The 50834-nt window shown below is 36.4% G+C and overlaps 1 protein-coding gene across 1 annotated transcript; it reads left to right on the top strand.

Moving 5' to 3' along the window:
• Positions 1–21233: 21233 nt before the first annotated feature.
• Positions 21234–50063, top strand: Nubp1 (NUBP iron-sulfur cluster assembly factor 1). The gene is made up of 9 exons (XM_081751279.1): positions 21234–21414; positions 28061–28165; positions 31552–31685; positions 36381–36449; positions 40962–40994; positions 44596–44686; positions 46253–46518; positions 49152–49338; positions 49888–50063. Exons 1-9 carry the CDS (start codon positions 21393–21395, stop codon positions 49935–49937), a joined length of 957 nt encoding a protein of 318 aa, XP_081607405.1. The 5' UTR covers positions 21234–21392; the 3' UTR covers positions 49938–50063.
• Positions 50064–50834: the final 771 nt, after the last annotated feature.

The following is a 50834-nucleotide window of genomic DNA, read 5'->3' as shown; positions in this document are numbered from 1 at the left end:
GCGGATCCATCTGGTGTAGAATCCTCTTGCAAAACCATGTGGTGGTGTTTGTGAACACTGGCGTGTAGAATTGTTTATACAACACCACTTGGGACATTACAGTATAAACTTCCATATTGCATATGGCTATTAAGTTTTTAGAATTGGTGTGAACGTTGACAAACTTAAATATTCACCAACTTAGTTAACATCGCAGGATTATGCCTTTGAGGCTAAGGAAGATGGATGATTAAAAACAAGTGAATGATGGCAGAATAATTGGTGGAATGAGAATACGGGAGGAAACAAGAATATTCCAAGAGAACCCACAGATACGATGTTGTTTTGCACAAATTTATTTAGTCGGTGATAGAACCAGGGACCCCACACACAAGAAGTTTGTGCTCTACCACTGAGCCACTGTACCCCAGGACAAGAAAGAGAACTATAGAATTAATAATGTATTAAATTGATAGGTGGTTTACTTAAACACAAACAAACTATTTGCTGAGCAAAACAATATATTCACATAAAAAACTACATACGTGTTACAGTTTCGCCAACTAACACTTTGGCTTCATCAGTCACTATCTGAGATAATATCTGATGATGCCAAAGTGTTAGTTGGCGAAACTGTAACACGTATGTAGTTTTTTATGTGAATATATTGTTTTGCTCAGCAAATAGTTTGTTTGTGTTTAAGTATATACAAAGCAAAGCTTCTACTTATGGAAAATATTACAGTGCTTTACTTGGAAAAATTCAAACTTCCAGCTGCACTTTGTTTCTATTTTTACTGATAGATGGTAAACGCCAGAGCGTTCCTTTGCCTGTACTGTCTAAGAGCTTATAAAGTGTTGGGTTTCCAAAATCGATTGCTTTATAAATTGAGATGTAAATGATGCAACGGACCCTTACATTTGTCTCACGGATCCTCAGGGGTCCGCAGAAGACCAATTCGAAACTGACTTAGAAAATCTTACCAGTTCTTCCAGTTACTAAGTATTGTTTGTTGTTAGTGAGTGCGCCGTCTACAGAGAAGCTTTGCAACTGAAATTATGTAAGTAGTTTTATAATTCTTTAAAGACATTTATAAACAATAGTTACTTCATCCAGCTCGTGGAATCTATGTATTTCCTAAATCACATAAACCCAGGCAATTTGCAAGGAGATAAATTCTTTTGATTTACTGCCTTATAAAGACACAGTCTTGGTTGGTGACTTTTTTTTTTTTTTTTTTTTTTTTACAGGAAAGCGATTACCATCTGTCAAAATTTAAGTCTTTGCCGAGGCCAGTACTACTCTGTAAAGCTAAGAACTTCTTTTTTGGTTAGTACCTGGGTTCCTGATTATAATTTTGCCGCTTACATTATAGTAAGTGTGCAGAGATTTAAGCAAATCACTTTTATGAAGTAGAACTTCGGCTCTTACTAAACTTGTGTGTGGGTGCCAGACTAACGTAACTAAAAACCATACGCCGCACAGAGGTCGAAAACTGGGAAAAAGCGGTCAAAAATCGATTTTGTCAACTTTGTCACTTATGAAATCGGTATTGATATTTGATTATAAGTATCTCTCCTGTTTCCAAACTCAGAGTTTCAGGACATAGGAATATTTTTCGCTGTTCATAAAATGCATGTAAACATGAACAAATAAAAGAGCCGAAAAATCAGTAAAAAATGAACCAAACAATATGATATGTTTTAACCATTTACATCGTTTCTGAGATCGATGAAAGCGGTTGGATAGTACATTGGACTCAAATACTGTGTGTTTAGCGAAGAGTTTCATTTGTTATCCATTGTCATATCATTTATATGATAACTTTGTTAGTGCTGCTGAAAAGTTACATGTACACTGATGTTAGTAGCTCTGCAATCTAAGCTTATCCTTGCTTATCTGCAAAATAAGATTTATTGAGTTGACCATGAGTAGTACAAAAGTTGAGTATTGGAAGTAGCTGCAGCCAAGTGCAGCTGAAGGACTCAGCTCCATCCAACTGGGAATGCGGGATGAGTAATGTTGTTGTTGTTGCAATCGAGATCCGCTATCTGAGCCTTACAAAGGGAAGAGGCATGTTGTCTTGTACGTAATTTGGATTGCCCTTCGTGCCTGAATCAAAGTTGTAGTGAAAGCCTTATACATATTGCAGTGATAAACTATCAGTCATGTGGAGCTGCTGTATATTATACGTCAGTGCAGAAGTGTATAAGAAGATTCTATGCTGAATCTTTTAATCTTACCGAAACAACATAATCCTGAACTAAATTACATTCCAGTAAGTATTAGTGTTTCTTCGAAGATGGTGCGAGTGCAAAACCGCGAATTTTAATTTTGTATCCTAAAGCCAAACACACATTTGTTTTACACCGTTTCTTATTAGCTGTACAATTAGAGGGAGAGCACATTGAACCTCTAACCGCTTCTTGGATGCATATCAACACCTGCCATAACTTCGTACTGGCTAGCGATGTCCAATTCACATAAGGCGTCAACATGTTGTTTTCAATTTATAAACTGTATGTATGATTCATGATGGTGGATTTCAAGACTGCGGCTTTCATTGTTCTGTGTCCTCCCCATTTTCTCCTCACCTCTATTACTTCCCTACGTTGTTCTTTTGATTATATTTTGAAGAATTTGACATTTATGTGAGGGATTTCCACACTTTTGGACCTCCCTGTATAGCTATATAACTACATGTATTGCAGCAGAGGTTCTTCGAATCACTTTCACAGAAGTTACAATCGATTTAGAAAGGACAATTAGATATAGAATGATAGAGAGACGTCCGTCAACTTCCATTGTATCGGAATAAACTATTTTTATAAGTTTCCGACCACTGCACAATAGTCCAGAAACCCAACAAACCTGGCCAAAGATGATTTTTTTTTTTCAAACATACAGTTGAAATGTGTGCTATATAATTTTGAGAAGCCAAATATCTGGGGAGTACAAAATACCTGCCATGGACATCTTGCATCCTCCCAGTAGACATCCAGAACCATCTAAATTGTACCAATGTATGCTAGTGATTTGTGGCATTTTGCACTGAGAAAAGGGCGGCATTGTTTTGGAATTTGTGTATTTCTACGCACTGAATACAGACATTATATTTTTATTTCTAATATTTATATAGACATTCATCTTGTGAAAAACAAAGGTGTTTGTTGGATATATGCGTGTACCTTGTGATAGATGGTAGGTAATTGTACCACTGTGACCGTTAGAAATTAATAATAAACTGAAAACTATGATTTGATGTACAAAATTTGTTACGCCTCGTTACACGCTCATTTCTTGTTCCTAACCTAGAGTAATATTCCCTTGAGATGGGAAAAAAGAAAGAATTTGCTCGTTTTTGAGCCTTTCGTAGAAAAATAAGGTTATATACCAATGGATGTGGTACAAAGCGAAAAATAGTGAAAGCCGCATTAGTAGAATGTTTGAAAAAAAATAAAATTTCAACAAAACTTACCATGACGAACATTGTTATTCTGTGATTTCAGATCCAAAATGGAGTTTCGATACAAAAAAAGAGACCTATTCCTGTTGCTACAGACCATGAGTGGAGGACTGCAAGAGCAACGGTGCCAACTTGTAAACCATGTTCTGAAAGAAGTGAAGCCAAAGACGAATAAAGAAAGACATCAGCACGGCATTACTGTATTTGTTACTTATGCATTTCGACGATTTTACAAGGTGTATCGCATGACGGACCGTTTGTTGCAGAAATATGCACCATGGCTGGATGAAAACGTTGTTATTCTTGTGGAGGAGGAGGAGCACGCGTCACCACCTAAGGGTAGACCAAGTGTTTGTGTCGAGGATGGTAGTGAACGATTACGTAGGAGGAAGACAGAGGACCTATGAAAGTCCCACACTAGTTGTATCCTGGCGGAAGTTACCACTTTGAAATTAAGAGATGAAGGAAAAGTGGAATAAGCGAAGGTACTGAAAGAAGGTCTGAGATCTCCGAGTAAGACAAAGAAACCAAGAGGAAGGCATGGACATCTAGACAACATGAGGTTTCGGAATATACACGCCTGATGCACCACTTGTACTATTCCTGGAGGGTGACATGACTAAACATCAACGTCAGTTTATTCGGTCTGGCGCAAAGAATTTACATCATATCTACCCAGTCTAAAACAAACTGTTAGAGTCAAGAAAAAGCAAAGTTATCCACACGGATGACAAGTGTCTGAATCAGTTGTAGAGTTCCCGCTTCAGGAACTCTTGGATCACACGACTCAACACTTAGCTATCGTCCAGGAAGAGGTCCATTCAGAACTTCATCACAAAATATGTATTTTTAACAATGGCAGCAGCGGGCATTCTCAATACAAACAAGTTTCAACCGATAAAACTTTATCCGAATCTAATATGTTAATTACACCCATCTTTCACTTCAGTTGCTCGCGATCATGCAAGATCAATCAAGAGTTATAATCTGGCAGAATCCACGTGCATCATCTACCCGATTTTGTCGACCAGTACGGATACAGCTGAAGAAGGAAACGAAACAGGTCGCTATAGGCGAAGTTGAATATACGTATACAACAACAACAAATGCGGCTCAAACCAACAACAATTACAATAGCCGGTCAGGTTACAGAAGTCTACCATCAACTTGAACTAACTATGGAAGATGGGAAGATTTGTAACGCACTCACTAACACATCGAGTCAAAAGTGTTATATATGTGGTGCTACTCCAAAAGACATGAATTACTTAAACGGGAAGACACAGGAAAATCCTGATACCTTCAAATTTGGACTCTCCACGCTCCACGCTTGGATTCGATTCACGGAATGACTTTTGCATGTATCATATCGTCTTGATATATAGTCATGACAGGTCAAGGGAGAAGAGAATAAATCTATGGTGGAACAACGGAAGAAACAACTTCAACGCGAATTAAAGGAAGCACTCGGCCTCATCGTGGATCAGTCACAGCCCGGAGATTCGGGGGCAACAAATGAAGGAAACGTGGCGAGAAGATTATTTGACCATCCTGATCAGGTTGCAAACATAACAAACCTGTGTGTAGATTTCATCAAGAGATATGCGTGCATCTTCCAAGCCATGTCAAGCGGTTAGACCATCAACACATAGAAGTTTCAAGCATACGCATTAGAGATAGCTCAGCTCTACATACGGCAATATCCCTGGTACTTCATGCCTGCGTCTGTGCACAAGGTGCTTGTTTATGGTACGGCCATCATCTCCTACGCCCATCTGCCTATTAGACAGATATCAGAAGAAGAGCAGGAAGCTCCCAACAAGTACCTGAAGCAATTTAGGGAGCATCACGCCAGGAAGAGCTCAAGGGAGCTTACCATGCGAGATGTGATGCAAGCCTTCTCGTTACCTCTGATCCTATCATTTCGACCTTGCGGCATAAAATGATATCCAAACAAAAGTGAAATACTACGCTTGCTAGATGCTCCACGGCCATGAATGGTTCATGTCACAAATGTCAGTGAAGAGGACTCAAACTGAGGTTATACTGTATTTTTCTTACATACATATTATACGTCACTTCCATCCATACGGTCATAATATTCTTTCATACACTTCCTACCATCTTCTTTTCGGTATTTCTAACGATTTCAAACCACACATGCAGTCCATGTGGCTTGCTTGATTTTTGGCCAGGTTTTCAGGATTTCTGGACCACTGTGCACTGTGCGCCGCCCCGCCATATACTATTTTGATGGAATCCAGTAGGATTTTCCTCAACAGCCTAATATGTCTTACAGTCTCAATTTGCGCAGCAGTAGAATTTCGTGACAGTTAGGCCAGTTATACACTATAAGAAAAATCCTAGGAAATATTTTAGGATTTATCTTACGAAAGATGTTACGACATATCTCGTAGGAAATCCTTCCTTTTGTGCTATATACGTGAAGATTTTTCCTGTCCGACCGGATGACGTTGGGCGATGTTGATCCATAGTGCATTAAGGTAAAAAAAATGGCTCGTTCAGTTGAACAAGCAATTGGTAGTGTGGGAATAGTGTTAACATGCTCATGATTCCCTCTTAAATATCGTGCTTAGATCACTTCGTATCGTACTAATATAGCGGTTGGCAGGGAGAAAACAAATTTGCTTCCACTTTGTCTCATCTAATGTCATTTAAATCGAAATTTTGCGAATATTCTTTCCGAAATAGAACGTGCTCTAAACAAGAGAAATCTCATTGGATCGTTCAGAACATAGGTAGAGGTCTGCGCGGATGCGGATATCCGCATCAAAATGGGTATTTGCAGATATATATCTCTCTTCTGTGCGGATCGCGGATAAAGTTGCGGATAATGTTTCCTACATTTTTTCTACCTAAAAATGCTGTGAATTTTCTGATAGTGGTGGAAAGAGCACTAGAAACATTCGTTTTGAATTAAAAGTTTTAAAACAAGTTGAAAAAAATACTAAAATCAAAATACAAGTGTGTTTGAAGCTTGTGACTCAGTGACAGCAAAAGGACAAAAAATGACACGAGGGAGTTGTTCTTTATTGCTGTTTTCAATATTTTTAGCAGCCCTTTTGTAGGTGAATGACATCTCTGACCTAAACAGAAAGAAACGACAGGCCCCATCGCTTCTCCTCAAGTACCGCTATTTGCTGTATATATATATATACATACATATATATATATATATATATATATATATATATATATATATATATATATATATATATATATATATATATATATATATATAAATTGCCGCCAAAGCTCCTCTGATAAAGCTGAAAATTTTCAGACCATTCGCCTTGAAGAGGAAGAAATATCTTCAAATAAAGTTTTTCTAGCCTGAGAGGTCAGGAACCAAAACCCTAATTTAAAACACCGCATCCCCTTCCATAAACTGAAAACTGGTCATCTGAATTATCTTTGCCTTTTGTGACAAACTGGAGAAGCTCGTAAGTCACCGAAATAGTAATCAAATCACATCATACGCTCATCTTTCTCCCTCCCTCTCTCTTAAAAAAATCATCTTCACTGTTTCCTTTGAAGTACAGGAGATACTGAATGCTCATTTGCGACCCCACAGATTTCTCTCTTCGGAGAGGTGCCACGGATCTCAATGAACATTCCGAGCGATTAGAGTTTTATAACAGCAATTGTTTCTCTCTCTCTCTCTTTCTTCTTGTGTGTATGTGTATATGTATGTATGTTCTGGGCCTCTGGTAAAGAAAGAAAGAACAACCGATGGGTTGTTTCTCCTACCCAAAATATGTCCAACAATGAGTGGGGGTTGCAAAGAAAAGCAGTAAATTATAAACTTCTTCTATTGCCTCTTCCCGAAATTAACGGGTATAGACTTGCTATTTGTATTCGAAGTTATTTTCACTTCTAGTTTTAGTAAAAGCGTGGTCGTGAAAGCTTGAGTTGATTTTGAGTTTAACGTCCCGTTCAGCAGCGAGGCTATATGAGACGTGGACCTACTGATTAACGTGGAATCCGAACCACATGGGCTCCCGTCGGGAATTAAACCCGGGTCTCCCACGCCGAAGGCGCGTACGCTAACCGCTTAGCGACGATTGAGCTTGGTCGTGAAAGCATGCATTGTATTGCGTTGTTAGTTTCGTGACTTATTTTTTAAATTTAGTGCAATTACTGGTGCTAGTGTCAGTTTGGAATATGTGGATGTGTTTGCGGTCCTGTGATTAATTTTTATTTCTTAATAAAGATTATTTCTATTTCGCCTTTGTGTTTAGAACAAACGCTCCTTTTTTTTAGGAGTATGATGAAGTTTAAAAACTTTGTGACGTACTCTAAAATTAGTTGATTGAGGGAATATTACCTACGTGGCATTATTTTGGTCCGATATCTGCATTTGAAGATCTTGGGTAAGTACATAAATCGTTCATTAATTTCTAATTTGTATCTGCACGGTTTAAATTGCATTTTATTTATCGTAGTTGGTATTTGATCACGAGGAAACTGATATAATATATTGTTTCGTTTGATTCAGAAAACTACGGGTATTATAGAATATGTAAGTTGTATATATTTGCTACCTCATTATCTGCGGATGCGGGTGCGGATGCGGATAGAGATGCTGCGGATGCGGTACGGATGCGGATGCGATATTTTGTATCCGCGCAGACCTCTAAACATAAGGAATAACATGCGATGTGATGCCATACGCGCTGATATTTTGATTCTAGGAAAAATCGTAAAAGATCTCTTAGGATCTATCCAATAGTGTATAGCAGATCTTACAGTTAGAGATTTCCTTCCTTCCTTTACTGAAAATTATGGTGATGAATTGTGAACTTTGTTATACTACATGTGCATTAAGAAGATTGTGCGTTTTGTGTGTGTATGTGTGTGTGTGTGTGTTGAAACTTTCATGTCATTCCTATTGGCGGAAGCGAGAAAGGGAAGAGGACATGTTGTTGTTTGATCTAGTAAAACTACTTTTGTGTTCACAAGTCTATAGTGAATGTATACTGAAGGTTGAAAAACCTTTTCTACATTTATATTTTAAAAATAGAGCTTCTAAATATTTTTAAAAGATTCCTCTGAGAAACGAAGGAGCCTGAGAGGTTTTCATACGTTAAGAGGTTCTATTTTTCTGATTTATCATTTCCACTTAAGAGAGATGTAAATTACTTAACTTAAACAAAGTGGCAGAAGTCGAGGGTAGCTCTCTTTACCAACTAATGTAATGTTATGCAAGCAATTCAAATCATTGCCGAACTCTTTACTGGAGATAGTTCTAAATTAAGTTATTCGTTGATAGTTGAGAACTTGCCATCGGGTTAGTTACACCCAGTGATAAGCTTATGCTATTAAAGTTTATAGTTTTTTTTCTTCTTTTTTTTCTTTTCTTTTTTCTTTTTTCTTTTTAAGGAGAACCGAGATATCGTCTTCCCCCTAGGTTCAACACAAATTCTTGGGAAAGCACTAAAGAAGTGCTTAACGAGAATTATTGCTACACGTACTCCAGACAAAATAAGAATGAGATTAGCTCAAAGGTTAGCAAGCTAGATTCAATTCAAGCTACTGCCTCAAGTATTTCTGATGTTGAAAAAGTAGGTGCTCAATTAGTAATTGATCATTTGACAAAAGCATCTTTTGTCCAGGAAATTAACGATCTCTGCATTCAAATAGTAATTACTGACGAAAAATACAGAAAAATCTATTTTGTACAATTAGTTAATTTCATTCTTGTAGAAGAGTCGCACATTGGCAGAGACCCAAGTTATTTGAAACTAGAGATGAAAATAAGGGGAAATATTTAAATAGAGATCGTGATAGGTCACGTTAGAAAGAAAATATAGTTTTCTAAGAATAGTAATTCTCAAAGTAAAACCAGTGTTTATCTCTTATCTTTCCATCATCTCCATAATGACAGAAAAAAAAATTTAAAAAGAAAGTTCATTGTTAGTGGACCCAGAAGAATTTTGGGAAGTTCATCACCATGATCACCAATATATGCGTTGAAAGTATTGAAACCTCTGGTTAAACAAATTCTTGTGCTCACTGGCGCAAATCCCGAGGCGATGAGGAGTACATGTCCCCTCCAATATCTGATTTGAAATGTGTTTGTTTGGGGGGGGGGAGAAATGTGATGATTTGTGTCCGATTGCCACAAAGGAAATGAGATGAAATTGATGTCCCCCCAGAATAAGCCTCAATTCTGCCCATCTTCTAACGTTGAAGACAACTCTGTTCCCCTGATCCTACGCAGCAATGTTTGTCAACTTTATACATATTTTGAACAACACTTTAAAAAATGGGAACGGTCTTACCCCCTCCCCCCAATGGTGAAGACAGATTTGAGCCACTGGTTGTGCTTTATGTAGAACGCATACAAACTATTGTCGTAAAACATTTACCCATACTTGCGTGAATAAATGCATTCACGTTAATTCCTGTGACAACGTCAGTTGTCAACGACGTCGTCAATTTCCTTCCGACACACATGTTAGTTCTCAGCGTCATCCTCCACTGTCTGTTGATTAAGTATGTTTGTCCTCACCTCCCAGAGGCGCGCATAAATGTACTTTAGGAAATAGATGTCGTGTTAGCCAAGACATCACTGTGCAGTCAGAATATTCGTTCTAATGCAAACCTCGCTGCTGAAAGGAACGGTAAACCAAACAAAATCAAATCAAAATCAAATTAAACTCACTGCAAATACTGTGATGCTCCCTATATAACACGTATATCATATAGTATGTTCCTTCTACTATCTTATACTACGCTTCAAAACCTGAAAATTAATTCCCGGGACACACACATAATATAAATAAATTTGCTTACTAATCGTCTAGGTAACTAGTAAACAATAAACTTAATATCAATACCCAAGGTTCAGGGAATTTTATATCAATCAGACTTTTCCAAGTAGACTAGTTTATTCAGAATTTTTAAAAACAAAAACAAAGAAATGTTCTCTGAGATTAATATCCCTTAATGAAAATGATTTCTCTAATCAAAAAAAATTCGTTCAGGTACACCTCTAGACCCAGAGGTCCCCTCCTATTTAAAACCTTAAATAACAGTTCGCTCCAAACACGAAGCTTCCTTTAAAATTTGTCTAAAATTCCTTAAGAGAGGTTCTGAACATGCGTCCTCGTACAAGCCATCATGAACCTCACATACTCTAAAGACAGACCCAACATTCTGAGAACTGTCTGGCCTAAGTCCCTAATTCAGGAATCGCCCTCTATTGGACAACCCTTAAGGAAATCAGCTAGCTAACAGATTTTAAAAAGGTAAAGGGAAATGGAAAATTCCTTCATTTAGGAATAAAGCACCTTCTCTCAGGCTCGGTAGTAGGAATAAATTCAAAACAAACAACAGCCTACCATCCCCTTATGTGAGGAATCAGCTGTGAAAAATCTAATCGGCTAATCGAAAGCAACTAACCGAGAAAAAAAAATAAATATAACTCATCCGGCTCGGTTGCCATAGCAACAGCCTTCCCTAAAATCAAAATAAAGAAAATTTCTGAAAACATACAGCGCTCGGAAGGAGCGATGTCACAATAAATCTAAAATCCCTACTAAATTTCATTTCTTAAATATTCCTAACCGGGAATCGAACCTATCCTTAGATCTTACCCTTGGACATACAACCAGAACTCAAATATTCTGAATTGTATTCCGCTTAACAAGTCAAAAGGTTGACCCTATACACAGCCATCTCTTTCGGCTGTATCCCTGCTCTGACTTAAAAAGAAAAGTCGCGAAGCAAAAGAGAGACCCAAGGAGCACGAAAGCTCCTCCCGCTAAAAATTCCGTCTCGATTCTATCAAAAGAATCCAAAATCTGCCTCCTCGCTGCCATTCCCTTCTTACTTATATACGATTTAACAGCTTTCCCCCTCTCCGCTACGACGAGAAGAAACTGTCACTGAGCTTAACAGTGTTTCCAAATGAGCTAGCTAGCTACTAACTTTTGCCTTACTTGGAATTATTATTTTTTTTTTATAAACTGAAAAGAATAACTTTTAAAGATTAACATATACATATATATACATACATTACACAATACATAAATGCACACATGAATATATAAATTTATATAAAGATTAATAGACAAAATACCAAACTATAATAATTTTACCAGCGCTGGTTTTTTTAACCTAATTATATATGTATTAGTAAACAAGAAATAATATGAATATTAAATTTCCTTTAAATATATGCATATATGTACAAAACTAGCAATGGGCCTGAAAGTGCTCATTGCATATACCGCGACCTTTAAAAAAAAAAGAAAAAAAAAGAAAACTGTGTTTTCCACTTAACTTTCTCAGTTCATAGTCTCTTCCAGTCTTTTTCCCCCGAATACATTAAGGGAAAAAATCACTTTCGAAACACAAACACAAATTTCACATACACTCACTTAAACTTTGATAAAATATGAATTTGGGACTTATGAGTGCCCAAAAGTCTGGAGTCCGGAACAGTTTTTTCCCCCGTTCACATTGAGGGAAAATTCACTTCAAAAACACACAATCAGCACAATTATTTACAGCACACACTAAAAAAAAAAAAAAATCAGAATCGATAATTTGTCTCGAGGACTTATGGCTGCCTCGAAAGTCTAAAGTCTCGTACAGTTCACGAATCAATTTGAACCAAATAACACTTTCCTGAAAAAAAAAAAAAAAAAAAAAAAAAAAAAAAAAAGAGAATTATTGACTTACAATCAATCCTTAAAGATCCAGCTTCCTCCTGATTTGGGATGCTTCTTCTTTTCTCTCCGGAAACCTGATGTTTTTCCCTGGAGTCCTTGGAATTCCCAGTCCTTCTCCGTCCGTAAAAAGGTCTATGAAATCCTCGTCCTCGTGTTGCGTTCTTGAGGGACCCGGAAGATGCTCAAAAGAATGGTGCCCCTCCTCTTTTTTCCGCTCGCACTGCATGTTACGAATATCCTTCAGTGTCATTTCGGCCACTTCCACTCGGCTTATTTTTGAACTTGAAGTTTCATCTTGAGCAAACCTTGCTCTTCTTTTATTGTTTTTCGGTGCATCAACGTGACATAATAACTGAAGCTTTAACGGGTCTTCAGGGTTAGGTCTAGCACCTACGTATACTGACCTAGTCTGGCGAGACATGCTGTCTGAATGTACTTTAGAGAAACTAAGGCTCTGAACTTTACGGTCTCGTCTCGTGACGTGAACTGCTCTCGAAGCGAACTCAGCTTGAACCAGCTATAATAAAAACATCTCTAAGGAAGGTTGTTGTTTACAAAATCCAACTTCAAGAGAAAAAAAAAAAGAAAAAAATCAAACTACAGGGTCGGTGGGTAGTTTTACTCTCCCCCCATCTTTCTTCTTTATTTCGTTCGGGCTGATTTCCTTCGCGTACTCTGCTTGTAATTCGACGACGTGTTTAGCAAAGTCGGGAGCTTTAAAAACAGGTTTCATCATATCTGCATTGGTTTTAACTGTCCTCCCGGACCACTTGTTCCTTACCAAAAATGTGTTGGTGGCTACCTGACTCTGTATACACCATGGACCAGAATATCGATTCGCCAACGATGCGCTAATATTCTGAGTAGGCGAGGAAATCCTAATGACTCTCAGCCATATATCTTGTCCTACTTTAAAAGGACTTGGTCGTCTTCCCTTATTATAAATCTTCCCATATGCTCTATGCTTTTCTTCCTGAATTTTGTTTGCCCGTTGGTAAGCTTTCTCCAACCTGTTCCTCAACTCGGCCACATATTTCGGGTGATTGACATTCAAAGTTGTTTCCTTCTCTTTCTTGGTTTCTAAATCTAACCAAGGATGTCGAAGCTCCCTGCCAAAATGTAAATAAAAAGCAGAGTACCCAGTGCTCGAACATTTCTTTGAATTCAGAGCGAATTCAATTAATTTCAAATCCTGATTCCAGTTCTCGTGCTTAGCATTATATATGCCTAAAAGACATTTAACGTCCTTTATCGCCCTTTGCCTTTTCAGCCTTGTTAGCACGCGCCCTATATGAACTGATAAAACTGTATCTGGCCCCTAAGCTCTCCATGGCCTTTTTCCAAATTTCACTATTGAAAATACTGTGATTATCCGTCACTAACCGTTTGTATGTTCCAAATTCTGAGAAAAAAGTCAGAATACATTCAACCATAATCTTAGCTGTAAGCTTTCGAAGTGGGAAAAGTTTCACTAACCTTGTGAAAGCATCTACTAATACTAAACAATATCGATACCCTCCTACTTTAGTTTTTGTGATAGGACCTAGATTGTCCGCATACAGGACTTCTCCGGGTGCTTTTACTAAGGAACTCTCCATATATCCGAACTTCGTATTTATATTTTCCTTAAAAATGCTACACGGGACGCAAGCCTTTGTGAAATCTTTAACATTCTTCTTCATTTCCTTCCAGAAAAAACGACTTCTGATTCTATCTAAGGTCTCTATGAAGGATGGATGCCCTGACTCCTTCTCAATATGGGCTGCTTTACAAACTGTGGCCCGCAGTTTATCTGGTACCCATATTACATCCTTTTCTTCCCCCTTAATTTTGACAGTCCTCATCAAAATATTCTCTTCATTAAAGAAGGTAACTCTATCGAGCTGTCGCAAAGTCTGTTTAAGTCGCCTGGAAAAATTTCTTTTCTCTCCGCATTTATAATCAATCAATTTACCAAGAAGCGTGTCAGCCCTTTGTAGTTGTCGCCATTTTTCGAAATCTTGTAAATCATAAGAATTTGGAAATTCCTCAACTTGTTCGTCCTTACTTACAGCCAAAATATTAAAAGGTAACTCAGACATGAACTCTAACTTCTCCCTGTCTGAAAAGTAGCACGACCTACCACTCAGAGGAAATTCATCGTTTCGCTTCCTCTTAAGTTCCTTCTTCAGAGTTTTTATCTCCTTAGTCCTCTGAACATCTATGAAAAATAAATCATTTGAAGGAAGATCCTGAATATCTATCAACTTCTGGCCCTCTACTTCCACCTTCAGAAAGCCCTTGTCACTTTCTGATTCAAGAGGAAGTAAATCATTTGCTTCAGCGGAACCCTCAAATTCTGGTCCTTCTGTATAATTTCCTTCTAACCTAGAAAGCATATCTACTGGCTGTTTCTTTCCCGGCAAGAATTTCAAAACCACAGGAAATCGAGAAATTCTCGCAGCCCAGCGACTTAACATCGGAGAGATTTTACTCGACTTAAGAATAGTCAAAATCGGTTTGTGGTCAGTGTACACATACACGACTGGTGCATGCATCAAGAAAATTTCAAACTTCTCTAAAGCTAATACTATAGCCAAAAGTTCGAGATGTGTTGCGCTGTACTTCGCCTGTACCGGTGATAACTTCCTGGACCCATAGGCCACTACCCCCAGTTTCCCCTGGTCATCTTTTTGACACAGAGTGTACCCCGACGCGATACTAGAGCCATCTACGAATATGTGGTACGGCTCCCCCATTTTAGGTAGGAGAAGCATGGGGTCTTCTGCTAGAGCCTCTTTTAATTTATTCAACGCTTCCTCATGAACTTGAGTCCATATAAACGGTTTATCTTTCTTCAAAAGATCTGTTATTGGCGCTAAAATTTCAGCTATCCCCTTAATCCGGAAATGAAAAAAATTAAAAAAGCCTAAAAGCGCTTGGACCTGTTTTACATTTCTTGGCCTCTGAAACTGTTTGGCCATTTTGATTTTTTCTTCAGTACAAGAAATATACCCAGGCCTAATACGGTGGCCAAGAAATTCAATGTCTTGAGCGAAAAATACCGCCTTATCAGGATTTAGTGTTAACCCAGCCTCTTTAATTCTCTTTAACGTCTCATCTAAAATTTCGAGAAGTTCTTCTTTTGTTTCTCCGCCACATAGGATGTCATCATAGTATACTATAACTTTAGTAAAATAAAGTTCCTTAAGCACCAATTGCATGAGCTTAGCCAGACTATGCGGAAGATCCTTTATCCCATAGCAGCCTTTTGCGAACCTAAATAAGCCCTTATGTGTAATAAAGGTAGTAAATTCCTTACTCTGCTCATCAAACTCAATTTGTGAGAAAGCAAATATAATATCCAGTGATATAAAATAACGCTTATTTCCTAAATAAGAAAGAGCTTCTGTCATACTAGGAAGACTGTATTTTTGACCCTCAGTCATAGAATTCAAAACTCTCGAGTCCATTATTAGCTTATAATCCCCATTTTTCTTTTGATGTAAAATAGGAGCACTGATATATTTAGAATGAAGCGTCTTTTCAATGATCCCATCTTTTTCCATTTGGTCAAGAACCTCTTCCATTATTTTTCTCTTCTCAAAAGAGAGCGGCCTCAATTTAGATGAAAATGGTTTTGGATTCCGAACATTTATGTTATGTTTTATTAGATGTGTAAGTCCCGGTTTATGGCTAAAAGCCTCTCTGTGTTTTACCAAAATTTCTTTCAACCTCTCTTTTGTATCTTTATCAATAGTGACACGAGACAACATCTGTTCTATAACGGTGTCCTTTCTTTCTTGAATATACAAAGAGTCCTCCAAGTGCGACCTTTTTTCTTTCTTCTCAGAGTCAAAAACGCAAACAGGCTGTAAACCATCGTCTATATTCCAGCCATTCTGAGAAATATAAAGAACAATTTTACTTTTCTGGAGAAAATCCCTGCCCACAATCGCGTCTTTTATAAGTAGGGGGAGGAGATGGAACTTCTGTCTTATACGGATACCCCTAATAAAAACATCGACAATAGTGCTCTTATGAGAAATAGCTGTCCCCTGGGCTAGAGACAAAAACAAAGTGTCCTTTCTGAATTTGCAACCTTTGGCTTCCCACTTTTCTGCTTCCTTTTGCGACACATAGGAGAGAGAGCTCCCGCTATCCGCATAAAGATAGGTTTCTCCCCCCAGAATAGTAGCCTTTATTAGTGGTTCCCTGGCCCCGGAGGTTTTGTCTTTGGCCGATGCGGCCGTAAAAAATGACCTGATCCGTTATTCCTTTTCTTTTCTTCCCAATCGGTCCTCAATTTCCTCTCTCTCTGTGGAGATTCTGCAACGCTACCAGACACCTTTTTCCCTCCTTCTTTCATTTCAGAAGAAAAGGCTGACCCCATGTCTTGTGCTCGCATATTTGCCCTATTATTGCACCTTCCTTTGTAAGTGTTATGTCTTTGTGGCTCAATAAAACCTGTTAGTTTCTCTTCATTCTGAAAACGCCAACCATTTTTACACATGTGTAATTCTATTTTGGCTTTCGTTAACAGATCATTTCCAACTATAACGGGAATGTTAGCCGACTCTAAAACATAAAATGGATGCGACAATTTCTTTTTCTTTATACAGAAAGTTGGAAAAACAAGTTTGTGTGCGAAAACATGCCCTGAGGCCAACGAAATTTCCTGCTTTATTTTTTTACTTCGAACGCCCTGTTTTTCCCATCTCCTAGCAGTGTTTCCATCTGTAATAGATATTTGGCTCCCAGAATCCAAGAAAAGTTCTGTCGGCTGCCTATAGAAATATCCAAATATATATGGCGGTGCATTTTTACTTCTCGCTAATTTCCTAACAAAAGTGGCTGCAGATACGTTCTCTTTTCCTGCATTTTTCTTCCACTTTTTAAACTTTTCGCAGACTGATTTTTTATGCCCGTCAGATTTGCAGAAAAAGCATTTTATCGGCTGTTTTTCCTTAGTATTCTCGCCTACAACTTTAACTTGTCTCTTAAAAACAGCTGGGTTTAGAGCTTCTGCTCTAATTTCCGGCGCACTGTCTAAAACTGTCCCCTTTGTAGCAACTACAGCTAAGTCTGCCCTTTTCTGTTCAACCTCATGAGACTTTACATAATTCAATTCCTCCAATAAATATGACTGTATTTTTAAAGCATACGCTTCTAGCTGTTTCAGTCCCGTTCTCTTTTTCATGCAAATAGACCTTATACTTTGAGTGTACCTTGGTCAAAATTTTCTTTACTTGTTCTACTTCTCGTGGAGGGTCAGGCAATCTCTTAAACAAAAGTGACATCTCCCTAACAAAACGCGCAAGAGGTTCACTTGGTTTCTGAATCCTACTCACTAATTGCGATTCAATCTCTTCCTTATAATTAAAACTGAAATATTCTTTAAGGAAGCTGTCTTTGAATTCCGCAAAATTTGCGAATGGCTTCTTGAACTGGAACCATTCCTTACTTTCTCGCTCTAAGACTTTTGGCACGACTCTTTCTAGAATAATCTCTAACGAGACTTGTTTATGTGCCGCAAAGTCTTCTAAACTAGACAAAAACTCAAATGGATCTTGCGACGGATCCCCAGAAAAATGTGAAAGCTGTAATTTCACCTCCTCAAAATCTTGTCTACACGAGCAACTAGCGTTTTCACTTCTTCGTGTATTTTGTGAGTCTTTCAAATTCCTAATAAAATCTAATAGAGACTCAGCGCTCAACTGTTCGGTTCCTTCCATTCCCAGAGCTTGTCTTAAAGCTTCTAATTCAATAGAATTGGACTCCATGTTTCTCAGTATCTTCCCTGATCTTAAACGCATATACTACTTAAAAGAAAAGTCTAATATCCTGGACAGCAGCCCCCAAAATTATGTGATGCTCCATATATAACACGTATATCATATAGTATGTTCCTTCTACTATCTTATACTACGCTTCAAAACCTGAAAATTAATTCCCGGGACACACACATAATATAAATAAATTTGCTTACTAATCGTCTAGGTAACTAGTAAACAATAAACTTAATATCAATACCCAAGGTTCAGGGAATTTTATATCAATCAGACTTTTCCAAGTAGACTAGTTTATTCAGAATTTTTAAAAACAAAAACAAAGAAATGTTCTCTGAGATTAATATCCCTTAATGAAAATGATTTCTCTAATCAAAAAAAATTCGTTCAGGTACACCTCTAGACCCAGAGGTCCCCTCCTATTTAAAACCTTAAATAACAGTTCGCTCCAAACACGAAGCTTCCTTTAAAATTTGTCTAAAATTCCTTAAGAGAGGTTCTGAACATGCGTCCTCGTACAAGCCATCATGAACCTCACATACTCTAAAGACAGACCCAACATTCTGAGAACTGTCTGGCCTAAGTCCCTAATTCAGGAATCGCCCTCTATTGGACAACCCTTAAGGAAATCAGCTAGCTAACAGATTTTAAAAAGGTAAAGGGAAATGGAAAATTCCTTCATTTAGGAATAAAGCACCTTCTCTCAGGCTCGGTAGTAGGAATAAATTCAAAACAAACAACAGCCTACCATCCCCTTATGTGAGGAATCAGCTGTGAAAAATCTAATCGGCTAATCGAAAGCAACTAACCGAGAAAAAAAAATAAATATAACTCATCCGGCTCGGTTGCCATAGCAACAGCCTTCCCTAAAATCAAAATAAAGAAAATTTCTGAAAACATACAGCGCTCGGAAGGAGCGATGTCACAATAAATCTAAAATCCCTACTAAATTTCATTTCTTAAATATTCCTAACCGGGAATCGAACCTATCCTTAGATCTTACCCTTGGACATACAACCAGAACTCAAATATTCTGAATTGTATTCCGCTTAACAAGTCAAAAGGTTGACCCTATACACAGCCATCTCTTTCGGCTGTATCCCTGCTCTGACTTAAAAAGAAAAGTCGCGAAGCAAAAGAGAGACCCAAGGAGCACGAAAGCTCCTCCCGCTAAAAATTCCGTCTCGATTCTATCAAAAGAATCCAAAATCTGCCTCCTCGCTGCCATTCCCTTCTTACTTATATACGATTTAACAGCTTTCCCCCTCTCCGCTACGACGAGAAGAAACTGTCACTGAGCTTAACAGTGTTTCCAAATGAGCTAGCTAGCTACTAACTTTTGCCTTACTTGGAATTATTATTTTTTTTTATATAAACTGAAAAGAATAACTTTTAAAGATTAACATATACATATATATACATACATTACACAATACATAAATGCACACATGAATATATAAATTTATATAAAGATTAATAGACACAATACCAAACTATAATAATTTTACCAGCGCTGGTTTTTTTAACCTAATTATATATGTATTAGTAAACAAGAAATAATATGAATATTAAATTTCCTTTAAATATATGCATATATGTACAAAACTAGCAATGGGCCTGAAAGTGCTCATTGCAATACATATCACTTTTGTGTATGGTACGTTCCTTAGCAAATATTGCCCCAACACAGTAACCTCACACTTTGATTTTTCCCCTTTCGTACAAAATTTCGTGGAAGAAAAGCCTGTTCAATTGCATGCAGGGAGTACATTAATTATTTACGAGGTGGGTAATCCTGCTTAAACAGAAGTGCCGTCAAAAGTATTGAAAGTAGATAACTGGAGTAAGTTGTACTTTTCTTTTCATAATTGAATATATTATAACTTCTATTCTATCGATTGCTTAAAACCTTTGTATAATTCGACGTGAAATCGCTGGTTCCTACTTTTTAAAAATACATCTCTGGCCAGTCTCGAAAAAGTTTATGTTCATTTTGGTTTCAGTGAGGAAGGTCGTTATCATCTTAAAAAACATTTCGAGTAATTCTTGCATTTTATTTTCAATAAACTAGACCTTAAGCTTTGGAATGTTTATATCTGTTCATTCTAGCACAAACAATACAAAATTTGGAGGGGGTGAAAAATAGTATTTGTTTTAACACTTGGGGCATATTAGCTAGTTTGTACTTACAATAGAGTAAGGGCAGACTAAAGGGCTCGTATAGAGATAGAATACGTATATACTTTTGTCGTCTCGTGTTGTTGAAATAGCACCACAAGAGTTATATTTTTCCTTCACATAGGCGCAAGCTCCCTTTTGGATCCGCCACTTATAACACTATCATTAGATTCTACTTATTTACTCGATTCAATCATAGGGGAGTAATACTAACAACAGGATGAAAGCAGATCATTCATCTAATATATCCTACAGAAAAAAAAATTGTCGCTTTGTCTTGATAAAACACACAAACATATATATTTACCTTGAAGGGTGCGCGCCCCTTTTGAATCTGCCACAGAAGCAGGGTTGTCAATTTTTCTTAAGAAAAAATAGGGACGGAACAATCAGTGTTGGAGCCCCCTTCCCCCCGGAGACGACTACACGTACAGCGAGTAGTTGAAAACAGTGTAAATGATCAGCTGAATAACACGAACCTAAATGAATGCGGCACCTTATTTACTTTTTTAATTTTCCCACCCACTGCTCATCACTAGGTATAACCAATGTATGCAACAAATTCAAACCAAAACTGCGATAGAGAGAAAACTATATAGAATGTGTTAACTTGATTCTATTACAGGGTGGCCCAAAAGTGGGTATACACCCCTGCATTGATCAAGTAAAACATTTTAGTTTGTGGCGTTTTTTCCTTCGGCTCTTCCAAGCTTAAGATATAAGTAAAACACATTAACAACAAATAATAAAGAAACTAGGTCTACCTGATGGATAGTAATAAGAAATGATATAAAGTGCAATGAGCTGATCAGTACGGTACTGCATACTTACTTTTGCGCCATCATAAGCGAGGGAGCGAGCCTACCCAAAATTAAAATCCTATAGCCGCTCTCAAACTCAAGAACCAATTGCCCCTTGGACTTCCTGCAAAGATTATGGATCCTTTTTGAGGTCAAAAATAATGGATATAATTGACCTTATGCAGAGTCATTCTAATGTGTGATTAGCGTCATACTAAAATCCAGACTACTGCATAGAACATATGTTTGCCGAACTCTGTAGTATGGCACTAATCAATCATAAGAACGACTTCATACGCCACAAAATTAATTTTGTTTCGACTTTCGGACAGGACAGGCAGACTTGATCTGGCTGGCAACATTGAACATCCGAACAGGTGACGAGCGAAACTCCTTGCTGCTGAGAGTGCAAGGAAAATATTGCAAAAGTTCTATGAAAGTTTTATTAACTTTAAAAGGAATATCATAATACTTCAATACATATTCCATTAGGTTCAAAATGGAAGAGTCCGTACCAGAAGGTTTGTGTTAAGTAACCTATAAATTGATACATAAGTAATTAAGTGTGGGTTTCATATATTGTTAGTAATTGATAGCTCTTCATTTGATGCTCAATTATCTTTTTATACTGATACAGTCTGTCATATTTTAAAATTAACTGACAATCACCTATTATATGCCTAGGAATCTGGCACATGATAGGTGAGTGTTAGTTAATCATGTGATATGTTCTACTATCGTAACTAAAATTTTGGCTGTTATTTAATCTCTCCTCCAACTCGTTTCATGGCTTCAGAACTGAGTACAGTAGTGCGTCAATTATCCGAACGTCGGTCAACCGAACGACCGCTTAACCGAACTGTGTACTCACTCGCACCTGTTACTCTCCCACCCTACCGTCCATCATTCCCCTCACTCCCAAACCACGTTTCGGCTTAAGTTTAGAGTTGCCCCTCCAGACTGAAGGTGCCCTTGGACTTTGCAACATAAAAAAACAGTGCTTAAAGTATTAAAAATTGTTACATTTCACTTAACTTTAGTACTCCGTGGGCTTCACAAAAATTTAAAAGGTTTTCTTCATTATTTTTGAGCATCCGTTACACCTGTTCGCCATATTCGCCATATTTTACAACTACCATGCTGCTGAAACTTTCCGCATCCGGCGAATAGTACTAACTTCCACATAACTTTTCTCGTATTAAACATAACTCTCATGCCGAACTTACATTCCTAAACATCAAATAAAAACTTCAAATTATCATTTCTTACCTCCTTTCTTCTGTAAATTTTCCTGATTTTTATAAAAAGCGGAGGGGTAACTCTAAACTTAACCCCAAGTTTCCCACAGTAGCCGCCGCACTGAGCCACCGCTGGCGGAACATTGCTTCTAATGGGGCCTTCATAAGGCGCTGCTGACCAGCCAAGCCGCCAGTCGCTGTGTTTCAACAATCAGCACACTTCTTTTTATGAATAAATTTACTGTACAGTACTTCTTTTTGGCAAATAAACATGTACAGTTCGATTATCCGAACAAACCAGTTTTCCGAACACCCATCTCCCCCAATTACTTCGGATAATCGACGCTCTACTGTATTTTGTTTTTATCTAAATTGTGATAAAGGTGGAAATGAACTTATATCGCCCTTCGCTCGATCAGCTATATTTTGTAAAGTAACATTGGAGATTAATATTTGCAAGATTGGGGGAACGGCATTTACTCCGAAGTTGGTTGTCCACCTAGTGTTTCGGCTAAAAGCGTAATAATTGGTTCCTTTGTGTACCGAAGTTTAATGTTTATTTCACATAGTATTGCCCAGCGAGTGTTAGCGAGTGAAAGCGGTTTAGAGCCACGCAGTGCATGTTGTTTTTCTGTCTTTATTACAGCTAAATGGGAAGGAAGGCCTGTGTTCTAGAAACTTGCGCCATGTTCGTTATGTTACCACATTTTCTACAATTTATTTTTAGATTTATTAACCCATCATTTTTACTTACTTTTAATAGATTTTCCTAATTATCACCAGCCATGTTTACAAAGCAAATGCTCATTACATTCCCATAATCCTGCCATGAAGTAACCTTGCGCTAATTAGTTCCCTCCGCTTGCCAAATAGTTCCTGTTTACAATCGTTTATATAGGAAAATTATCACAACTTTCGCTCTCCTTATACATTATCAAGCACACAAACGAGCAAAGTATTCATTTCTTCCCGGTAAATTTTCAAAATTTTGCTAGAAACGGATGATCAACTTTGGAATTTAACCCGGGAGAACTACTAAATATCAGCCAAAATTTTAATAACCAAGTATTGATTGGAGTGTACTGTGGTGGCTGTAGTGCAGCGTAAATAGTTTCGATGATACTCCAAATAGGTAGCTAGAATCCTTGGTGCTTGTGTGCAGGGTTGAAATCATTACAAACAAGAAACTAAAAATTCTAAATACAGACATTCCTTGATTTAAAAAAAAAAAAAAAAAAAAAAAAATCCGTTCAATATTCCTGTAAAGGACGAATATTATTTCGATTGGTTATTTACGTTGTGTTGATTGATTGAGGGTTCACTCGAGTAGACGGTTCTACCAAATAAAAAAATTATAGGTAAAATACGATGTGACACATTGTTCGAAGGAATGAGGGTGTGAATATAAGTAATTACGTCAATGCACAGCGTATTGAAATGAATTTTGGGTGGTGGTGTAGTTTTGCCACACCACATTTTGGAAGATTTACAGGTGAAATTGAATACTTTGTGTATGAAAATATATATCCATTAGGGACATATTTGTACAGGCGACGCAATTTTGTACAAAGTACTAGAGCTGTATTTCAGGTTTACAAGTGTAGGGTTACTTGTGTAAAATCATTACAAGTGCTTTACGGTGGATAAAGTAAGTGAGTGCATATGAAAGATGACTCTATTAGATGTTATTTTCCGCCGGCTGTGTATTTCTGCACAATGTACAGAAGTTGTATTTTATGTTTACAAGTGGAACGTTACCAGTGTAAAGCCATGGCAAGTGCTATTGAAACTCGCATATTTGCCAAAATCCACTTCTTTTTCACTATCCTCGTTTACGCACATGCCCATCATCAGCGACGCGCCTGCTCCCTTCGGACGCGCTATCGCACGGTCCTACCAACTACGCCCTACTCTGACTCGGGTTAGGTGACATTCGTGTTTTTGGTGGCCACCTAGCACAGGTTGGTCTGTACTTTTTGCGTTGTAATTCTTATGCCGTACATCCGGATGCCGTATTTATACGCAAATCGAAAAACAATTGTAATTTTTCAACAATTATCTCTGGTGGCCCCCTTGAATTTTATCTATACCAAGGAGATATTTTCATGTCGCCCAGCGCAAATCTTTTAGTAGATGATAAGAAGTACATTAGTGAAAGAATTACAATTTTTCAACAATTATTTCTAGTTTGTGCGCCAAAACTACACCTGCACGGAATTTTGAGTGATAGTGAAAGTATTGTATGTGTAAGTGTGCTCTTACACTATTCTCGTTTATGCGTATACCCCGTCACTAATGCGCCTGCTTCCTATGGACGCACCCCACTCGCTACCGCTAAAGCCTCCTGCTGCATTCCTGCCCTGACTCGGTTAGGTAGCATTCGTGCTTTTTTGTAGCCAACCACTATAAGTTGGTTCGCATTTTATGCACTGTAGTTTTTGTCATACGCCCACAGTGTATTTATACTGAGTCCTCCTAAAGTCAATCTACATGTAGTAATGAAGCTCCTCATTTAGTGCATGCTCTGCTAAAAGAAATACGAAGCTCTAACCTACTCTGAAAATGTAAGAAATTGACAAACTTTGGAAGAACCGTCTGCTCGAATAATGAATTGATTGGATTAGAGTTTAATGCCCCTTTTAGCATCAAGTCTGTATAAGACATTCTCTATGGGGTTAGATAACAAAAGTGGGCCTGTCGCCATCATCGTTAATTCGATATCGCGGATGTTCAGCTCAACGAATATAGTTTTCCTGACGAATAAAGTTTCAACCTGTTTCCACTTCAAAAGTTAGAGGTAAAATAACTCCTCCATAGAGGCAAATATAAAAATCATAATTCACTTTCGGATCAAAGAGTAGATTTAACTTCTAACTATAAAAGTCTCCCAAAGTGTGGGATACATAAGGTATAGCTACGCAGTGTTTTTCCACTGTATTTCTTCACACGCATACCCACCAGTGTTGACGCACCTGCTCCCTACGCAGGCGCTCGCTCTGCCTCCTGTCTTGATTCAGTTAGGTACAATTCTCGCTTTTAGTGATCACCTAGCGTTAGTTCCTGTTTTTTGCACAGTTTTTTAGTGCGTATTTAATGTTTCAATGCGTATTTATACCCATAATAGTTAAGCCCTCCTAAGTTGGATCTGCACTCAAGAATGTAACTTCTCCCTTAAGAAACACTTTCTAGGATACTAAGAACGAACAAAGAAGCGAGGATCCAATTAATTTAAGTACACGGACTAAAGGTATGATCGCACGTTTCTTATGGCTCTAAGCAAACTGCACATCAGCAAGAACAACAAATCATGTAGCAATATGTAATCAGGAGGTCAAATTGAGTTAAGATACATACGTATTACCTCTAATTTCCATGAGCCCAGCTGCGGTAGCCCAGCCTCTTACGGTTTAACATGGGGTTGCAATCATATAAGCTTCCACCAGAAATCAACCCTGAAACTTCACTGCGGGTCTCCCACGACAAAGACGCGTATCCTAACATTATTTCTTGGTAATAAGATGTGCGTGCACGTATATTGACGGATCTGAGGTTAAGTTCAGTATTCTTTTCAGTATGATGCTTTTCAGGTAATACAGTGCATGATCACCTTCGGAACTTCACCCCAAACGATCAGTTGGCATCTAGATTTACATAGCGTTTTAACTTCTGAAGCAGAAATTTATTTCTTTACGAAACTATTTGTAGATTATTTAGACATTGTTTTAGGATATAGCGAAGTATTTGTACATAATTGCTAGGCACATACGCAGGAGGTAGATCGTGGGGATCCGGACCTCTTTCCCCGAAATCACAACTTTTCTGTAAATTTGATCTAATTTTAGGGTTGATTTTACAAACTCTAATATAATTCATTATCATATTGAATGTGTATCCCCCTCCCCCCGAAATAAATTCTTGCGTACGCGCCTCATTGTTGCTACGTATTTAGTACATTCAAAATTACCGTCAGGTATTCTTTAATCAGCGATAGGATGTTCCTTCGAATTGAGTTGCATCCGTGTACTTCCGTTCTCCGCCAATCTTTTTGTTTTCCCTTACTCCTCCTAATTGCATATGAATTTTGAATCTCAACTTCCTTCTTGAGCTCCTCCGTGGCTAAGCGGTTAGCGTACACGCCTTCGGCGTGGGAGACCCGGGTTCGATTCCCGGCGGGAGCTCATGTGGTTCGGATTCCACGTTAATCAGTAGGTCCACGTCTCATATAGCCTCGCTGCTAAACGGGACGTTAAACTCAAAATCAACTCAATTCAACTCAACTTCCTTTTTTATCCTTCTATGTTCTATCGCACCCGTACCAAGACTATTTCTTTTCAAATAATGGAATATCAATGATTTTTAAAATGACAGATAGACCTCATACCTGAAAAAAAGTTGGTCACTCCTGATGTAAACCATTCATCACTATTTACTCGGAATGAGTATTGAATAGTGTTGGTAAAGAACACTTCCTGCGTGGGGTCCCTGGTTCAATACCAGGTCGCGCCAAGTGGGCTTTGTGGTGTACAGATACCATATCGTAGGTTTTCTCGGGGTTCTCCCTTTCCCATAACTGCATTCATTATTTTCATTACCATTTCCCTTAGCTTCGAACAAATAAAAAACATTGCTGTCGCACTCATCATTCAGATTTACTTTTCTCTTATTACTTATCATATAGGTCAGTTAGGTATTTTTCTCTTATTACTTACCATATAGGTCAGTCAAGTAATTCATCCCTTCCGGTAACAACGAAAGTGTGAGGTTCCAAAAGTTGCATTTCCGGTTTCAAACAGTATATAGCTCTTAAGTATATTTGTAGGTCGGTTAACTTGGAGTTAGCGTTTCTTTCAACAGCGAAACAATATGAGACGTGGACGTACAAGTTGCCATGAGATCCAAATTACATAAGGTCCTATCGGAAATCGAACCCGGATTTCCCACTCCAAAGGTGCATACGTTAACCATATAGCCATGTAGGAGCTCTCATAGACAAGTATTTGTTTCATTTATTTTAATGCAATATTTTGCCTTACGTTTGATCTACAGTTTCTTCCTTCGGATATTTTGACAAATAATACAATTGTCTCGCTCAATGTTATATAAGTAAACGCAGACCATAGCTATTGTAACTTTAAAGGAGAAAGATACCATCAGGACCACCAAAGAAACCTTACACAGTCAGAAATACTTTCCCCTCTAAATATTCAGTTGGATCCTGTCGCTTCCATAAGTGAATAAATATTGTAAGTTCCATTTGCAGCACATTACTTTGGAACTCACCGGAACAAATGAAGCCGAAAATACGTCATGCTTGTGCCATTCTTTGTATCTCCTACTCGTTCATTTACCTATAAGTTTCTTATCACAGATATTATTATTATTATTATGATTGCAGTTGATGGCGGTGGACGAAGAGAAAAGAAGATTATGATTCACAATTTATATAATCTACTCGTATATTTATGGTCAGTCTGTAATTTTATCGAGTACTCCTACTTTCTTCTGCGTGATCGTAATTTTATAGATTATTTCTTTTGCAGTTCTCATCCATTTTATATTCTCGTGTCTGGTTTAGTGGCTAGCGTGCGCACGCCTTTGGTCCACATTGTTCCGGGTTCGATTCCCGGTGGAAAAGTTTGAAAATTTGAACGTATTCCTACTTAAACAGTAGGTCCACATTTCACATAGTCTCAGTACAGAAAGGAACGCTGAACTGCAATCCAATGAACCAGTCGTCCATTTTATAATTCCTTTTGTTTATTTACAGCACACATTATAAGACACAATCGTGCATTAAAATAAGGATTTAATGTTATTTATTTGTTATTATATGGGAGGCATGACCTTGTGTGCATAAAGAGAAGGGAAAATATTATATTTGGTATGATTTGTTATTGTATAATGCGTTAAAACATTTTTTTTTTCTTAGATTGCCCAGGTACGCAGAGTGAATCTGCAGGGAAAGCAAGTGCTTGTCAAGGTTGCCCAAACCAACAAATATGTTCTTCTGGTGCAGCGAGACAAGTAGATCTTGGTAAGTATGCGTTTCCTTTTTCTCTTAGAATCTAAATTGAAAGGAAAAGTCTATTGATTTGTTTGTTTATTTTAAATAGAGAGAGCTCAACAATTGGATATTTTACATCAAACGTTTTCTTACATACAAAGTAGCGCAATCGACATATTTTTGAGATGTCATTCATTGTTAATCTTTGATAGTCAAGTTTGACGTCATAGATTTAGTCGAGAAACTGTCTTGTTATAAATAGTATGTGGGAAATAGTAATTAATTTTTGTAACGATATTGTTTGAGGAAGAGACCAAACATAAAAGTTGTATATTCATAAATATGAAATGGCTAGGGAAAAATTTAAGAGAAATCACTACGCAAGGGTTACTGTGTTCTCAATATGTCAAAATATTTCTTTATTATGTCTACTAGTACTGAAGTGACTTTGAATAATACGAGGGTCGTTCCGAGAGTAATGATTCCTTTTTTTTTCATGGAAACTAATGGAGATACATAAATAACAACAGCACAGCTAAACAGAGTGATATTTCAGCTACAGATTCTCATTTTTCCACGTAGTTCCCACCATTTATTATGCACTTTTGCCAACGATGAACCAGAGCCTGCATGCCATGCTTGTAACAATCGGAACCAGCTGAGGCTAATCACTTCCTTACAGCTTTGATAACAGCTTCCGAGTGTTGCATATGTTCGCGATCAGCACGGATGAGTTGATCAAGACGCTCTTCATTGCGAGGGATGACAGCTGTGCAGGATCTACCGCGCCGTGGCTTGTTATGAACACCCTTTTCGCCACCTTGAAAATGCCGTACCCATCGCCTCACATTACTCACGTTTATTGTATCGTCTTTCGTCTCCATAAACCTTAACCAAGCGTCGATGGATTTCAATCGGCTCAATTCCTTGAGCAGTGAGGAATTCAATCACACATCGTTGTTTTATACGCACGTCCATATCAGGCTCCATTTTCGAACACTCCTATGCTGGCGCCAACTACCGCAGAACAAAGGGACCAGCTGCAAATAAAATAGGAAGGTTCAAGCATTATCACTATATAAACGACATCTGGCACGGATATACAAAGTCAACACAAAAAATAAGAGGCATTAATTTCGGAACGACCCTCGTATGTATAAAAATGGTTGTATATAGTACTCATATATATATATGTAGTTTGCTGATGGTTCTTTAATTGATATAACAAATTAAACATTTTACTGAACCTTTCTGATCTGAGTATATTCAAGTCTTTTTCAGAGATGAAAACTGTCAGAGTTGCGTCTTGTTAGGATAAAGGAGGCGGATGATTAATGAAAATAAACAATTATGAAGGAATTGATGAAATGAGAATCTGGAAGGAAAACTGAAGGACCCGGAGAAAACTCACGTTCACAAACTCAGATGACATGAGATCGAACCAGAAACCCCTAGCATCAAAAGTAAGCGCTCTACCACTGAGCCACCTATAAATCTTTGTCACTTTTTGACTAATCGCAGAGAGATTGAATAGACTTTACTTTACTTACATTATGCATTCTGTGTGTATCAAATTCGTTATATGAAATGTCTACCTTGGTTGAATTATCACCAAATTGCCACCAGATAACCTGAAAAAGCCTACCATATACAAAATAACCACATCGCTGGTAATTCATTTCATTCCATATAACTTCGACCAGACCCTCTACGTTATGGGCTTGGATTTAGATGGTTGAGGCGGAAACTTTTACACAAAATATGGCCTTTCTGTGAGAAATATTTCGAGAGTTATGTCTTGTGTAAAAAGATTGCAAACCAGAAAAGGTGACCCACATCTGCCACCTCGGAGCAAACATCAGGATCTAATAATGTGCTGTCTTGTGGCTATGTGGATACCGTACGAGCCTTTGGCACGGGAGACCCGGGTTCGATTTCCGGCAGGAACCCATGTGGTTCGGATCCCACGTTAAGTTGAGGTCCACGTCACATATAGCCTCGCTGCTGAACGGGACGCTGAACTCAAATCCAATTAATCTAGAACCTAATAGTTACACCCAACAAATTTTCACCCAAAGAGCGTATGCATCCTAACAAAATAGTCATAGCTTGTAACATTAGCAAATAATAGGTCCAAAATATAGTTTAAAAATAACTACATGTCAAAGGAAGCTAATTTTGTAGACCAAAAATAATCAAGTTGGAAGGTGGTAGAAAATACTTGACAATCTTGATGTATCTTTGGGGACACGCTATTCACTCATTCCTGTTACACAATTTGTGTTACAAGCTACTGAAAATACTAAGCATGAAAGAGTTATCGGAAGTTGATGGATTTTTTAAATAGCGTAGCACAAAAGAGATAGGTGATATGAAAACTAGATTGCATAACTAAAAGTCAAACTTTCTTATGGTTTCAGAATTGGTCAACTGATTATTGCGAGACATTAATATAGAGTGAAGTTTTGAAATTTGGAATAGGTAACTTTTTTTTCAACAAGCTTAAAATTAGGCTTTAATAGTGCTTTAACATCTCTCGAATGTTCATTCAGAATGTTAGTAGGTGCATCAATAGACGCAATAAAATATTGGGTGACAGTTTATTGGACGAAAATTGAAAGAATATGTTACGATACGATTGGATATCAGAATCCTTAACTTTAAGAAAATATAAGGCGACTTATCTTTCTTCTTAAAACTTAACCTGGAATCCCTGAAGAATATCAAAGAGCAGCAATTGAAATCATAGGAAGATAAAAGAATCTGAGAAAGAATATGTTATAATTGATGAAAACTTGTGTTTTATAAACTTGCTCAACTTAAATTTGATTATCTCAAATGCATTTATCTAGTATATATATATATATAAAGAAATTTTGTTAAGGGTATAAAGTACTGTTGCTGACTGAGTAACGATGGAACATGATTATTTGTCGTAAATAAGAAATGTCCGTTATGAATACCGAATTTAGCAATGTTTTTATATTGCAGAAATTATTTTATTACGTATTACTTTACAAGATACAAATTCACTAGTTACTGTATTTAGAATTTACAATCACAATTATAGGAATATTTCAGCCTATAATGGTTTTTTCCTTATTTCCTTTCCATATATATGCTAATAAAACTTTCGTACTGGTTTATACTTTCTCAGAGAATTATAAGTTCAAAGAACAACTTTCATAGATATACAACATTGAAAGATTTTAATACCATAATCAATGGAAATTGTAACATGAGCCTTTATTTATATCTTACTTTTAATTCCAACTCTGGAAACCTACTATGGATTAGGCGAAATAACATAATATTTTTATTAACAATGTGTCCAGGTAAGTCATTTATATATTTAAAAATTAAAAGTTAAGAACTGTAAACATTTTAGTTTAAAGTGTGTGCCTTTTTCCCTCTAGGTGTGAATGCTGTTAAAGAAAGGCTGGCGGAAGTTCGTCATAAAATATTGGTGTTATCAGGCAAAGGTGGAGTTGGAAAGAGCACAGTTACTTCACTTCTTTCAAGAGGACTTGCAAGTGATCCTTCTAGAAATGTATGTTCAAAATATATATATATATATATATATATATATAAGAGAGAGAGAGAGAGAGCTTGAATTTACTTTATTAATGCTATTCTGCGAGAAAAAAAATATTTTCGTAATAACAGCCAGCTTGCTATGTGCTACAGCGTTACCATGTGAGACTGTAACGCTCTGACCTAGTTCACGTACTCACGTTCTCCAAAACATTTATAAGAACTAAAACTTATATTATTTTGCTTGTGGTTTCACTATTTATATCCTATGTACACCATGGAATGAGTTTTAAAGTAGAGTCCACAGTCAAGCTTCACCAAAATATACAGTAATTTTACAAGTAATATAATATAATATTCTTACCTTGTGTATCTAGACTGACGAACTATTTGTTTATTTTCAGCGTATTCTGATGTTTTCACCTATTACTTCTTAAAACCAGCGAAACTAGACTCATTGCTAGTATCTTCCTTCCTGTAGAACTATCCTAGATAAACCTATGATTTTTGTTCCATTAAATTCATCTAGGATAGTTCCACAAGAAGAAAGCTGCTAACAGTGAGTCTAATTTATTAAGTTCGAAGAAGTAATCGATGAAAGGGTCAGAGCACTCTGAAATTTTATGAATACTTAGGTAGTCTGGATACACAATATAAGAATATTATATTCATTTTATTCAATATGTATCCTATAGCATCGTAAGTAAATATTAAGGAACATCTTCAGATTCATGCCATTCTAGCTGTGGCCACAGTAGCATCTCTGACTAGAGAGACAACTACGACCCCATCCTTCCCCATTATCTTTCTTAAAGTGGCGTGAACACTTTGTTAAAGGGACATTCATTTTATGGGGCTGTTAGTACGAAAGATAATTTCTTCAACAGAATTGCACGTATTGTTAATTGGCTTTGGAGTGGATAATGAAAATATTATACTCTGGAGGTATTAACGCATACCGTTAATTATCTGGGTAATGTAACCAGTATTCCTCGATTCTTGTGTACTTGGTATCTCATATCTTAATTAGCATTATTTGCCTACACTTCACTAATTTTGTGTTTTTCATATACGGTAGTGCCTCCAGAATCCGAACGAAAAATTCAAACACATCTTGACGTAGAATCTAAACTTACTTTGGGATCCGAGCCATTCCCACTGCTGAAATAAAGGATCTTCACAGCATGTGGTCAAAACCTCAGGGAGTCGTATTTTACTACATGTATTATCTTAAAATTTGCTTACTGTTAAAATTTGAAAATTCGAGTTGGTGGAATCTAGGAACTAATTAACCTAGTTTCTTTTATTTTAAAGAGGAAAAACTGTCTTCGAACTGAACGGGATTCTGAAACGGATTCCAAGGTGTCAGGCCCGCAACTAGAGGGGCCTGACCCTCCCTAAACTTTTCATGGTCCCTCCAGACCTCAATACAAAAAACACAATTCAGATATTTGTAAGAGAATTTTTGATGATTTGGCCCCCTAACATATATATGCCCCCCCCCCCCCAACCTCTGTGGCTGGTTTCGGGCCTGCAAGGTATCACTGTAATCTTAAATCAGAGGAAAAGGAGCTGGTCATCCATGCTGTGTACAATATAGGGGCGCATATACGTGCATTAGTAACACTAATAAGGTACGACTCCAATTCGGAATAGACACACGATCAGTATTAGGGTAATCTCAGGTACGCGTTTGACAGAGGCTGGATAAACCCCAAAATCTCAATGAAACGAGAGTAAGGCTAAAAATAAATCTCACCGGTGCAGTTCGTAGATAATTGCTTTACCGACAATGTCACTGGAGCTGTAAATGAAACGAATATATTAATATGTGGTTCAAACGACATTCCGCAGCTCAAATAGAAAATATATTACTTACCAAGAAATAGTAAAAACGTTAGCACAGTACTGGGAAACACCTTTTTCAGTAAATGTTTCATCAGATAAAGAGGAGATGTGGGAAGGAAAGTACAGAAGAGTTAACTGTGAAACGTCTAGATGGGCGCCATATTGGATTGCAGTCACATAATAGTATTTCTAGGTCGAAAGTAGAGAGTATTTAGTGAAGAAAGAGAAAACTAATCGTACCGGTCGATAATTAAAATACTACTAAAGAAAGAGTTGTAATGAAAAGAGAATTAAATTATGTCATGTTTCATTATGTAAAAAGAAAAGCAAAATACAAAATTGATAACAAAAATTTTTGAATAAATGGAAAAAGTAATGACAATAATGAAACTCTATACAAAACGAAAAGTTTGTAGGTATCATAAGCCAGGAAGGCGGTTTGCGTATAGTATGTTAATGTAGGTGTTTTTCCATTTCTTTTTGAGGAACATGGAACAATGTGGGAGAACGAATTAGAGGACACTTACATGGAAGGCGTGGCTTAATATCGTTGTGATAGTGTGCTGTGGGACAGGTAAATGGGAAATGTAGGCGCCACAGGATTATCGCTGATGCGAATCGAATTGAGTTTGACAACATAGAAGACTAGACAGTCGGTGCATCTTAAAACATAAATGGGATTAAAAGAATCGCAGCTACCGAAATTGTGGAAAATACTGTATTTAGTAATATTGTGAAACTAGTGTCCAAAATATAACAAGTTTTGCATGGATTTATATGTTTTTTGATACTAGTTTTCGTAATACGAGTATGAAGATTGGGAATCCTTCAAGAAATGATTTTGGTGTGGGGTGGGCATGACCTTTTGGCTTTAGGAGGCGTTTATTCCATACTCACCAGATCTCCTGAAATCCATAGGGCTTTCGCCTTCCCCAAATTTGTTTAGGTCTGCAGACCTTGATACGCTCCTTACGAGAATTGGTCCCTTCGAACATCCAAGGTACGGGTAGTGCCCTGATTCTCTGCATTTAATTAGGAACACTGAATACGTAAGTTTTTCGTCTCTTGAAAGACGTTGTTGGAAACCTACTTACCAGCATGCCAAATAAGTGTGCCATTTAGTGTGCGTATTAAATAAATAAAGAATACAAGCTGTATGTGTAATTTAGGACAATCGTTTTCCCCCTTTATATATATACAGGGTGTCTCAAAAGTCCCCTGACATAGGGTAACTCTATTATTATCAGAGTTACAATAAAATGTAAGAGGGGAAACCGTCTCCAAATATAATCTTTTCAATCTAAAGTAAAGGAATTTTTTTTTTAAATCGGACGAGCCGTTTGAGCTGTACCCTCTTTATGCGTCCAACGTTAAATGAAAATGCAACGTTGCCATTTAACTGGGACTGGGAGAGAGAAGGACGGAACGGGAGGTGGACCAATTTTTAAAAGTATGATGAATGGGGGCTGGCAGTCGACACGTTAGCATAACAGACAGTAACTTCATTCACTTATGTTGTGGGTCCAGATAGATGGTTTCACTTTCATTTAACATTGGGCACATAAAGAGTGTACAGCCTAAATGGCTCGTCCGATTTAAAAATTCCTTCACTTTAGATTGAAAACGTCATATTTGAAGACAGTTTTCCCCTCTTACGTTTTGCTGTAGCTCTCATAATAACAGTTACCCTATGGAGACACCCTGTATATACAGGGTGTTTCAAAACGACCCCGACAACGTTTGGGAAGTGATTCCTGACACCAAGATAAGACAAAAAGTGCAGACCAACCTGGGTGCACAAATATTTCCTTTCGGAGTTACAGGCTGCCAAAAACATGAAAAGATGAACTTTAAAAGTCCATAGCTTCAAAACTATGGGACTTACAAGAACTGATATGTGCGCTATCCAAAAATACATGTTTCATAATCGTAGGGTACTTACGCAACAATTTTTATAGAGGAAGTTCGGCTACGAGCATATAATTTGAAGTACTCACCAACTGCCTTTATAAAAGTTGTGAAAGTATCGCAGGATTATGAAACTTAAATATTTGGATAGAGCACCTATTAGTTTCTAAGTGAAGTCTTGACCCGACTGCAGTATGTCCCATAGTTTTGGAGCTATGGACCTTTAAAATTCATTGCACCGAGGTTGGTCTATACTTTTTGTCTTATCTTGGTGTCAAGAATCACCTCCCAAACGTTGTCGGTGTTGTTTTGATATATAATAAGGCACATCGAGTGGTATGATCTGCTTGACCCACATAGCCCCTATCATGAGGTCCTAGGGGGCAGCCGAAAATTTAAAACGGTAAGGTACGCAGCTTGATGCATCGTTGAATAGATAATGGATAAACAAACAACTTTTGTAAGATTTTTTTCTTGTTGGCCACAGTTTAGGAAATGTCCACAACTTAACTGTGAGCTTTATCTGATTATGTAAGAATTTACAGTGAAATTATGATCATTTTCTAAACGGGACATCACACAAAAATCTTTTTCCTACAAAAGTCTTTCCGTGTTCTTTCAATGATGTAAAAAATTATATATTTAAAATTTTCGGGTGACCACCAAGATCCCATAATAGGAGTGCATTTGATATCCTTAATGACATTTTCCTAACTAATGAAATCATGATTCGGAGGAGAATCGTGGCTTTCTCCCTTAATCCAAACAAAGCCTGAAGTAAAGTTTCTGTTTCCAACTCTTCGTAGTTAGATTTCCGTGTGTGTTGTCAAGAACTCAACTAAGAACTTTTCAATGCTCTTGGGCACATCAAATTTATTAAATACATTTAATGTAAGTTTGTTACAGCGTATGTTGTTTGTCTCATTTAAGATGCGGTTTTTTCTTTACATTTCAGGTAGCTGTGTTAGACATAGATATTTGTGGCCCATCTGTTCCACGTATAATGGGTGTAGTTGGAGAACAGGTAAGAATGTATATTGTATTTATGATTATTAAGTGAAAAGTTGTTACTAACCATTGATGAATAATACAATTGAAGATCAGATTTGTATGTAAATTATTTCCTTTGAGAAGTAGAAAAATGTATGATATATTACTGTTATTGTTTATATATTGCTGCACCACACCACAGGTATTAGTGCACTACAGGGGCTCAGTGGTAGAGCACTTGGCATTAGTGAGTGGGATTCTTGGTCCGGCCCTTTTGGCCAAGCAGTTAGCGTACGCGCCTTTGGCGTGGGAGACCCGGGTTCGATTCCCAACGGGAGCTCATGCGGTTCGAATTCCATGTTAAACTGTAGATCCACGTCTCATATAGCCTCGGTGCTGGAAGGAACACTAAACTGAAAATCAAATCAAATCGATCCCCGGCCAACATTGTGTCCGTGGGTTTTCTCGGGGTGCTCTCGTATCCTCCCTATTCTCTTTCCACAAATTCTTTCATCATTGTCCACTTGTCTTAATCATTCTTTTCCCGTAGACTAAAGGGCATACTCATGGGACGTTAAACTTAAAAGATTTCAAATAAAAGTGCACTATCTTCTTGTATTTTACTTTTATGAATTATTAAGAACAATTCAAAGAGATTACTGCAACCTGTCTTGCAGTTTCTTTGCCCTGAGTGAATAAAAAAAAAAAAAAAAAATGAAAATTGTGAAACGTATTTACAGTGTCTCAAGAAATATTTTCCTGGAGTAAGTTTGCCATTTTTATTAATATGTGTGTCCAATCCGTTCCAATGTAAAGTAATAATAGTCTATACTATTATATAAAACAGTAGAATTGACTGACTCATCATCGCCCAGGCCACACTAGTATAGGTAGAAACATGAAATCTGGATGGATTATTTCTTTCGTCCCGAAAGCAAAGAATAAGGAATATTTAGAAACATATCCTATGGATGGTAATGGAAGTTACATTTTTTTTAACCAAGAATCGTGTATCTCACGAATCCCTGAGTTATAGATATGAACTCAATATTTAAACTCTTCATTAAAAATAAAGAATACGTGTTTCAGCGTTTTTGAAAATTCCGCTCCTTGGGAGGGGGGAGGGGAGGGGGATTTCTAAAGTACTCAAATTTCCTTTCGTTTAATCAGAGAGGGCCAAATGTAAAAGGAATATCTAAAATTTGGGGTACTGACTTTTAATTAAAAATAAGGAAACACGTATTTCAACGTTTTTGAAAACTGAGCTCCTAAGGAAAAAAAAAAGAGGACAATTTCTATATTAAAATTTCCCTTTATTTATTCACAAAATGCTGAATATAAGGATTTGCTTAAGTTGAAAATCTAAAAGTCAGTATATGAACGCTTAAATAAAAATAAGTGAACACGTGTTTCAGTGTTTTCTGAAATTCCGCTCCTGAGAAAGGGAAGGGGTAATACTCTTAATAGTAAAATTCTCCTTTATTTATTCAAGAAGTGCCGAATGTAGAGATTCACTTAAGTTTAAGTTGGAGATGTGAAATTCGGGACATAAATTCTTAAAGAAAGGTAAGTAAATACGTGTTTTAGCGTTTTCGGAAATTCCACTCCTAAGAGGGCAGTTTCTATAATATTAAAATTTTGCTTTATTTATTCACAAAGTGCCAAATCTAGAAATTCGTTTAAGTTAGAGATGTGAAAATCGGTACATAAATTCGTAATGTGAAATCAGAGAATAGGTATTTTATTGTTTTCGAAAATAGCGCTTCTGAGGAGAAATGGGGTTATTTGTATAATATTGAAATTTCCTTTTATTTATTCACAAAGTGCCGAATGTAGCAATTCGCATAGGTTTCAGGTTTTTCTTGTTTGTTTGTTTGATTTGAGTTTTGCATATCTTTCAGCAGCGAGGCCATATGAAACGTAAACCTACAGCTTAATGTGAGATCCAAACCACTGGAACTCCCACCAGCTATCGAACCTGCGTCTCTCGTGCCAAAGTCGCGTACACTAACCATATAGCCACGAGAGAACTCTTTGGAGATGTGAAATTCGTTATATAAACTTCTAAATAAAAAAATAAAAAAAAATGGTGTGCAATTCACTGTATAAACTCTTAATTTTAAAATAAGAGAATACTATTTCAGGTCCTGCAAGAGAGCAATTTGTACTATTATATGAAAGAGTGGAAGTGACTCACTCATAGATGCCAGGTCATACTAATATATCTAGAATTTGGACAAAAAACTCCTTGTGAGAGCAATGAGTAAGAAAGGTTTTTGTATATTAAAAAAAAAAAGGGAGGTAATGAGGATTCCAGTGTTTTGACGAGAATAGGATACCATATAAATCGCTGAAGTTAAGGAAATGAAACTTGGCATGTAACACACAAACTCCTCATTAAAAAAAAAAAAAAAAAAACGGACACATGTCCCAGCTGTTTTGAAAATTCTCGTTTTAAAAGGAAAGAGTGATCTTTCCCTGCATTGAAAGCGATCTCATCGCATCACAGGAAAATGGCTGAATACTTTTAAATTGAATTTTGGAAAATACTTAGTGCATGCCTTGAGCCAGGTTTCAGTCATCCTTTGTTTAAAGAGCGAATCGTAAGCGGAATAAAAAGAGTTAAGAATTATTGCGAACAATAGAATACCTCACGAGCCCTACGAGTTAGGAAGATCAAACTCTGTGTATAAACTCATTACAAATAACCGACACGTGACCTAGCATTTTTCAAAATACTAGTTTTAAGGCAAAGAGGCAGTTTCTGTTTTTCCGCCATGTTGGAATTTACGTTGTCTATTGTTTGGGATCGTATCACGGAAACCTGCTTACCACTTGAAATGAATTCATTTTTGTTTGATCCGAGTTCAGCGTTCGTTTTAACAGCAAGACTATATGAGACATGGACTCACAGCTTATTCGGAACATAACTACATGAGCTCTGACGGGAATCGAACCGGGTTTCCCGTGCCAAAGGCGTGTACGCTAACCATATAACCACAAGGAAATTTTGAAACATAACACCTACCTCAAGTTTTTTTTTTTTTTTTTGGGGGGGGGGTGTCTTGTTACATTGATTAATGGATGTATCCTACGGGAATAAGGTAGGCCTTGTTCAAAATTTATGCCTTAATAGAGTATCTTATGGGTTTTTGTAAAGTTTGAGTGAAATGCATATCATGAGGAAAAAGGGAGTGCAAATATTTTTATAAACCTGTTCTCTGTGTGCGAAGAATGGACATTTCAGCTAGTGTAAAATTATAATAATAATAATAATTATTATTATTATTATTATTACCATACAACAACAACAACAACAACAACTACTACTACTACTACTACTACTACTATGAACATTATATAAGGTAGTTTCCCCTTGCTCTCTTATAAGGGTAATGCTAATTTTAAAATTAAAGGAATATATAGGGCATATATAAAAGCATATATAAGGCCCATCTATATATTTTAAAACAAATTTTGAGTTGTTGTCTTCTTCTAACAGAGACATCCATACTTTTAACAGTGACATGCGAGGGTGCTTCAGAAAGTAATGCCTCCAAGCCCACTACTTGGCCAATAGTACTACAAATATTCTGAACTGTTTATCATTAATACACTGATGTTTAAGCTATATAATGTCACTTGTTTCACCTTCCTATCTCTAATCGTTCGAGAGTAATGGAGCAATCCATGGCATCCAATAGTGAAACAGCGGGCTGTCATTGAATTTATGACTGCGGAAGATTGTGCGCCCAGTAACCTTCATCACCAGCGACGAGTTATGGATATGCCATTACAACCCGGGAACGAAGCGTCAGTCGATGGAGTACCGCCACACGTCCTCTTCTCCGGAAAAAAAAAATCAAAGTTGTCTCATCTGATAGCAAAGTGTTGTTGACATTCTGACTCATCCTACCTGTAATCCTGATCTTGCACCCTGCGATTTTTGGCTCTTACCCAAAGTTGTAACGCAAAGGTCTTCGCCGACGGCAGGAAAAACATTGTTTCGCGTTGGCGCAAGTGTGTTGCCTGTAGTGGGGACTATGTTGAAAAATGATGCCACCATTTGTAACTGATATTCCAAGCTTTCCACTGATACCTGTATCGGTGCTATCTGTCAGACACAAATAAAGGTATTACCTTGGAGGTATTACTTTCAGAATCACCCTTGTACATACTCCTAATAGTGATGCACGTACAACGTGTAACTACATAATTAGAATGTAGAACTCCCAGCCTTGGAATATGAAATTCAAAATGAAGGATTATGTTTTTTTTAGAGCATAAACACAGTAAATATGGTAAATAGGGACAGTTACCTTGGAAACCTTGACCAGTTTGTCGTAGAACGAAAAAGTGTATAATGGGAAAAAAAAAAAAATAGTTCCGGTCGTGGACATTGTCAGCTATATATGTGTCAACTTCTTGTGTCAGTGGAAAGTTTTCCTCCGTTTGAGAAAATTCACATCTACACAAAAAATAAATAAATAAAATCAAATTAAAAAAAGAGTTTGTAACCATTAATTTTTATTTCATTTCTTTATAGGTGCATCAAAGCGGCTCAGGGTGGTGTCCTGTTGTAAGTAAAAACAAATTGTGTTCAAATCATTTATAATAAAAGCTAGTAAAGTACTAAATAGGCTAACTCTTTCTGTACTTTCTTGAGTCTAATGAAAGTTTACTAGTTTGTTACTGCGAAACATTTTAATATTTGTTAAACTACTATCTTTCTCTGCCTTTATACTCTACTTTTGAGCAATGCAGATATACCTCTCAATGTAACAACTTCACAATACAAAGGTTCAGCGTTTATAAGATATAGAAATATAACCTGATGTATCTTTTATTAGGTTAAAATTTATAAGTCCATTCATAGTGATACCAAGAGCTGAGCATGGCCCTTGCTATCACCATGAGTACAAAAATATCATGTGAATCTGAACGATATAGAAAAAAGGCATCGAATTAATTTGCCCGACACCGGAAGATAGACATGACTGAGTCCCGAAGTCCTGTCATCCCTGGAATGCCGGGTATGTTAAGCATTATTAATAAAGGGAATCTAGGAATTCCGATTTCCTTTAGAGAAGCAATAGCACATAAAATACAAGTAGGAAACTTGGTTTGCCAATTTCTGTTAGTAGTTATAACTTTTCCTTTTTTTTAAATTGTATTTCATTAATATTTTCTATATTGTTATTTTATAATCTAGTATGTTTTAACTTTGTATGTATATGCTTTAATATATTGGACACACTCAATGTATATTAAATTTTTCTTCTTTCTTTTAATAAATAAATCTCGGCTACACAAAGGTTTTATTTTTAAAGAGTTGAGAAGTTGTAGTTGTTGCTCGAGAGACCCATAAAAAGTGTAGCATTGCTATCTTGCTTCTCTTGATTTCGAAGTAATGCTCTTGACTTATAAATGGTTATCTTCGAAATTAAAATACTTCCTGTTGAAGGGATCTGGAGTAATTGGACTGGTAATAATGTGGTTGGTTTCCGAGATTAAGAGCTTGTGGCAAAAAAGTCTTCAATGCTTCAAAGACCATGAGTGAGCGAAATCTTAGTGTATATGGTAATATATATTATGGGTTTTTGTAATGGAATGGATGATTAATAGAAATGAGATTCGGCTGTAGGCCGTTAAAGGTGATAGTCTAGGAAGAAGACAAATACATTCAAATAGTAGAAATAATACGTTTACCAGATTTTTTGGTTTTGTGAATTTTCGATAACATATAAAACTTCAGAGTTGACATTGCAAGTTTCAGGAGCGAAAAGGTGTTACTGGGATAGATTCTTAGATAGTCCATTACATAGGAAATTGTTTTTTTTCTTTCTTCAGAAAATGAGAGTGAGATCCTTCTGTAGCGGGCTGTACAGAAGTGTTTTTCTACATTGGACCTCAGAGTATCTGTGATAGGTGCGTTGAACGTTCATGTTGAAGAATGCCACCGAAGTTCGCCCTCTACTGGGAAGGCCACTTAGCTTCGGTTTTGAGATACAATTATAATCAAGATGTGCAGAGAATATGGATTTACAGCATCGAAGAATTGCATAGCACTGTGTTGAAAAGAGCAGGAAGGCGAGGAGTGGAGCGATTCCTATAGGACAGAAACAAGCAACCACCGTCGTGGGATGAGTCGTACATCAGCTATCTTAACTCTCTCTCCTGGTCTAGTAGCTAGCACATGTTTCTTTGGTGAACTTGATGCCGGGTTCGATTCCCGTGGCAGAGCATTGAATACATTATGGTGGTTCGAATTTCACCTTAAAATGTAAGTCTACGTCTCATATGGCCTTGGTGTTGAAAAGGGATACTAAACTTTAATAAAAAACAAAACGAGCTATTATCCAGAAAGTGTGTGCTCTCATCACAGGGAAAAATCAGGTATACATAGAGGTTGCAAATTGTATTGGAACATTCCCCAAAACAATGCACACCATAATTCATCGTAATCTGGAGTTGGAGATGCATTGAAAGAGACGTGTTCAGAAACTTTTGGCAAAACATGACAGAACGTCGCACCAGTTAATGAGGGCTCTACATTTAACATCTAGAGGGTGAGAGGCGAAAATATTATTATACTGGACGAGACATATGTGTATCTCATATTATTGTAACAGATCACGTTCAATATTCTATAGATAACGTGGTTTAAAAGCTTTCAAAGTTTTGGCAATAGTTGTTGCTTTGGTACAATGAGAAGTTGGAAGATACACTGAGCCGCTAAAAATATCAACTTATCAGAGTAACAGTAATATCCTGGTACCAATTTATCGCCATGGCATCCCTCTTATACATGGGAAGGAGACAAATGGGGTAGACGTGCATTAAGAGAAGGCATCTAGATATACCTCTCATTTGACGGGCCTCTTCCATCAACAAATGGCAAAAGAAACTGCTATCCGCGCCATTCACTTCACAGCATTTCATTAAAATCACAAGGTGCTTTACTGGCGAACTATTACGCTTTCAGTCTCCTCAAGCAGACTGACACAACGGGAACCCCGCATCATTGACTGCATTTGGAAAATGTGAAGAGAAATGGTTGCAACTGAAATGTCTACATCACGTTTCAGCATTCTCCAGTTGAAACTTCGATGTTGGCGATAGGCAAAATGTTGGGCCATCAAATAGAGCACCATGGAAGTTTCTGAGATAGGTGCATTTCGAAATCACTATAGATCGAAAACAACCTCCAGTATGTATAGTCTGAGATTTGTAATAAAGCATCCGTGACTATTATGGTGGAATTATTATGGTAAAGTATGGATGCATGGCCGAGGCACTTTGTTTCTTGTCTGCTGTAATGTGTTTTTGTGTGAAGGGTATTAATGATTGAGGGGTCAGCAATATGTTTTGAAATAAAGAAAAAGGTTTCAGTGTTATGATTAACTGAAAGTGAAAAAGGTTTATGGACGAGGACATTTCTGGAAGTGAAACCTATATCCATATGAGATGAAGTTATATTATCAGAATAAGGATCAATTATATCGTCAGCGTAGGATAGGGACAAAGGAAATGTGGTTAATGATGTGTGAAAGCGAGAAACTTAGACCACAGGATACGTTATATTCAGTGGAACAAAGCAAGCACGAGGAATGATTGGGAGCTGACTTAAATTTATCAAGTTGAGATGTTGGATCACTGGCTTCTGTGATAAGTATGTTGATAATTTTGTTTGTTAGGTTTAAGCTTGTTGAGTAACATTTCAAAGGAAGGTAAATATCCAAATAGAGGGGCTAAAGTGAGAACAGAGGGAAGTAAGAAAAGATGGTGAGGATACACATACTGGGATATACTTACGGGAAATCATATAGAAGTACAAGTTATTAGTTGAACAGATTAACGAACAAAAGTAGTTGAAAACAATAGAAATAAAAAGCAGCATATAAAAATTCAAGATCAAAATTACATAGTATCGAAATAATTTAGTGTGTCTATCTAATTTCTGGAAGTTTTTTGGCATGCCCGCTTCGGAATTCCGTGATTCTTTTGTTCATTTGTACTTTCTTCATAATATTTCCAATTAGCGTTCGAATATATGTCTGTAGAAGTTCCAGTTATTCTATTTCTCTTTTTTTTAATTTTCTACTTTGGTATAAATGGAATGTATTTTTTTAAATTATAGTAGTGGTTGATCTATCATTGCTTTTTTTGTCTCGTCGCAGGAAGTAGCAGACAACATGTGTGTAATGTCCGTAGGATTTCTTCTAGGAAGTCCGGATGATGCTGTCATCTGGAGAGGCCCCAAGAAAAATGGTAAAGTGAAAATTCTATAAGTCAGACGTCTGTTAATTTTTTTTTCTTTCTTTCGAAAATATCCAACTTCTGAAATGTCGGATTTTCTTCAGTTTCGTGTCTCACGTTAATGTATTTGTACTCTACGGAAAAAGGAAATTGAACCCATAACAATATACATCAAATGCTAATGTCGGGTTTCCCAGACTTGAAGAAAAAGTGAGCGGATAGAACGTCTCCAGTTCATTAAAGAAAATCAATATGGAAGGTGTTAAACTTAATAAGCTTTACTGAAGTCCAGAAATTTATTAATATTGCGATTTACAAAATAACTTTTATTTATAACTAAGTGTAGGGTTAGTTATGCGTTTGAATGAACATTTGATGCAACTTTTTTATTGTCTGTGACATATGGATCAAGTTAAAATATTTACGGAACGTACAAGAGGTAATAAGAGTGATTATATCAAAGGAGATACAGTGTAACACAGAAAATTAATTACAAATCCTTCAAAATTAAAGGATCCTTCAAAGCACTTTCTCTATGTTACTTGTTCCGTCTGTTTATCAACGTTTAAAATACTGCATGGAACCCGTCTTCTGAAAACTTGACTTAAGGTCACTATTGGAATAAAATAAAGTCCGCGAGTTGTATTTTCCCTTCAGGAAATAAATTACAAAGTGTAAGATCAGATGAGTAAGATGAATATGCCATAATGTCAACTTCCAGTTTGTCGATAGTTATTTGGATTGTTTTGAAATAGAATCCATCCGCTGTCTGTATACTGACGCCGCTTTACTCCTTCGTTATACCCATATTGGATACTAATTATATTAAATTCAGTCCGAAAGCTTTTGAAATACTGACAATGAAGATTTTTTTTTTTTTTTTTTAACATTGGAAAATAATGCAGTTAAATGCTTTTATTTTGTCAAATGTGTTTCATGCGAACTATTTCTAATTACCATTTGAATGTGTTTAATTGACGGCCTGTAATTGAATACCGAATTATAGATTACTTTACGAACACATGTAAATAATTACAAACTTGTTGGTATCCTACTATGCAAACACACACTAGATCTGTATTGGTTTGCTGTCTTGTTAATTTTTCAGTTCTTCTTGTATGTATATCTTGACTAAGTTTTGCGGTGCTTTCGTTGGGAAAGAAAAAGTAAAGCTCTAAGCAACTTTCAAAGAAATTTGTGCCTAAAGTATACTTAAACACAAACGAACTATTTGCTGAGCAAAACAATATATTCACATAAAAAACTACATACGTTACAGTTTCGCCAACTAACACTTTGGCTTCATCAGACACTATGAGATACATCGAGACACTATGTATCTCATAGTGTCTGATGAAGCCAAAGTGTTAGTTGGCGAAACTGTAACACGTATGTAGTTTTTTATGTGAATATATTGTTTTGCTCAGCAAATAGTTTGTTTGTGTTTAAGTATACATAAAGCAAAGCTTCTACTTATGGAAAATACTAAAGTATACGTATTGCGCACGTATGGTTGTTTATATTCACTTATTCCGTGTTTATGTTCCTTTATTAACGTGTATTCTCTCATTTTGCTAGGCATGATTCGCCAGTTTCTAAGTGAAGTTGACTGGGGACAGTTAGATTACTTGATCATAGATACACCTCCTGGTACATCAGATGAACATTTATCAGCTGTACAATACTTAGTACATGCAGGTCTTACAGGAGCCGTTATCGTCACCACACCTCAGGAAGTTGCATTACTTGATGTGAGAAAGGAGTTAAATTTCTGCCACAAAATGAAAATCCCTGTAATTGGAATAGTTGAAAATATGAGCACTTTCTTGTGCCCAAAATGTAAGGTACGATCATTACTGATTATTTATTACTTATTATAAAGGCTGTGTTAGTTTTTACAGGAATTCTGTATAATTTACATTACGCTGTCCAATGAAATGTGTGTTTGTTTAGATCAAAACATACAATTACAAAAATCCTTACATTCATAGAAATAGACTGAAACAGTGATGTCGTCATTTCCTTTCCGTTACCATGGTGATCGCCATGTTTTTTTTCTATACGAACGCGTGAAACGAACGCTGCATTTTAAAGTATAGTATAAATATGGACAACGGCTGTAAATTAATTATAAATTTGTAATTATAAAATGTGTTAACGAATGATAAAGTTGGTGAGAAAGGGTACAGATTTAGAATATAGAAATTAAGAATAAAATCAAGAAAATTCATAAAGAAAGAGTAATATTTAATCTAAGGAACTTATTTCTAAAAGCGCCACATCTTTAAGTGATATGATAGAAATCAAATAATTAATGTAAACGTCATTATCATATAATCCACCTTAAGAAGCAATTATACACAATATAAACACCCTAACGTGCAGATTGACAAACTGTCGGCACAACGACAACTGTAAAAATATACAGTTAAAAAAATCTTTTAGAACGATGTTAATTCTATTGGGACATTTACTTTCCTTATGTTCACTCTTAATAATGGAAGTCCACAATATTAATGTCTTTAATATTACAAAAGAAAGAGGGAAAAAATCAAGCCTTTGGAAAGTTTCAATCCGGACCATCAGTGGATATAGGTCAGATCTTTTCTTATATTACCTACCATTTTTTTAAAACATTTAGAAACAGTACAATAAGAAAATATCCATTTATGAATGGTTCAGCGTATATTCTAAACAACTGTTAAACATTAATATAAGTATCATAACATTGCATGCACGAACAGGATTAATGAATCAAAAATTTTCCAGTTATTTAAGGTTAATATCTGATTATGAGCAAATATTAGTATATTTTTCTCTTTTTTATATATGTTTCTTTTCTTTTTTTTTAAGTTTCATTGATTAGAAATATTTAAAAAGAAATATAAATGTTTCATTCATTCTTATGTTTGCAATTCCGAAATGTTTCATCACTGTTTTCGCTTTGCATTTAAGTCTTTTAGATATTTAGGCTACTTGTTGTTTAGAAAATAAAATGGCGATCATTATGGCAACCAAAAGGATGTGACGTCACACTATTTCAGTCTATTACCTGAGACAACTTACAACATAGACAACATTCACAGACGGTGTTTGTGAAACTGAAATATCAAACTTTGATAATCCTCCAGAGTTGAGAATTAACATACACAATGTTTCCAATATTATTATTTTTACTGAAAAATGAAATTAAATTATTAAGATTCCTTGACACTATTAAGGTGAGAGTACACACTAGGGTTAATGAGATATAGTCCTAAATTGTAATTAATCCTTGGACTGTAATTTTTATTTAACTATGATATTGTGCAGAGATGAGACACATACAAATCAATAGAGGACATCGAACTGAATAAAATGATAGTTGATAGTGAATTCTCATGCGTATTTTTCTAGAAAAACGAATTTCTATGGTGATAAAAAGATGTTATTCAATGCTAATAATAATTAATAGTTTTATTCTGCTGGAACAGTGTGTTGATTTGTGTATTGTGTACAAACACTTAAGTAGCAGATTACATCCATTATTATTGTTTTTTCTTTTTCTTACTGCATACTCCTGGCACACATACTACTTGGAATTACAGGCAATTGTGTCCTACTGTACTAATTATTGTTGGTTCTAAGTAAAATTCAATTTGAAAACTTGCAACTGTATCAAGGAAAACAGTACTGTCAAATTAAAACAAATTGCAAAACTTACAAAATATTAATCTACTGGCTTTTGTTGAAAATATTCTTCCACTTTTTTTTTAATTAATTAATTAATTAATTAATCAGGTGTGAAGTAGATTCCATAGTCTTCGGTTTATAGATTTCACTTTAAAAGAAAATCAGTGTAATTATTTATTACAATGTATTACAGAGTATTTTTTAGTCTTCATCCAATTTCAAAGTTTGGAAACGATAATCGCACTTGAATGAAACGCATATTTCATACGCGTATTATCCGATTTCAAAATGCTGCATAGGCTTCTGAAAAAAACTCTACAAAACTATTAAAAAGTACGGGTTCGACTCCTGGTGGGAGCTGATATGATTCGAATTTCTCGTTAAACTGTAGGTCCACGTCTCATATAGCCCCTTTTTTGAAAGGGACAACGCTAAACTAATTCAACAAATTTGTTACAAAATGCAAAAGAATTGTAGTTACATCAAGTTTCAGTTAACACGTCCAATGAAGCGTTCTCCGAGCGCACGTCACACATCAAGTCGATTGTCAAATTCTTCCCATACCTTGACACTGACCGGAGTTAGCGAGTGGAGTGATAGTTGGTTGGGAGATGCCACTAGTGTGCATTGCTACTGCAAATTAGTGACATCTCTCGCCAGCCAAGCGAAACTTGAGTACTCCCTTGTTTGAACTGTAGGCGTTTCATTCAAATACGATGAGCAGTTTTCAAGCTATAATACTTTCAAACAGAATGAAGACTTTTAGGGACACCCTGTGTTTATGTTTCTTTTCGTATTTCATCAGGTTCAATCAGATATTTTTCCAGCACGAGGTGGAGGAGCAGAAGGAATGGCATCAGAGTTGAAAGAACCTTTCCTTGGACGCTTACCATTGGACCCTCTAGTAGCAAGGACATGCGATGAAGGGAGAAATTATTTAACAGAGTTCCCTGATACACCGGTTTCAACATCTGTTAAAACTATTGTTGATCGTAAGTGTAGATAGATTTTACGTAAGTGGCACCTCTTTACCTGTAACACTTTTTCTAGAATTAACAGTTTTCATCAATTAAAATAATTAGTTTATGTGAGATAAAAATATTATGGTTGCCAAGGATTTCAACGGTTTAAGGAAGAATCACTAAGAGACTTAAAGATTAATGCACTGTCCTGTTTTGGTTAACAGGACACACACACAGCGCTTACGTCATTTTGTCATTTAAGCAACAATATATCGCACTTAAGTTATGAGAAAAATATTATCTTTCTCCGTTTATAGTAAACTTCGATAATTATTTGTTTTCGATTAGTATAATATCCTGCGCATTATGCCTATAAAGCAATAAATACTGCTAGTATCATCAAAAACTCTTTGGATTCTGTTTTGTGTGCATGTTGGTGTTTACATCTTTTCTCAACACAGAGGCTGTACCAGATATGAGTCATGGGGTTGTCCTTTATGCATTTTAATTTTAAATGTTTATTAAATTTCCTCTTATAGGCTTACAATCTAGCCATAATGGTTTTTATTTATTTTTCAGGTGTCGTAGAAGCATGTGAGAAACTACAAGAAAATAATATGGGTGAATAAAAGTAACAACCTATGGAAGCGATTTTTAATAAAACATATATATATGTGTGTATATATAAAATATCCTTTGTATATATGAAAGATTTTATTTTCAACTTTCAATAAAGTGGGTTTTCATATTACAAACTGTTTAATCGTTTACATCTTTAGTTTTGATTTTTAGTTTGGATGTCAGCGTTATAATTGTTTAGTGGTTACATAACTATAACTATAGAATGCAGAGTTAGCAAAATCCTCGTTGTTCAAGTATATTTCCAACACATTTATCTACACTCTTCATATTCATTATGTGTAAAAGAATTAAATTCCTTAAAGCCTGTCATGTTCTGTAATAAAATTTTGTATCCGTGACTGGTTCGTCCTCTTCTCTAGTTGAAATCCAGTAAACATATTCCATAAATGTAACATTCAACTGAAGTCCTCATAGGTCAACAAATTGAAAGTCAGCTCACATAAATCAGAAGCTATTTCTAGAAGTTGTTTACTATGCAGCAATTTAAAAAGTATGTTTTTCCTTTAAATCGTTAATAATTTTATACAATTAAAAATGTACTTGTATCTCATTAAAGGTCATTTAAATTAGTTATGTACACTGTGGAAAGAGTTCTAATAGTAATAAAAATAGTAATAAATAGTAATAATAGTAATAAATAATAAATAAATAAAAATGGCGTTAGAGGATGAATGTTTATGGCAGAATAGATGACTTGTAATAAGTAAGTATAGTCAGCACGGAGACTTCCGTTGCTGCTGTCTGGCTTTTTAAAATGCAATTCGCTCCCTTTTTAATACAAGTAGCTTCCCGATTTATTTTATTTATTTATTTATTTATTTATTTTTTTTTTCAAAATTTTCATTGCCAGAAAAGTTATTTAAAGCGGAAGGTAGTGTTTTATC

This window comes from Thermobia domestica, chromosome 3, assembly GCF_964235325.1.
Source record: "Thermobia domestica chromosome 3, izTheDome1.hap1.1, whole genome shotgun sequence".
NCBI classification, from domain to species: domain Eukaryota; kingdom Metazoa; phylum Arthropoda; class Insecta; order Zygentoma; family Lepismatidae; genus Thermobia; species Thermobia domestica.
This window is presented reverse-complemented; position numbering and strand designations above follow the sequence as displayed.

Bases quoted from the DNA above. Each gene is read 5' to 3' on its own strand.
- Nubp1 (XM_081751279.1), top strand. From the start codon at position 21,393: ATGGAAGAGTCCGTACCAGAAG. The intron at 36,450-40,961 runs GTAAGAATGTAT...ATTTCTTTATAG, and splicing joins TGGGTGTAGTTGGAGAACAG to GTGCATCAAAGCGGCTCAGG. The intron at 40,995-44,595 runs GTAAGTAAAAAC...GTCTCGTCGCAG, and splicing joins GCTCAGGGTGGTGTCCTGTT to GAAGTAGCAGACAACATGTG.